General features: G+C 39.9%; 3 protein-coding genes across 6 annotated transcripts; 1 reads left to right on the plus strand and 2 right to left on the minus strand.

Moving 5' to 3' along the window:
• Window positions 1-920: 920 nt before the first annotated feature.
• On the minus strand, window positions 921-10,931 carry LOC133446430 (NADH-ubiquinone oxidoreductase 75 kDa subunit, mitochondrial-like). Its single transcript, XM_061724452.1, has 19 exons — window positions 10,751-10,931; window positions 10,225-10,304; window positions 9,734-9,828; window positions 9,211-9,318; window positions 9,027-9,103; window positions 8,804-8,885; window positions 8,572-8,702; window positions 8,299-8,484; window positions 8,074-8,208; window positions 6,991-7,105; window positions 6,730-6,875; window positions 6,501-6,629; window positions 5,945-6,074; window positions 5,700-5,860; window positions 5,461-5,615; window positions 4,896-5,071; window positions 4,613-4,747; window positions 3,037-3,109; window positions 921-2,007 (listed from the first exon to the last, which is right to left on the minus strand). The coding sequence occupies exons 2-19, from the start codon at window positions 10,301-10,303 to the stop codon at window positions 1,922-1,924; spliced, it is 2,199 nt and encodes a 732-aa protein (XP_061580436.1). The 5' UTR covers window position 10,304; window positions 10,751-10,931; the 3' UTR covers window positions 921-1,921.
• Window positions 10,932-11,627: 696 nt separating this feature from the next.
• Window positions 11,628-15,819, minus strand: cmklr2 (chemerin chemokine-like receptor 2). 2 transcript variants are annotated; one of them, XM_061724454.1, is made up of 3 exons: window positions 15,549-15,819; window positions 13,584-13,689; window positions 11,628-13,493 (listed from the first exon to the last, which is right to left on the minus strand). In XM_061724454.1, the coding sequence occupies exon 3, from the start codon at window positions 13,457-13,459 to the stop codon at window positions 12,380-12,382; it is 1,080 nt and encodes a 359-aa protein (XP_061580438.1). In that variant the 5' UTR covers window positions 13,460-13,493; window positions 13,584-13,689; window positions 15,549-15,819; the 3' UTR covers window positions 11,628-12,379. The 2 variants fall into 2 exon arrangements, with proteins under 2 accessions (XP_061580438.1, XP_061580437.1); XM_061724453.1 differs by having other exon boundaries at window positions 13,576-13,689.
• A 3,717-nt stretch (window positions 15,820-19,536) lies between these two features.
• Window positions 19,537-50,560, plus strand: LOC133445918 (disintegrin and metalloproteinase domain-containing protein 23). 3 transcript variants are annotated; one of them, XM_061723467.1, is made up of 26 exons: window positions 19,537-19,772; window positions 20,428-20,645; window positions 20,940-21,016; window positions 23,748-23,811; window positions 25,336-25,418; window positions 25,567-25,630; window positions 29,137-29,209; window positions 29,678-29,745; window positions 29,925-29,990; window positions 33,875-33,943; window positions 34,274-34,440; window positions 35,337-35,421; window positions 35,506-35,593; window positions 37,322-37,373; window positions 38,666-38,765; window positions 38,915-38,986; window positions 39,070-39,156; window positions 39,259-39,339; window positions 39,455-39,505; window positions 39,611-39,674; window positions 39,765-39,870; window positions 41,622-41,741; window positions 41,827-41,995; window positions 45,435-45,546; window positions 46,892-46,982; window positions 48,856-50,560. In XM_061723467.1, exons 1-26 carry the CDS (start codon window positions 19,697-19,699, stop codon window positions 48,899-48,901), a joined length of 2,349 nt encoding a protein of 782 aa, XP_061579451.1. In that variant the 5' UTR covers window positions 19,537-19,696; the 3' UTR covers window positions 48,902-50,560. The 3 variants fall into 3 exon arrangements, with proteins under 3 accessions (XP_061579451.1, XP_061579454.1, XP_061579452.1); XM_061723470.1 differs by lacking the exon at window positions 46,892-46,982; XM_061723468.1 differs by lacking the exons at window positions 46,892-46,982; window positions 48,856-50,560 and adding an exon at window positions 45,913-46,022.
• Window positions 50,561-55,775: the final 5,215 nt, after the last annotated feature.

Raw genomic sequence — 55,775 nt, forward strand, 5'->3', positions numbered from 1 at the left:
TGTAATATAAACGTATTAATATTTAATATAAACCGTCTGCCAATAAGACGATGCCACAAAAAAGTTAAGGAGGGATCACACAAAACAAATAAAAGCCATTTATGTTGGGACTGTTTTGTTTAGTTTTTTTTTTTTTTTTACAAGAGAATATACCTATGCATCTATAATTATGTAATATAAACTTATTAATATTTAATATAAACCGTCTGCTCACTAATGGGCCAATAAGATGATGCCACAAAAAAGTTAAGGAGGGATCACACAAAACAAATATAAGCCATTTATGTTGGGAATGTTTTGTTCAGTTGTTTGTTTTTTTTACAAGAGAATATACCTATGCATCCATAAATATTTAATATACAGGACTGTCTCAGGAAATTAGAATATTGTGATAAAGTTCTTTATTTCCTGTAATGCAATTAAAAAAACAAAAATGTCATACATTCTGGATTCATTACAAATCAACTGAAATATTGCAAGCCTTTTATTATTTTAATATAGCTGATTATGGTTTACAGTTTAAGATTAAGATTCCCAGAATATTCTAATTTTTTGAGATAGGATATTTGAGTTTTCTTAAGCTGTAAACCATGATCAGCAATATTAAAATAATAAAAGGCTTGCAATATTTCAGTTGATTTGTAAAGAATCCAGAATGTATGACATTTTTGTTTTTGTAATTGCATTACAGAAAATCACAATATTTTAATTTTCTGAGACAGTCCTGTAAACTTATGAATATTTAACATGAACAGTCTGCTCACTAATGGGCCAATAAGATGATGCCACAGTCTGGAAAAGTTAAGGATGGAGCACACAAAATAAAATTAAAATAAAAGCCATTTATGTTGGGACTGTTTTGTTTAGTTTTTTGTTTTTTTTTACACAAGAGAATATACCTATGCATCTATAAATATGTGATATAAACTTATTAATATTTAATATAAACCGTCTGCTCACTAATGTGCCAATAAGATGATGCCACAGTCTGGAAAAGTTCAGGAGGGATCACACAAAACAAATTAAAGCAATTTATTTGAGGACTTTTTTTGTTTAGTTTTACAAGAGCATATACCTATGCATCTATAAATATTTAATATAAACTTGTGAATATTTAATATAAACGTATTAAGGTTGCTAAAACAACTTAGCTATTAACTTATTTTTACAAAAGGGTACACTTGGACTCTACTGTATGTACTCAATATACAATGATTATATAATATCATTATAAAAGGGTAGGCGTAATAAGCTAAGCTTCAGCCTACACCTTTTCGGTCTTGTTTTGTTTATATATTTTGGTCTATTGCAATATTAGCATTAACTTCATGTTCATTTGTTGTTTTCTGTCATTTTTCATTTTTTCCGATTTGAATTATTATTGTGGAAATGACCGAAATAAACAAACAAACAATATACCTTAAGTAAAACATACTGACTCTTATATTGCTGGAAATTTTAAAGGAAGACAACATTCACCATCTGAGGAATACACTTTAAAATCTTTGATCTCACCTACAAAAATGTGATTGTCACGAGTAGCAGTTAAACCTGGCAGGAGTGCGTTTCTGGATATTTAGCAAATCAAATAATCACTATTCACTCTGCAAGTATTACTGACCTCTTTCCGCAGATATATTTGCTCTATAATAAATATCAAAGATGAAACATAATTAATCTAAACAAGTGTTATGATAAAATACAATAGCAAATAGGACTGTGCAAATATTGGAGTTGTGCGTATTATTTTTTTTTTATGCTCTTGATTCTTCTTTGGCATACGGCCGGCTCATCGACAGCAGATATATTTGCTCTATAATAAATATTAAAGATGTAACATCATTAATCTAAACACCTGCAAATAGGACTGTGCAAACATTGGAGTTGTGCGTATCATTTTTTTTATGCTCTTCATTTTTCTTTAGCATATGGAGGGCTCGTCGTCTGCTCCCTCTTTTACAGCTTTCACACATTTCGCCATGGTCTGGGAGGCCCTGCTTATGGGATCTGCAGATAAAAGTTGAAAACAAGTTTAAAATGTGCACCTTTATTCACATCAAAATAGACATAATCATTGCATCTAACGTGAACATTTAATTGTATTGATGGTACTTTTGTATTTCGAAAGAAGCCTTTCAAACCCGCTTTGCAATGAGAACAGATACATTGGTAAAAAATATATAGTTCATGCAACTTAAGTTCCTCAAAATATATTAAATTAAAATTGCATCTTATAAAATGGAGTAAATTGTGGTAAAAATGTATATTTTGTACATAGTCAATATAACATCAAGGGTCATGCAGAGAATGCAGCTGCAAGTTTAATGTAATGTAATGCCATAGCTAAATCTGTATTATATACACTAGGATTTATCCTTTGTCAGAAAATTTAGATCATTTTATGGTTATAGATTATTTCAATAATGTTAAATGACTATGTAATGTCATGTACATGTATTTCAGCCCTTTATGGATATTTTGTAGCTACCTTACTTGATTTTTATAATATTCTTATAGGATCAAATGAAAATACTGTGTACATTTTTTATTTATTTTTTTAAATATCTCTTTAAATATATGAAATAAAATCCTTATTTTAAGGGCTGTACCTTGAGTTTAACAGTAGTATTATCCCGTAGTGCAGTGAGAAAACCAAAATTGCATGCATGTTTTTATTCTTATTCTGGAGAGTTGGAGTCGGTGCTCGATCGCAGGGTGTTTTGAATTATTCTGTTATTCAAGGATAATAATACTGTAATGGGAAATTCTGTTTCATCAAGACATGCATTTATTTCACTAATGTTATTTGTAAAGACTAATGCCCCAGGCTTATTAAAATCCGATTATTTTCTATTTTATGGGTAATTAGTATAAACATAATAGTAGTCTTATTCTGAAAACAGTGGTGGAAAAAAACACCACAATGAAATAAGGTGCTTGATAGAGAGTTATGAATCAAGTGAGACTTTGGAATCACAGTAACATGTCTGGGTTGAGTGGAAATAAAAAACATACCATGTTGAGTTCATGACCCACCTGTCATGTAAAAGTCCTTCACTGTAAGCTGTATGGGAACTAGAGGATCGGTTAGAAGAGCCTGGTTCACTGCCTGAAACAGATGAAACGGATGTCACCATTGTCAAGTAAACCAACATTACATAAACTGAAAATTGAAAATAAAAAATTGTACAAAGTCATCATTAAATCGAGCTGAATTTGTTCCCTCAGCTAGGAATGGGCGATATTTTACCGTTCACGATATACCGTCAAAAAAATTTGAAAATAAGAATTTAAGATAAGATAAGATAAGAAATCCTTTAATAGTCCCCCAGAGGGGAAATTTCCAATTTCCAATTTCCAATTTTTGTCATCTCGCGGTAAAAACGCTAAATTCCCGTTGATGACGTTTTTGTGTGAACCCTGATTTATGGTTCCTCGTTAAATCCATCAGCCTTAACAAACATGGCGGAAGGCGGATCTGAGAGCGAGGAGCTCGTTGTTAAACGAGGCTCCAGCTCCATTATCTGGAACTGGTTTGGATTTAAAAAGAGAGACAAGGAGCAAACATCATCTATTATATGCAGTCTGCAAAAAGACAGTGAGTGCAAAGGATGGCTTTTATGTACCGTATTTTCTGGACTATAAGCCGCTACTTTTTTCCTAGGTTTTGAACCGTGCGGCTTATACAAAGGTGCGGCTATTCTGTGGATTTTTCTTCCACCGCTCGGGGCGCTCTAACCGGAATTAGAATCAAAACTAAGACAAAATAAATGCAAAGAAGAATATGCTACTTCTTCTTTAGCAGATAGAAGTAGGTAGAAGCAGATTTCAAACATATAAATAGATAAATAAATACCGGTTATTTTCTCTTGGTTCTGTCCAGTTTTAATAAGCAAAGTTGCTGCCGTGTTAAAAGACACTGTTAGGAAAGGATCTATTTAAGTACAAACATGTACATCATTTACACTTCAAAATCCTTCTGTACATGTGGTAAATATCAAATCTAACAACATAAATATCTGCGACTTGCATATCTTTTTTTTTAAATAAAAGTGGGTGCGGCTTATATACAGATGCGGCTTGTATATCTTTTTTTTATTGTTTTTTTTTTTAATAGAGCGGGTGCGGCTTATATACGGGTGCGGCTTATAGTCCAGAAAATACGGTATTTGTCCTGTTTCTTTATTTATCAGGTTGTATCTTTTTTCTACTCAGTGATTTTATAAGCTAAGAAAACTTGAAGGACAATGGTACTTTTGCTGTTTGCACTGTTATCCCACTGTTTAAGCCATACATTTTGAATAAATGTTGAATCTGTTCTTACATTTCAAACTTCTTTCATTCAGTTTTGCAGTACAGGTGTACTAATGTAATTGTTTTTTTTTAATTCAATTTAATTGGTGTAGTTTAGTAGCATTTACTATTCTTTTAGAGAAGTGTTTTGGAGGCTTCAAAGACTGAATGTGGTGATAGATTTATAGTTAAAAAGGTCCTTTTTATCGTTATCGGGATAAATGCCAGAAATTATCGTGATACATTTTTTAGTCCATACCGCCCATCCCTACCCTCAGCATGACCAATTAAAACACAATGAAGGGAGAAAAGCGCTGACCTTGGAGAGCTCATTAGCTTGTTTAAAGTAGTTTGCCCCCTCAACGTCATCATATCGAACCAGATTAGGGGAAACCTCTGCCAGTCGGTTGCGGACTTCATCAAGAGTGTCATATGGTAGAGTCACTCCAGCAAGCTGGTAATAAGAGAATGAAAAATACTCAACATTTACTCTTGTTTTTTGTTAAATATACCCTATTAGACTCATAGCATAGGTTATGTTCCAAAATGCACATTTGAACCCTTGCACTTACGTCCTTACTTGAAACGTAGTTATTGCTTACCTCAGATATGGCTCTAATGATCCTCCAGTCCTCCCTGCCCATGCCTGGAGGAGTCACAGCAACTTTGGTCTGCTGTGCACGGCCCTCAGTGTTCACATAAGTGGCACATTTTTCAGTATATGCAGCCCCAGGAAGTATGATATCAGCCATTGGTGCACCCATATCACCATGATGACCTAAGCAGTCACAAAGCAGAGGACTGAAACAATGCAGTTTGTTTATAGACTTATAGTTTTAAGTCTATAAAAGATATAGAGTAAAGTTTAGTGCCCCCTTCTGTATATTATTCACGCCTCTACTCGTGGAATAAACAGGATATTTCCAACAGTTGGTCAACAGTTTAGAATTAGACTTAATTTATGTTTACTCATGTTTACTCATGGTGTTCTACCATGTCATCTTACAGTAAATGAAATAAATCTGTCAGAATGCAACGGGAAGGAGAGAAGGGAAATTAACTAATCAAACTTCCTCTTTTCAATGACATAAATTAAAGTAAGTTAGATATACAACAACTGTCCCTTTTGCGACTGTGAAGTAAAAAACAAAAAGGAAAGAAGCTGACCTTGATAAATGATGAAGCTGTCCTTTGGTAGGTCTTGGCGGGTAATGCAGCCAGCATCAGCCCCAAGAAGAAACAACACTTTGGGAGGGTTCATTCTGATTGTGTTTACTCCCGGCTTGTACCCAAGATCAAGTGCAGCCACTTGACTGGCAACCCTGACCACACAGGCAAACGGCACATATATTACACTCAAAGCCCTTCTCACTTTGCCATTACTGAAAACTTTCTCAGATTATCACCTGTGAAGCACATTCAGAATTTTCCAACTTTCCTCTACTTCACTGGTGACACGAGCATTCTGAGCAATGGTTGACACGGCAGCCATTATCGCAGCCCCATCCTCTCTCTGCAGGCAACCGCTGCCGACGATAACAACAGGGTGCTTTGCTTTAGCCAAGACCTGCAGGAGGAGATAAAAGCCACAGAATTAGGACGAGATATTCTGGGTGACTGATAACGTTCACATGAGCATGCTCTGTGTTACCTGGGAGAATGGATGAGTTCCTGAAGCTATTTCTTGCAGGATGCTGGCAGACTCTCCAAGATGGTCGTATGTGTAACTGAGGTCCACTTCCTTTCCCACTAGAGCCACGTTCAACTCATTGTGCAGCCAGCTGTGGCAGACATCAGTTTCATGCTGAAGCATACTGTTTTCCATCTTTTTTTTCTTATTACCCATCACCAACACTGACCAATTAACCACCATCAAGCAGCCAAAGTTAAAGGAGCTTGAGGCAGGATTTATGAAAAAAAATGCGTATAAGTTGTAAGTTTTCTAGTAATAATGTCAGATGAAGCGTTCCAAACCAAAACGAATTAGCCCTCTAGCGTATCTCTCCGTTGCCTTGAACAGGCTGTGTGCTGCAAAATGTGCTGCAATTCCGGACCGGAATTTCCCACGCTGTCCTGCGGATGTGACGTTCTCCCGTGCCGGCTTCGCTGTTGGCTGCAGTAACCCAGACGGTCGTCGTAGCGCTAATGAGTCTCATTTCCTATTCTTGCCTCAAGCTCCTTTAAAGCATTTAAAGCAGCTTGCTTACCCTTTTCTGATTCGTGCATTGATAAGAGGAGCCTCATAACGTGGGTTAGTGCCCACCAGTAGCAGGAAGTCAGCTTCTTCAATGCCAGCAATGCCAGTATTTAGAAGGTAGTTTGAACGCAAGTCAGAACTAGAAATGCAAAGGTAAAAAAAGAAAAGAAAAAAAAAACATCAGCACCGATCAAAGTGGATTTGCACGTCATTAATTTTCCATCTTTCTTTGGTATTACCCAGCTCCAGCCATGGGGAACATCTCCTCTGTGCAAAGGTTGTCACTATTTAACCGGTTCAGCAAGTCTTTCAGTGAGATGAGAGCCTCTGCATCCACCAAACCTCCAACGATGGCAGCAACATCATTTCCTTTAGCTCCTTGCAACTGTCAAAACAAATGCTATTCACATCAGCTGCATCAAAATCAAAGGTTTTAAATGATTTTACACTGCTTTGATATCAAAATGCAGCTGAAGGCTATTCTGTAATTCGTTACTTACTGCTCCAGCCACCTGGGTCAGCACATCTTCCCAGGATGTGGGAACCAGCTGTCCTGATGCATTTTTCACCATTGGCTGAGTAAGCCTCTGTCTCTTAAGTCCATCATAAGCAAACCTTTAAGAGTGGAAGCAAGAAAAAAAAAATCAATAAATCAGTGGGGTTGGAAAAATCATTCCTGAACACTCAAATCTAGATCTATGATGTAAACCAGGGGTGTCAAATGTGCGGCCCGAGAGAGATTTTCATGCGGCCCACGAGAAGTTTCCAACGCAAAAAAACGAAATGTTAATTTACTAAAAAGGAAGGCATAAATAATTGCCATGAATCACAGCATATCCGATAATATATTTCTTCTACAAATCCATCGTTATTCCACAAAGAGAGCAGTTTTGGAAATTTTTTTAGTTTTCTAGAATGCATTTGCCGATTTTATTTCTTTGTAGACGGTCGTTTATTTTTATTAACTGACTACTATGATATATTTTTGCAGGAAAAATATCACTTTTAAAAAAGATGATAGAAGATATTTATTCGGAGAATTTCAGTTTTGAATATGAGGATAGTGACAAAGTAAAACAGTTAAAAGAGAAGTGCTGACTTTTTCGGCACACTGGCGTAAATATCCGCGCCAATTTTTAAAAATAAATACACTTAATTGTACTGGAAAAATCTCTAAATCACAAAGAAACACTCTCGGATGTAATAAGGAAGATTTTGCTTTTAATTAAATTTCCTATAAAAAAGCGAAATATAAAAAAAACATACTTGTTTCTGTTTATCTTTGTAAAATGATGTTAAAAGTATCTTACATAATTTGAAAAAAAACAAGAAATTTCAAGAAAAGATCCTGAAGAAATATATTTTACATAATTAGAGTGTAAACAAAGTGCATATTTCCTTTAAAATTAACTAAACTGATATTGGATTAGATAACAATAGTAAAGAAAAAGAATTAGAAAAAAAAGAATTTTGCACCGTTTTTGTTTTTTTGAGCGTGCAAGAAAAAGATTGGTCAAATCCGGCCCGCCAAGCAAAATGAGTTTGACACCCCTGATGTAAACCCTTTGTAATAAGAAAGGAACCTGGTTTTATCGGAGATCCACTCTTCATTAATATCCTCATTAAGACGAGGGAGAATTCTCATCACTTCACCACCTCGAGTGCTCACCACGATGTTACTACCCACCGCATCCAGCACATCAATAGATTCAGTCTTTCTGCATGCAGGAAACCAAAAACAGACACGGTTCAGAGAAGTTTTTGACTCCCTTAAAAGTCAATGAACATGTTAAGAACAGTTCAAGAACCTGGTCTCCCAAGGGCGAGCAGTGAAAGCATATGGTTTAGATGTCAGGGCTCCCACGGGGCAAATATCAATAACATTCCCAGATAACTCTGACATGAACATCTTTTCCACATAAGTCCCAATCTGCAAGTCATTGCCTCTCCCAGTGGTGCCGAGGTCCTCCACGCCTGCAATCTCGCTGGCGAAGCTGCCGAGGCAAAAAAGAAAATTGACTGCATTTTAAATATTTAAAGTATTATACTGCAAACTTATTTCAGATATTAGTTTGACTCACCGCACACAGCGAGTGCATTGGATACAGCGGGTCATTATGGTTTTGATGAGCGGACCAATGTTTTTGTCTTCCACAGCCCTTTTGCCCTCTGTGAAGCGGCTCCTGTCGCTGCCAAACTGCATGGACTGGTCCTTTAAACAAAATTATACTAAATCTTATTAGTTCATTTTGTCTAAGACATCTGAAGACAAAACAAAAACATGTCTAAAAAACACTGAAGAGTGAGATTTACCTGCAGATCACATTCACCCCCTTGGTCACAAATTGGGCAATCTAAAGGATGGTTCGCCAGTAAGAACTCCATCACACCCTCTCTGTATAAAAGTAAGCAACATTATTTAGCTAAATTCTGTTCATTTCACTTTGCTTTTAATTTAAGCCAATGTTTTTCCTTGAAAGAGCTGAAATATCATTCCAAAAAAGTGAATTTTACTTTTGAGTTTGGCTGATCCTACCTTGCCTTCCTTGTTTTGTCAGAATCAGTTAAAATGTTCCAGCCTTTCATGGCCGGCATAGCACAAGCTGCAACCGGCTGGAAGTGTAAACAAAACAATAATGGCTCATTAAAAGGAGACAGTCCCTTATCTATGTAAGGACAGGGAAGGAAGGGCAAGACTAACAAGCAAAAAAAATAATTACCTTTGGAACCTTTTCTATCTCCACAAGACACATCCGGCAGTTTCCCGCAACTGACAACCGCTCGTGGTAGCAGAAGCGGGGAATCTGCATGCCGGCCTTCTCGCATGCCTGGGACAGAATACAAATCAGTCTTACGTCAGGTATTTGAGATCTTTGAAAATGTAATATATTTATTTTGCTTCAGCCTGAAGTTACAGGACCGTCTCAGAAAATTTGAATATTGTGATTTTCTGTAATGCAATTACAAAAACAAAAATGTCATACATTCTGGATTCATGATCATGGCTTACAGCTTTAGAAAACTCAAATATCCTATCTCAAAAAATTAGAATATTCTGGGAATCTTAATCTTAATCAGTAAGCCATAATCAGCAATATTAAAATAATAAAAGGCTTGCAATATTTCAATTGATTTGTAATGAATCCAGAATGTATGACATTTTTGTTTTTTTTTAATTGCATTACAGAAAATAAAGAACTTTATCACAATATTCTAATTTTCTGAGACAGTCCTGTATGTTACCTGCAACACAGTTGTCCCCGGCTCTACCATGACAGGTTTTCCATCAACAAACACCTCCAGGAGGTTACTGGCGGCTGCCGTGGCTGCCGTGCGAGCTTAAGGCACAAGAAAACACATTCATCCACAACCTCCCTTTTTCAAATGACAACTCCCATTGTTTGCACCGGACACATCTGACATGTCATTTACCATTTTCATTCCTCATTTTCATTGTTATCCAGACTGATAAAAGTCTTTCACAGGTTAAACTGAGCCTACAGCAGCCTGGCACCTGAAATGGTAGCTGGCAGATCTGTAATCCTGCCTTTAATCCACCAAGTGGAGCAAAGTAACAAGGCTGCAATAGGCATTATAATATTTATTTCTTGGACTTAACAGACACAATGACATAATGGCTATTATGTAGAAATACAAAACACACATTGTGCTAACAAGTAACAGGCAGACACGATCAATTAATCATCTGATGAAGTACTGTAGCATATTGTTACCATTGTGAGATGCAGCCAAGCCTCCTCTGGAAATAGCTGCTGGAATCAGACTGCGACCTGCTCCGGGCAAACGCAACATGCTGGGAGAGACGCACAAATGCAGCAGCATCATCATGTGAGGTCGAAGCTTTATTTGTTTATTCTCAGGCATAGGCATGAACAAAATAACAGCACTTTCAAGCCACAGCGTTGGCTAAATTAGCCCCCATGTGGCTACCAAAACAAAAACAGAAGCAGCCTGGGTGACGTCACGAGCAGCTGATGCAGAACTGCGACACAAAGATAAATTATAGGGAGTATAATTTGTTTTTATTATTATTATTATTATTATTACATACAACGCTTATCATGCCAAATCTTCCAAATGTGACGAAGCCATTCAGTTACATTCAACCAGCTCAGACTCGACCCGGTACAAACGTGGTAACATAAAAACAAGTGGAATTAAATAAATGTTATTTACATTTAACGAGCCAGTTCTAATGTTTGCCTCGCAGTTGAGAGGTTTATTTTGTTTAGTTCTTACCTTGTGAGTGTTTCTCAGCAGCCGCGCAGACTCAACCGTCCTCTTTTTCTGCTGCGTCACGGATTAAGTAATCTCGTATCCCATAATCCAAATCGGAGGGCTGCTTTTCTTAGAATATCTTTTTGAAACCCCCCTTAATCATATAAATACTACCAACCATGAGCACTTCTCTAGTCTGTTGTTGAGTCAAGAGTCTGTTGCTTAATTAGACACTAGTGGAAACGAAAGCATTATCACATGCTATAAATTTGCTGTTACATTGAAGTATTGGAAAAACCCCAGTAACCTTTTTTAACACTTTTAAATTTAAATATAAATATATTATTAAAATATTGTGAATTGTACACTCTAAGAAAATTTAATTATGAACATGTTTGACTCCCCTATTTTCTGAATAAATTTAGGTTAACCGAATCTGGTGTAACACTAGATGTCCCCATTTAGTCCAGTTTTTCCATAACTTCCATTTACTTCAAAAAAGCACATTTATCTTATCAATCTAGTGCTTCAATTATGACTTAAGTGCTAAATGTCCAGTAATTGAAAAAAAAGAGAAGGCAATTTTTACTTTCTGCCCATTTTGTTCTCAGACACAAGCCAGCAGCCTCTGCAGAGGCACATGGTGGCACTATATCTCCAATCACCAGGGAACCATGGAGGCCTTACATGTCTGGTTCTTCAAAGGGAAAAAAACAGGAAATGGCTGAATTTGTAATGAGGTCTGCAGGGAGTATAAAGCAAACCCACATCTGGATTCATGTCAGACCCATGCATACTTTGTAGACCTGTGCTGATCCTTTGGGAAGTCTGGTCTGAGGACACACAACACAGACTTCACCTCCCAACAAACAAAAGAAGATAAATCAACACAATATGGTAATAATCAGAGGTACAAATTTATTAAGACATATAATATTTACTTTAAATATATTAGAGATACAAAATTAAAATAAAAAAGCATGATAGTATCAGTCAATACAAATCTGTGCAATAACCTAATAATGTTATGGTATATCACCAGGTATATGATTTTGAACTACAGTAACATAGCAATAATTAAGAGATCATCTTCATGGTTCATAATCATTCAATGCTTAAAAATATGTCCTTAATCAAGATTTAAGACGAACAATAATGTCTTGAGCCATGCTTTAAAATGCAGCAAAGAAAAGTCAAAATTGTTTCCGAGGACATTTCCTCAGATTATTGTGAGCAGAGGTCCGAATAACAAACATACTCAAACTCAACTAAGACAAAAAAAAAAAACCCAGCAAATTCTTAAAGCTGAAAAGATGGAAATGGATATATCTAGACTTTATTGGTCATCAAAATAATTGTGGAACCATTGTCTGCTGAGCATTTTAAACACAGCATTTGTTTTATTTAGCCTCTTTGTTTTTTTTAACAACTTGACTTTGTGCAAATAAATGCGAAAATGTACAAAATGTGCATTTCTGTTCAGCTTTTCCAAGTAGAGAAAATTGTCAGTCGAGTCTGTAACTATGTAACTTTGTCCAAATGAAACAAAAATAGGAAAACTTTGAACACTGCAGCTGGAAAATACAGCTGTGCTAATCCTCCAGATCAACATTAGAGTAACTCGCAGTCTGAAGAAGTCTGAGGTTGCAATCATAGTGTTGATGAGGCCACAGGCTCTTCTGGTAAACTCTCCTGCTGAACTTCTGGCACAGACTCGACCTCTGTGGCCGAGATCGACTGGCTGAGCTCCCTGAGTGAACTCTTGGTTATCTCCAGACAGGCGCGCTTGAGCGTCCGGCGCACTTTTTTTCCCAGCAGCATGTACAGTAAAGGGTTGATGCAGCTGTTGAAAAAACCCAAACTGGTGGCGAGGGGAAACCCGGCTTTCAGAATGTTGTGGAGGTAGGGAGAGGAATGTATGGACAGCTCCATCAAGCTGAAGATGTGAAAAGGTGCCCAGCACAAAAAGAAGGCCAGGATCACCGCTGTGACCATTTTGGAGAAGCTCGACAGGCGAACCGAACCCCTAGATTGCTTTACTTTGATCGACAGAAGTACTCCTGTCACACATATCGCGGTAAAGGGCAGAAGAAAGCCTACGGTAGTGCGAAGGGCCACGATTGCGATGTGTATCATGGCAGCCGTGTACCCGCCCCATGTGTGGAAGTTATTGAAGCACACCACCTTGTTATGAGAGCGCACAGTGTCACGAAACATCAGAGCAGGACAGCTCAGTACGGCAGCTAGCGCCCATATACAACTACACACAACCCAGGCCCTCGCTATGGTGCGGTGCCTCTGAGACCAGTTAAGATGGACCAGAGAGATGTATCGGTCTATACTTAGCACTGTGAGAAAGAGGACGCTGGCGTACATATTCATGACAGACACAAATGAGTTAATCTTACACATGGCAACACCAAAGTGCCAGTGGAAGTCACGCAGAATGTAATCAATGTAGAAGGGTAAGAAAAGCACGAATACAAAGTCTGCCATGGCTAGATTGAGCAACCACACGCTGTTGACCGTCTTTTTGCTTTTAAAGGCCGTCACCCAGATGACCGTCCCGTTTCCAATCAGCCCAAGCACAATGGAAATAATGTAGATGACGACTGAGATGATGTGCATAATCTCCTTCTGGCTGTGATCCACTTTCAGTTCCTCCACGTCGCCGTACTCCAGGTAATAGTCATAGGAGTAGTTCCCATAGTCTTCACTGGAGTCCTCCATTGTTGCAGGGATGTGACCTCTGTGCTGAAGTTATCTGTGGGGACGGGAAACCTGATGAGAAGATGCATTCCCTGCAAAACAACTTTACATCATCATATTTGCCCTGTGACACATACATTCTCACCCGACACTCTCTGGGGCTTCGCAGCGCTTCACGCAGGTCCGGCTTCCTGCCCTGTCACTCTGTTTGGTGGATTCAGTTCCTGTGTTGAAGTTGGAGACGGGTGTGTCTGGAACATTGTATATATGGGAGAGTGAGAGTTCAGAAACTTTGCACTGATGTCATCACCTTCAACTGTCTCCACCAATCCAATGTAGTTATAGGATTTGGATTTTTTACTGGCAAACTTCCCAATGACAAAGTCACCAGCAGACAGATCCTTGTCACCATCATCATTCTGGACATCTGAGCTCTCATAATCAGTGCCATCGCTCAGTGGTATCGGAAAGTCACTCTCTGAGCTAGTGGAGAGAGTTGTTTCTCTTTGGGTTTGCTTTTCTTCAAGCTTTTCAGAGCCCTGTCTAGTATATTAACATATGTGCCAGTGGCACAACTTAACCCAGGCCCTTTGGCACAAATTACCCCAACCCCACCATTTGGAAGAAAATGCATCCCCTAGCTGTTTTAAGTTACTATCATGCTAACTGTATAGATTCATGGTGTAGCTTACTAAAGTACTAAAACATGTGTGAACTGTTTTCTAAGTTCTAAATTGTTCGAATACTGCAATCAAAAAACCTTGTTCATAGAAATTTTACTTTGGAGAGCATAAAATTGTTTTTTTAACTTAAATGTTCTTATCTCTCAAGCCATGTGTCTCCCTTCTTTGCAGGATGATTGAAATGGATGCCTCTCCAAAAATATGTGATCACATGACCAATTTCTTCTATTCAATTCAATTCAATTCAATTTTATTTATATAGCGTCTAATACAACAGATGTTATCTCTAGATGCTTTCCAGAGATCCAGAACATGAACATAAACATAAACCCCCGAGCAATTATTACATAAACAATGGCAGGTAAAAACTCCCATAGTGGGAGAAAAGCCTTAATAGTCTTCTATGGTTTTCTAGATAACAGGGGTGGAACAACTTGCCCCTTGGCACAAATTACCCCCACTCTCCCCTACATCCCATAGTATGTTAAACATCAACAATGTGGACAGACAGAGAGATACCTCGTAGATGAGGCAGGAAAAAAAGACCACTATGATTCATTTTCATATGACGGTAAACAGGGAGGAACTGGGTATAACATGTTTCACAATGTTTGCAACAAAAAAAACAGAAAATAAGGGCAGGGTGTGGAAGAAAACATTTATCTCATTTTCCATCTGGATCAAGCAGACAACAATCAAAACGTCTGCATGAACGATTTGTCCAAGTCAAATATTTTGTATCATTGTAAAAACCAGAGTAGGGCTGATAAAGTTTGCCCTCAACTCATAAACAATGAATCATGAATCAGCAGTCTGAGGTCAATGCTGAGTGATACACAGTATTGATTAGGTCTGAAAAGCTAAAAATTTAAAGTGATAACATTTTAACTAATATTTGATGGCAAAAGTAAAAAAAAAAAAAAAAAAAGAAATACAGAGACAAAGAAAAGTATCTTCATATATTTGTATTTAGAACAGAGAGAAAAAGAATAATTAACACGTTAAAAAATAACCAAAAAAGTTGATTGCAAAGATACAAAATAAAATAAAATAATACCAAAAACCTGAATTAAAAAAAGGGGCTTACGTTTTTCAGTTTTTTTGGTTTAAATCATTTATTTATTACAAATAAATGAAAACAAAGTTTAATAAATAATAATAAAATACTAATATAGGCCATTTTAGGAATAAAAAAAATCCACTTTCATATTATCAAGAGTCAAAAAAGATTAAAAAAAAAAACGATTACTATGGATACTTGTCATCTTTAAAAGCAGTAGGCTGTAGAAACAATGCCATATTCTGTAAGAAATATGTCCTTTTGTAATTGGGAAGTAACGGTCCCTGGCGCCGTCAGCTGTAGCACTTTTGGCATACTAATGCTTGTTTTGTTTTGTAGATTTTCAGGCGGAGGATTGGTCGCTTACCTAAAGAGTTGCTGCGCTCTTTGTTACGGGGGATTTTTGGATCAGATTGGATCAGCAGCTCCCGGTGGAAAGCGGATCCTTTCTCGGTTTCGTAAACAGTTTTTTCGGCTGCATGTGAAGTCTTTCCGTGAGTGTGTCCAAACTAAACTCCCTCAGTGGGTGCAGAGGGGCTGAGATGTGCGGTGGGTGCGCCTGGCTGACGCGTCAAACACGGACCTCAGAGGGAAGAAAAGTTATTGGTCACCAGCGCGGACTGAAGAATGCTTTCATTCAGCAGAGCTGCTGCTGCTGCTGTTGCTGCTGCTTTTCACAACCGAGGGACATGAAGCCACGTTCCCCTTCTGGGAGGACTCCAGACAAACCAAAAACTTGCTGATTTCTTCCTCTTTTCCTCATGTTAGTGATTAAAACTGATTTTTTTTTCTAACCGTTTCCTGTCTCTCTCCGATTCTTTTGCTCCTTGGTGCTCATGATGAGGTCATGCCTCTGACTTATGTCATTGCAGATGTTTGGCATATTTAGAGTCAGACAACCAAAACAATCAGATTAAGTTATGAATATTTAATTTGAGGAAGCACAGATCAAAAGCAAAAGAAAAGAAAGAACTTGAAGGAATGGGTGCAAGTCCTATTAAGTTACAGGGAAAAGAATATTCACATGTCAGGGCTGTCAAACTCCAAAATTCACACTTACATCATAGGGTTTATGCATCTCTGTTATGTCTTTCATGAAACTCTTTTTACCTTGAAACTCTGTGTGCAAAGTGTGATCCATGCCAAAAATGTGAGGTGCAGCATATCATCTGAAGAATGTCTCGATTTTTAGGTTGGAAATCTGTCACTTCATACAATTTTTTTCACAAAGCAGCTCACTGTTACAAAAATACAACTACGGAAGAGTTAGTTCAAGTCTGTGTGCTGTGAATAACAAATAATTTAAAATTGTATCACCCAACTGTAATTGGTTTGCTTCTACTTGTGCATTCATGCAGTAATTTTTTTTTTTTATTTTCACAGTTGCAACTCTTTGTTTGCTTTCACGTCTTTGCAGGCTCACACTGAATCTGCTGAAGCTTATCTCTATCTTATCGAGCTGAAGAATGTTCTCACATTGTCCACCAGCCGTGTTTTGTCTCATAGATTTGTGTTGACCGGCAAGCAAGTTTTGTCTTTTTTTTCTTTTTTTTTCCATCAATATTGACATAATTTCAACTGTCTGTGCTTTCACAGACTGTGATAACGCTGTTTTTCAGAGATAGTTTGTTGAAAGAAAACCAAAAAAACAAAAGCAAAATGAATGTAATTACAAGGACAAGGAGTGGTTGTCTACACATGAAATATACAGTTGGCTCGTCTGCCTTAACCACAACCTTGAGTGAAATCTAGACACGTGCGTGCATCATCAGGACTCACATACTACTTTGCGGGCTGCACGTTTGAGACATGCTGCTTGATGGCCAAAAACAAAAGCTATATCGATTAAAAATCAGCTAATTTACTTCCCACACCTTACGTTTATCATATATAAAAGAGACTGCAGGTGTACAAGATATCTTAGTTGCTGGGTAATGTTGCATAGATGCAGATTTAACAAGGATTTTTGGTTAGGACACTGATTCATCCCACTTTCTTTGTCGCATCAGCCCTTCTCAATCCCCAGCCAACCAAAATGAGCATCTATGGACCATGCAGCCCTGAGGGGGGGAGCTGCCACATCCCTCAGTAGCTCTGTGGATCTGTGGAGTCTAACAATCAAACCAGCCACTGTTAATCCTCACACAATCACGAAGATACTCCGTTATCTCAGAGAGGTCAACCGCAGAGCAGACGTGAGTGACTTTAAAGAAACCAGTGGTTATCTTGTGAACACAGCATTTGAGCCGTCCTTCCTCTGAAGAAACTGCGTTCCTATCTTTGAATCAGTCATTTCAATTCACATTTACGTGTAAATGGAGCACTCAGACACCTTTTCCTTCTCAGTTAATAAGCCTCTCAACTGTCAGAAGACCATTTAATGTAAATTATTTGCTGATTTTGAACATGAAGGCCACAGAAAATCTAAAGGAACATCTTTAAACTAATTAAGGTAATTGGAAACAGATTAGCTATAAAAAGAGGATTTATAGAGAGGTTTATTTTTAATTATTAATTCATTTTATTTTACAACTGACGTACACATACATACATTTTGATCTTGCAACAGAAGAACCTCTATGAAGCAGTTTTAGCATAAAAATGAACAGATTTTGAAAATCTCACCAACTGCAGTGTATATTATCAAAGTCATGGACATGCAAGACCATATCAACTAAAATATGGAGACATCTCTGTTTACAAAGGATGAGATGCTAGTTATCTCTGGGCCTTCAAGTGGTGCTGCATTAAAATAAAAAGAAACATGGCTGTGTTAGCGAAACGCCTGAAAAATGTGGCCCGTAGCTCACTGCTCTCCTCGCATCCAGAAATGCACAAAGGGCTTCTACAGTCATACGAAGACGTGAACATGATCCAGCATCATCACCACTTCCTCTTCCCGGCCCAGGAATCCCTTACAAAGGACTTAAGCAGAGTGGGAAAGTGCTTGTGGTCTGAAATTTAAATCTGAATCAATATGTAATGTGAAATTCTTTATTGGAAACCCACGAATGTCACGACTAAAGAAGAGAGGGATTATCCTGGTTGTTGTGGGCGTCGAGTTGGAAAGACTGGATCTCTGATGCAGCCTTGAAGTGCTATAGACACAGATTTCTTGTTATGATTTTTTTTTTTTTTGCTTATTGACTGTTTTTGTTACATAAAGGGTTGAGCTTTCTTTCTTGTTTTGTTGCTGTAGAGACACTTTCTGACGGTGATGAATATAATAATATCCATATAATTCTATTCTATGGCACCGCACTGTTTATTTTTACTTTTATTAGGACCCGAGCACTTACAGTGCGAAGGCTCTATTGTATCTGTAGGAGATGTTCTCATTGTTTTTCTCGTTTTTATTTTTCTGACGAAAGGAGGGCATTTTTGCCCCCCTAAACGTGCCCCAAAAGTCACCAAATTTTGCACGCAAGCCAGGCCTGGCAAAAAATGTTATATTTAATGGTTTCCATTAATGGGCGTGGCCTAATGGCTCAACAGCGCCCCCCTAGAAAACTTTGTGCCTCAAGCCCCACATTACGGTTTGACGTACATGCACGAAGATCGGTACACACCTGTATCATGTCGTAACTTAAAGAAAAGTCTCTTGGCGCCATGGCCGAAACCAAACAGGAAGTCGGCCATTTTGAATTAATCGTGTAATTTTGGCGCAATTTATGCCATTTCTTCGGCCATAATTGGTGCTTCTTCTGATTGGTCGATATTTGATAGTTCCTATTTTCTGCCATATTTTTTGAATGGTTTGACATAAAGAGTCATGGGTGGTGTCATAGGACTTAGTTTTGAGTCCTTGATCTTTATGGGTGAAAATTGCACACGCGAGGCCCCGTTCATCACTGCTTGCAGCTTTAATTTGGATTTGTATTTGTCTTTTTTTATCTCTATTTTAAATTTTTTGTAATGTTTTTATCTTTATATGGGTGTTTGGTTTTTGGGGTGTTTGATTTGTATATGACAGTGCTGTGTGTTGTGAGATGGAGATGTCAATTTCCCCCAAGGTAACCTCCCAAAGGGATTCATAAAGTCGTCTGAATCTGAATCTGAAATTATTTTTTGAATATAATCAAATATAGTGACTTTTTCACAATGAAAACACCATAATCATCAGACTAATCCTGGCTCTTGTGTTATTTGCTCTTTTGCATTTTGATGCATCTTTATTTGGGGGGGTTCGGGGTGATGATCTGTCCCGTGGGCTTGTGGGCCGGTGGCCAGCAACGGACATCACTGATCTCAGCGAGGAGGAGCCTGCTGCAGGACTTCCAGTACAGCAGCTGACAGGCCACCGCCTTCTGTCTCCCCCCATCCTCCTCCCCCCCCTCCCCATCCTCCTCCTCAGCAGCCGCTGCAGCATCCGAGCCCGGTGTCTCCTGGATGGATCCGTGAAGAAAGCACTCCCTTCCCGCGGCACGGCACTCTCCCCCCGCCACGATGGACCCCCGGCTAGTAACTGCGTTGTTGTGTTGACATTCGGGTTATTTCAGCAATCAAATATGAATCATGCATTTGATATTTCTGACCACTTTGCTCGTCAGCGTCCTTTCGCACTGGCTTCCTCCATCACGGGCTTCATCCGGTACGTCTTGTAAAGAGATGCTGGCTTTTTTTTTTTTTGCTTTTTTTTTAAACCTGTTTCTTTTTCCCGTTTTTCTTTCCTATATGGTCGGATTGTAGCCCTGGGTTTGGTTTGAATAGTGTCTGATGGTGCAGCTTTTGGCTCATATGTTACCTCCTGTAACCGCGGGGAATCATTCTATTTAATATGCGCTGTCTCCAGCGTGATGGTGCATGAAGGCAGACCACAGCATCTCTCAGCATCTTTTGTTCAGCTTTACAAAAAAAAAGAGAGAGAAAAAAGTGCTCTTTATTATACATGTAAGTGGTTGCCACGTAGAAATGACACTCACTGGGACTTTTTGTTTCATGGCTGTAATATGAGGCTATATGGATTCAGCATTTGACACAGTGCAGTTTTTAGTTGTGCAATGAGCACATCAAAAGCAGCCTTTGGTCAAATGAAGTTATTTATATTGTGTATTGTAAAAACCCCCTTAAATGTCATATTTATCAGGTCGCCAATGACCTATGCCACGAAGACCTGCAGTAAAGCCACTTTCCACAGACAGTCAGTGTTGTACAAGCGCAGTGTGGCTGCTTGCTCTGTGCACGTGTGCATGCATGGACCGATCAGGTTTCTTATATGTCTGTGTGTGGTGGAAATTCCTTTGCAGTTTCTCAAGGAGTAGAGGACAAGGTTGAGAGGGACGCAGTGACAGCGCTGCTGAAGCAACAGGCAACTGCAGCACCTGCCACAGAGAGCACAACACATCATGCAGCAGAGCAGACGATCACATACCCTTCGCGGTTGATCTACTACCTGAACGAGGACTCGGAGAGCACCTATCATGACCTGAACACCCAAGCAAGGAACCAACCCACAGAGGGCCAGGTAGGCTCACACTCAGCTGGGATGTGGTCAAAGTCAGCAAGTCCTGAAGCTTTAAGTCCATTGTTAAACCATTTTGCTAAACATCCTGAGACAAATCCCACTCATTGTGAGTTTCTCGCCACACTGGAAGGATGCTGATGGAGGCACATCTTCCTACCTGCACTATATCCTTCCTGTGGAGGATGTTGAAAATGGACTGTAGCTTTATTGCTCCATAGACGCTGCTATTAACAGCATCATGTGCAAGCTGCCAACATGTCCGGTCACTACTCTTTTTTTTTTCCCCCTCTGCAGACAGTCCACCTCGCCCAAGCCAGTTTTCAGTTAGAGGCATTTGGCTCCAGATTTGTTCTGGATATAACACTAAACAAGTAAGTCCTCCCCATATTCTCTTACTGCAATTGCTAAATCGCTGCATCTTTGGTCATCAAGGGATTTCTTTTCTTTTTTTTTTTTTCATTATCGTCCTTTTACTGTGAGCTGAAATTACTTTTTTAGAAGAGGCCAGGCAGACTCAGAGACAAGTGTTTGAAAAGGATGCTGTAAAAATGGCTTTCATTTGAAACGCTGCTGGCAGCTCTTGTTCTGTGCATGAACGCACAAAAGTGCTGACTCATATAGTATCGTTTATATAATAAGCTTGAAAATTGAATTTAAAAAAAGTTTAACAATACCCAGTGGTATTATCTGCTGGGGACATGTAGAAAACATCATGCTTGAGTTGAGGATTTTTTTGCCATAAAAGAGCCACACAGACATTATGAGTTATAATAGAGATTATTATACATTTGAAAGAACATTTTTAATCAATTGTGTGGATCTTTTTTATGAAATTTGAAATGAAAAGTTCAGCTATGCTAAAGTGTAATTACCTATTTCATTGAACTGAAGGACGTGGTCACTGTCGGCCAGGTCAGTTCAAGGGATAAAAAGTGAGCTCAAATAGGTTTGTTGGCACAGTTCGAAGGTGGATGAAACTGGTATGCATTCTATATCAGATCAATGATTAAAGCAGCATTAGCTGGCGATAATGTAATCATGGAATCTGTAATTCACATGCTGGTTTAAGTGTTCTCAACAGCCAAACGGAGACACCTTAATAGGGATCTCTATCGCATCCAAAACACTCGATGACGTTAAATTCAGTCGCGACATAAAGTCTGGCTTTTAGATCTCTGATGGAATAAAAAGAAGGCTTCTCTTGTCATTTTAATGACTTAATACTATTTTACAGCTGCTGATGGACACTAATGGCCATGCTTTACCATCTTTGTATTAGTTTTCATCTTATTGGCTTTGCAAAGTGCACAATTCAGCAGCTGCTGTAGCCTAGCTTGTGCACATTTAAACCTGAAATCTCCCTTGCATGTCACATCATGAAGGCAGCGATATCAGAGGGACAACTTTTCCTACCTTGTCAGACAGTCGAACTGAAGACTGACCTCACAACCTCATCGTGTTTAAGAAACGGCCTTCAGCAATGTCAAACACTTGGAAAATATGGTGTGAAACAAAACAGCTCCTGGCTGTTTGTGAGTGGGTTACCTGCAAGATGCTTTTTTTCTTTTTTTCCTGTGTGAGGACCAGGGGTTTTGAATTCTGCTTAGTGTTGTAGCTGCGACAGTGCTGAGCTAAATATAGACGGCTCTGCAAGCTGCCAATGGGTGCTACTTTTTCTGCTCACCTATTGCTGTACCTGGGATTTCAGACGCATGAAAAGATCATTCCAGCAAGTTAATGTAGGTCTTTGCAGTCAGAGGATCTTGCCTGCAGACTATAGTTCAGGGTCGGGGCAGCTGGAGTTTTCTTTGAAATTTTGCGGGGAATGATTCAAAGCTGCTGACCTTTCTTTGGAGCATCTTGATTGTTGCAGTGCCATGGACAGCATGGCAGCTTTGTGTCCTGCTGTGGGGCTTCGTCTGATCTGCTGCCAGACATGAGAACCTCCTGCATGTTTTAATTTTGCTTCTCTGCCTCTTTCTTGCCCCTCCGTGTGCTATGTCTGCTGCTGCATCGTGGCACCGTGTCTCCTGTTGACTGAGGGACTCCCTCACTGCCGCCCGTAGGCACAAACATCCATGCAGACACACACTCCTCAAGGTTCTCCTTGTCTAGGTCTTTATCCCTCGGTACTCTGCATACACACACATGCAGACACTCATGCAAACACACTGTGGCGTGGCCCACTCTTCCCGCCCTGCATCATTTGTCAGGCTAAAAATAGCCCTACACTTAAAAGATCTCTCAGAGATGCTGCTCATGCCTTGACTCTGCTCTTACAATGGTGCACTTCCTGCTCAGAGGCTGCTCAGCATCACTCAGAGCATCACTTTCTTTCTTTTTTCTTTTTTTTTTTGAACTGTGATAACGCTACATGTCCTCAGAGATGAGGCTGCTGTTGATTTTCAAGGTTTTTCAGAAGGAAAAAAAAAAAAAAACGCCATTGTGGCAGAAACGGCAGCTTCCTGAAGTCAGCTAACAGATTGAGTGTGTGTAATGGTGAGGGACGCTGACTCAGACAGCAGGAACTGCCAGGGAGGACCGTTGTGTTCAAGGTGAAGCCTCGCAGTCATTAATCGCTTTGAGGCCTCATTTGTCAGCTTTCGTTTCGCTCCTTTCTGTTCCTGTTTTTTGTGCTGTTTCTCAATCAGCTGAATGAAACTTGAAGAAGTTTATCATGAGGTCTTAACTTCAGCCTGTCTGATCAGCCGTGTTCATTGTGTTTTCCCGTTTCACAGACATTGCTCATCCGACTAAATCCAGCATTGTTTGTACAGCATGGTACGGTTAAATATGCAGGAAACAATTCATTATGGTTTAGTTTTTTTTGTTTTTTCTTCTGAGGTCACACCACATTAGACATCTCCACCGCACTTCTGAGATGGCTGTGTTTGCACAAGCTAATCCTGGCACAGTGTGGTGATGGGTATTGCTGTGCAAAATATCAAGCAAAACAATAGTTTGGGGGAAGTTTTAAACCTCAGCATGTGTCAGAGAGGGCACAACAAGAAAAAAGAAACGGCAGACAGACTCCCCCTCTGTTTTTGTTGTGACTGCATCACATTCCTACGCCGTAAGTGGACGCATTCTTTGTTTCTCCAGTGACTTGCTGTCGTCGGATTATGTTGAGATCCACTATGAAGATGGGAAACCCGTTCAGACCAAGGTAACGTTGAAACACTGATCACTGATGCTCTTTTTCACAGCATGATAGATAGATAGATAGATAGATAGATAGATAGATAGATAGATAGATAGATAGATAGATAGATAGATAGATAGATAGATAGATAGATAGATAGATAGATAGATAGATAGATAGATAGATAGATAGATAGATAGATAGATAGATAGATAGATAGATAGATAGATAGATAGATAGATAGATAGATAGATAGATAGATAGATAGATAGATAGATAGATAGATAGATAGATAGATAGATAGATAGATAGATAGATAGATAGATAGATAGATAGATAGATAGATAGATAGATAGATAGATAGATAGATACACTGCAAAAACTCAAAATCTTAACAAGAATATTTGTCTTATTTCTAGTTAAGTTGTCTAATTTTTAGTAAAAAAAATCTTATTACACTTAAAACAAGACTCATCACTGGAAAAAACAACAATTCTCACCTGTTTCAAGTAGATTTTCACTTAAAATAAGTAGAAAAATCTGCCAGTGGAACCAGATTTTTTTGCTTGTAATGAGAAGATAAATCTTGTCCCACTGGCAGATTTTATTTCAAGTGAAAATTTACTTGAAACAGGTGAAAATTGTCAAATAACAAGTGATTTTTCTGGTAATGACTCTTGTTTTAAGTGTCATGAGATTTTTTGACCAAAAATGAGACATTTTAACTATAAAAATAAGACAAATGTTCCTGAAGATTTTGAGTTTTTGCAGTGTGGATAGATAGATAGATAGATAGATAGATAGATAGATAGATAGATAGATAGATAGATAGATAGATAGATAGATAGATAGATAGATAGATAGATAGATAGATAGATAGATAGATAGATAGATAGATAGATAGATAGATAGATAGATAGATAGATAGATAGATAGATAGATAGATAGATAGATAGATAGATAGATAGATAGATAGATAGATAGATAGATAGATAGATAGATAGAAAAAAGAGGGGGTGGGAGCTGGTTCCTGCTGCTGCTGATTCAGGCTCAGAGCGGGGCTGGGCATACTGTAGCTGATTCAGCAGGGTTTCGCTCCCCTGCAGCCTCCTGCTGGAGCTCTGGTCACGTGACCAGGGAAGGAAAAGCACTCTGCAGTATCAGGGAAGGGTGAGATGGATGGAGTGCGAGAGACTGAGAGAAACCCACAGAGAGAGAGAAAGAAAGAAAGACGGATATACACGGAGGAGAATGTCCTCTGTTCACCCTGGATCTTGAATCTCACATGTACCAGGAGCTGCCATGCTCCACATTTGCTTAAGATCTTAACAAGCATTTTGATTGAGACCCCCTGCAGAAATTGCACTGCGAGGAAGCCAAACTGACATCTGTGGGCCAGGCTGTTACACACGTTTAGAGCTGCTAGAAAATGCAAACATGTGATTATGAAGTGGGGGAACTGACACTTTTTGCTGTGCTTGTGGAGTGATCCTCAAGCAAAGCTGCTTTGCCGTGATGCTGCATTAGCGCTGTGTACTCTTCCCTCAGGGCGGTGAGCACTGTTACTACCACGGCCAGGTGAGAGGCAGCGATAACTCCCACGTGGCCTTATCTACCTGCAACGGGTTGCAGTAAGTGAACAGCAGAGCCGTGCGCAATCCTTGACGTGCTCAGAATATCTCTGGATATACTCATCTCTCTGCTCCTCAGCTCACATCGACTCATTATCGACTGCTTTCTCTCCCCCTTTTTTCCTCTCCCCCTTCTTCTGCTTGGCAGCGGGATGTTTGACGATGGAGTCCATGTGTATCTAATCGAGCCCTCACACCAGACACATTCAATCGTAAGTTATTCGCATCGCAGAAAAGTACAAATCACAACAGAGGGAATTTTCCCTGGCACAGGTACAGCTCTGTACCATGAGTGATTTTTCCTCAGTACAGTTGAGGATATACATGTTTTTCCTCTTTTCTTTTCCAAGGAAGGGGATACAATCAGGAAGCAAGAGCTGCTAAAACGATTCCAGTTGGGATTGATGACACAAGCCTTTTGTTTTAAACCTTTATATGTGTCGATTTTTAATTTGGAGTTGGGTTTAAGCAATAAAAAGTCCCATGTTTTAAGTAAAGAGAACAATTTGGTAGAAAAAATATCCATTTCTCATGATGAGGACGTCATAAGGCGCGGGAAAGAGATATCAAGTTGGCTGTAGCTTCATTGCTGTGTGGCAAAAAGATGTTCTTTTGAGATCAAACAGCATGAGGTGGCTCTCCACTTTGCTGTTGCGCTCAATAAGTAATGAATTATCATTATTTGGCATGACATATCTAGGTTCAGGTTACGCTGCGAACTGTGATTTTGCGGGGAATGCCGTCACTGCAGCTGTTTATGCAACTCGGTCAGACTTATATGAATCATATGCATCAAAGTACCGGATGCAGGCTGGCTCTTTGAGTCACTGGATTAGTTTGCAGACTCAATCCATAGTTGGAGAATTGAGTTGGGAGGATTAAATGACCATCCTCATGCATTGATTGACCCTCCAGTCATCAGCTATTTATTGTAGATCAACCTCTGGCCAGTTGTTTTGCCAATTTCTGTTTTTCCTATACGTTTTAATAATTTTCCAATTTCTGTTTTTCGTATACGTTTTAATAATTTAACTTCTATTCATGCCTTCTAATAGCTCAGCTGTGTTTTTCTGGCGTTTTTTTTATTCCCCATCTTACTCATTTCCCCTGTGAAGAGCTTGTGGTGATGAGTTATTGATTTTTCTTTGGCCATGCTTTACTAAGTTGTGGCCACCATTGTCCCGGGAGCTCTGTAGTTTAACTACATTAAACTAGTGCCAATGTGTTTTTTTTCCTTTTGTATTTATTATTTTAACCATACTTGAAATAGGTATCATGACATTTACATTGCCATTTTCCTCAGAAGACACATTTAGCATGTTTCAAGTGAGTTTTTATTAACAGTTTTCTTTTTCGTCACTTTTTCTGTGTTTTGATTAGATGATGAATATTTTTACCACATTATATGGTCACATCATAAAGTAATTTTCTAGGCAAGAGCTAAATGAGTCAATGGCCACACTATATCCCCAGAGTAAGGGGGGAAAAAGCCTATCCGCAGCTTTATTAGGAGTCTTTGTTATTGTCATTGATATTCTCATTAACAAATGTTACATGTACTTTAGAGATGCTGAAAAGAAACATTTCAGGGCAGCTCTTGTTTACAGTATTTGTGCTAAACAAGTCTAAGCCGCAGTTTCTAGGGGAGCTTCGTATTTACTGATCAAATATAAGAGATTATACAGCAAGAGAGCAAACACGCCTCGTTTAAAAACATGATTTTGAAAGCAACCTGCTCAGCATGGATGCCAGAAATTATTGTATACACAAATACCCTCAAAAATACATTTACAGTTAAATTCATCCCATTATTGGTAAGAGAGATAATGTCAAACATTTCTATACATCAGCTTACGCTTACGTAATTTATCGAGTTTTGCGTTTATTTCTGCATTTGCTCATGTTTTTATGTGAATACTTCAGTATTTGTGTGTGAGCATGTCAGCCGAGTGGATGGGCCCAAGATGAGTTAAAGGAGCGATGTGTGATGTGAAGCCAAAAATTAAATTCATGCTCCCCACTCCAAACAAAACGGGGGCAGAGTGAGTTGGTCCACCCTCGCATAAGAAACGAGAAAATGCACAGCCCCCCTCATCAGTCCAAGGCCAAATGTGTTGCGGATCAAAGCCAATCATCTGATTACCATAACACAGTCTCTGTAACCGAGAAATCTAAATCTCTGACTGAGAGCGCAGTCATTTGTCTCGTTTACACTTTTCCTTTCTTGCCATCGTTTCTAAAAGCGTCTCCATTTTCAAACCATCTTTCTCAGGAACGCTATTTTTCTTTTTTGCAGCTGCAATACTTAAATGAGTCAAATCAGCGCCACGTCAATCTACTGCGGGGCAGGCGGGACATAGTTGAGATCAATGCATTTGACGTTGAATTAACGCCATAGTAACTTGACTTTTTCCTCCATCAAAAATGTTGAGTGAAACAAAAATCAGCAGCGGTTTATTTACTAATCTAAACAGAAATGTTACAAGTTCTGCATCAAACTTGATTTCTTTTCTGTCCGTGAGCTGTCTCCAACGGGGGACGGCACTGTTAATATTCAGGCTGGTTTTAGCTTATTTTATCTGCTCTTTAGTCCCACTTCTGAACGAGGCTTCTGTACTGTAATGGTACAGGAACAGGGGGCTTTTTTTCCTGTTCCCGTACCATTTTTCCAGATGGTGTCAGAGTTCTCATCCTCCTGAGAGCTTCAGCAATCCTGGCTGCTTCTGTTTCCCTAAAGCAGTAACTTGGGGGCGGTGCCTACACGACTGACAAGTTCAAGTACGCCCACAAACCGTGCGACTTCTGTGTGTCATTATGTTGCTCGCTACTGCCACACATGGCCAAAACTGGTATTACGAGACTAGACGGACTGAAGCTAGTTATTTAACACTCCAACTCGGTCGAATATCTCAGCAGCCTAATACATCGTCCTCATTTTTGACACATGGCTGCACTTATTTCTTCCTTCTCTTGCTGTTTCTAAGTTATTTGGGACATTTTAACCTACAATCTTACACATTGCTATGGGCAGAAAAATGTGCCACTAGAAACTGAATTTGAAACTGAATATAAATCTACACTTTTTACACAGAATGGAGAAAACACAATAGGTTTCGAAATATCTAGCTCCCATTGGTCGTTTATATCGTTGAAAGAAAATAGAGGTTATAGTAGGCTACGTGAAAAGGAGTTCTTTGTATCTGCACTCGATTGCTCTTCCTCCGGAAGACCCGGATGTCTGGCACAGTAAAATTGAAATTGAATTGCAAGAACTGAATTTGAATTGTGAGAACTGAATGTAGATTCAGTTTTTCAATGCAATGATTCAAATTAAACAATACAAATTCAAATTATGTGATTCAGATTCCGTTTTTTATTGCAATTATTCAAGTTGAGCAATTCAAATTCAAATATAAATTATTCAAATTCAGTTTCTAGTGGCACATATTTCTGCCCATACATTGCTCTTTAAAGCAGAATTACTGGGTCAACTCGACAGACGTGACCAATACGTTCTTTTCACAAAAAGTGATTTGGACTTAAAAAAACAGATACATAAAAAAAATATTTAATTATCCCTTATCATTATAAAAACAATTTTTTGGGGGGGATTCCCAACATTCTTAGCTCTAAACTCAGTGATGCTTTGATCTCACTTATTAACTACAAACTTCCTGCCCATGTCCTGCCTTCTTACACGTTTGTGTCCATCCTGCAGGATACAGGTGCGAGGCCTCACAAGCTCAGACGAACAGGCTCCGTTCAGAAGGACGATGACTCAGATGAACAGGGTAAAGTAGCCATTACCGTCATCCGTTATGTCAGATGAGTTTGTCCGTCAGCCTGTCTGGCCGACACCACACCTCCTGACCCTGACATTGTTTTCCTGATGAATGCTCAGAGCCAAATATGCAAGTACGTATGTGGTTAAAACATGTGTTTAATGGCTTTTCCACCTTAGCATTATAGAAAGCAAGAACACTTTACTTTCATGAAACATCAGCAGTTGCTCTACCGGCTGGTTTCTGATCAAATGCACATATTATTTTCATTATTCCAACCTTTTGGGCATAATTCTCTACATCATTCCTCATGTGAAATGTTATATAAACAATTTTGGGAGTCTCTGGGAAAGTATCTCGTTGAAAAGCCACGGCTGTTTGGTTTGAACTGTTGAACACATGACACAAACCTCCCCAGCTGTAAATACTTCACATGTGTGTGCTGAAGAGTGACTGTTTCATTGTGTGTATTTGCAGTGGAGGAGGAGCAGCTCTTCTCGGAGCTGGATGAGCTGTCCTGGCTGAGGCGCAGGAAAAAGCGGGCAGTAAGTCCCTCTCTGAAGTGATACATCAACTGTAATTCACCCTTCCTTGTGTTTACGGCGATAACTTTATGTTAGAGTGCATCCAGTGGTGATGACGGGCCTCCAAATTATACGTTTGAAATCACAGTGTAATCGTTTTTTTGGGTTTTTTTTTTGTTTTTTTTGTTGTTGTTTTACAGATGCCTCGCAGTGTGTTTGAAGAGATGAAGTATTTGGAAGTCATGATTGTCAACGACTACAATATGGTATGTCATTTCACAGAAAGAAGTAATTTTGACTTCTTTTATTGTTCTAAACTCACTTAGTCCATATTAATTTTCTCATTCCTTCACAGCCAGCACAAATGTCAGATAGGAAGCAATTTCTGTCTCAAACCCTAGCCCAAATAAAACATTTTTGCATTTCAAGCCTGCAGAAAGTTTGACTGTATCAGTTTTACTGTTTTGTAATGTCGCCATTCTTTCTTGCATCGCTTAAAAGGCATTCCGGCGTTGAAGAAGAGGAATGTTTCATGTGTTAATTTGTCCCATTTTTCCTGAAAACATGCCCTAAGGTGTGCAGCAGTGTTTGTCATTGTTCCAGTCTGTACATTCTTTGCCGGGGAAAACTTGCAGGAAGGCCAGTCCAGCATCTGCTCCCTCTCGTTCCCTCAGCAAAGCCTTTGTTATGTGTGAAGAAAGTGGTTTTCAGTTATGTTGGTGACAAATGTCCCTGGAGATGATGTTGTTTTGAAGGAAGCATATGTTTCACCAAACACTTTTCTGCATTAATGCTGCCGTCGCGGAGGTGTTAATGACCTTTGTCAAGGGCGCTTATAAAAAAACAAAAACCGATCCAGCACCGTCACCATCAGGATGATCCTTTTCCCCTCTAGACATTTGTGTTGGTTCATCCCAGGTGCCTCCAAGCCCAGTGAAAACGTGCCGTCTGTGGACAAGGTTAAAATGAGTCTTCTCGCCCTCATTGAAATCCCTGCAGATTGCTTAATGACATTAGTGCACTGTAGAGAAATAAACATGCAAATCTGTGTTCCAGGAACATGGTTTTTAAACATTTAATGATTAAACCACACTTTTGTGTGTAAAATAAAGAGCTGGTGCTCTTTCTCTACCTCAATGAAACAGCCTTTTTTTTCTTAAAACACTGCAATCACTTGGTGGCATTACCTGTTTGAAATAACGCCCTTTTTTCAACACCATTAATAGTCCTAAATTGTCCCCAACCAAATCTTTTGGGAATGTGTTCCAGGCCTGAAATCCAGGAACGGATGTGCGGTCGTGTGAAAAAGGAGAGAACCAGTTCTTAAAATGAACTAAATACCAGCTGTGATGAAGAAACACAGTTGATTTATTGCGCTGTGCCTTTTTTTTCTTAACGTAAACTGTTTGGAGTGAATATCTCGAAGCAGTAAGTGAAAAAGTACAGCCTGTGAGTCACTTTTAGCAACAATAACATTAAGTTATTTTTTATGTGATGTTATCAGTGTCTTATTGCATTTTGTTGGAAACTCAAGGCTTTGTAATGTTGTGTCTGTAACTTGAGGTTTTTCTGCATTAATTACTGCCACAGTATTTCGGTCAGGTTAAAGTCTGGACGTCAGGCATTTTCAACCCAGTGAGTTTTATTTTTTCAGCCATTAAAATTTCAGGCGTTTCATCCAGTTGTTGGCTAGACAGCCTCAGATGAGACTCCAGGATACTTTATTTCACTCGACTCGATAGCTGCAAAACAAGCCCGCATCATAACCCCACCACCACCATGTTTGACAGCTGGTACGAGACATTTGTGCTAAACTGCTGTTTGGTTTTCACCGCAGCGTGGGGGGTGTGGTCTATGTGAGGAGCCTCTATTCAATCAACCAAAATGGATGTAGAATTAGTAATATCACCCTAGATCAGGTGTTTTTTTTACCTCAAAACCAAAAACAGTCATTCACCAACATTCCTACTTCAACGCACAGCATCTCTTTTGTGGATACTTGTCTAATTGATCCTTTGTCAGCCTTCTGATTGATCCCTGACTGACCAATCAGAAAAATAATTCTCCATTGCTACGTCCAGGGCACAATATCTGTTTGGACAAAACACCCATCTCTCTTTCGTTCACATCAATGGAAAAAGCTTAGTTTTTACTTGCCTTGTATCAAAATTTAAATCACTGGATTATTTTTTTTAAACTTTGTATTTATAAAAGGAACACTTCGGAACACACAGCACACAGTGTAGTGAGGGAGCAGCGTATTTTTTATCCCCAAACTGGCAGAAATCCGATCCGTACTGCCAAAATAAAGTCGGCTCGGCACCAGGCTACAACATATAGCTACAACCGCGAAAGCGCTTTATTTCTCTTAAAATGGTTAAGCATGTGCTCAGGGCATTTGTAAAAGTGACACCCGCTACCCAGAGAGGATCACACGAATACATTTCATCCCAAAACCAACGGTAAATTAGGAAACATGTCTGCTTTGGATAAAGCTATGTGGACGGCCACACCTTCCACCGTGCTATCAGCTAAACTAATCAAAAGATCTCGTTTTTGCCGAAAACCTCAGTTTTTTAAACTCACTACACAGTACCTGAAGTGGCCCTTTTTATTTATATCTAGTTGCTGTTGATTTTCTTTGGCACAATAATTACAAATAAAGTGATGTAAAACCCCATTTTTACAATGGAAGTGGACGGGAGAGATGACAGTTTTGTCCGACTTAGCAACAAGGGCTTGACAAAGGGTCAATTGCTTCTATGATTATATAATGTATATTAATCATACCACTGAAATAATAAACTTAATTACCCGGATTGAATGATAGGCAACAAGAGCTGCTTCTCAAAACTCATTGCTGACGTATGTCCTCACGGGCATTGGGTTATCACACCCCTGAATGCTCCCAGCCAGAAAACCATCATAACTTGTGTTTTTGTTGAGATGGACACAGTTGTTGAGGATCATTTAATTTAATCAAGTACATTTGATTAGCAGCATTCAATCGAGCATATTTGATTAGCAGCACCTGGCTCCTACTTGCACCTCTAATTGCTATGGAAGCAGTAAGGATTTACATAGTTTTTCCAGACGCTGCTTCAGCACCTTTGCTTAGTTTTCACTAGACAAATAGCTGCACAGTGTAATATGTTTATCTGAAAGTGTGTTGACCTATTTTTAAGACTTGAATTCTGCATTCCCTCTCATTATTATTAATATTATGTCTGATAATATTTGCATCAGAGGGTTAACGTTCCTGTTTTTCTGTTTTAGGGTTGCAGCGTTGAACATACAGTACTCTGATGCAAAATGTGCAGTACTGAAAAGGGCAATAAAAAGAGTCAGGCTAAACTTTGTGATTGCATGTTGTCGGAGCGCACGTTTTGCAAAAATGCCCCCAGAAAGGCAAGTGTTTGGTCATGAAGGCATCTTTGGAGGAAAAAGGGTGAAACTGGCAAAAGACTCAGCATGCATGCACGGTGGCAGCAGCATCAAGTTGTTGGGATACTTAACAGCAAAGGGATCCATCGACTCAAATAGATGGTAGAGTTGTGGAAGAAGTTGATCAGAATATGTTACGTGTCAATCTTAAATCAGAAATTTTAAAGTTCAGTAGCATATGAGACATTTACCAAATCATACCTGTAAAATGTGTCAGAATGGGTTCAGTGTCGGCGCAATCCTCATTTATTGGGAATAAAATGCACCAGTTTCTAATTTTTAATGCTGTAATCGCCTCAAAGCTCTCACTCTTCATTAAGAAATGGGAAAAGGCCAATATTCCAGCAGTTAGCTGTGAGAAACCTGCAGACCGTTACCTGAAACGCTTGAGCCAAATCAAATAATTTAAAACCAAGCAGCCAAATACATGTACACCCTCTGACCCGTGCGAGTATGTGATGAAATATTCTCTGACATTTCACATTCTTGAAACAGAGCACTGATCTGAATTGAGCTGAGGCAGGAAATGTTTACGGGGATTAAATGTCAGGAAATGCTCTCTGTCGACTCATTAATATTTCAGACCCGCTCCGGTTTTTTTTCCACCAGAGGGAGCATTGTCGCTGATTCTTGCACACTGCACACCATAGTCATGCACATCCCAAATCTACACCCTCATTCTTGTCTTTTTCTCTTTTGTTTTCAGTTCAAACGACACAAGAACAAGCAGCACACGCGAAATTTTGCCAAGTCAGTTGTGAATCTTGTGGATGGTGTAAGTAAGCTTCTTAGATATCCATCTTTCTTTTCCCCCATTCCTGCCATTTTAATATAAAAATACACTCCATTTACTTTCAAAATTGAAAATGCGAACTTTAATCAGTAATTTTGGTGTAAACTGGTCATTTTAAGCACGACTGCATCAGGTTTTCGCAGATGTGAGAAATGTTTCTTCCTGCTCCCAGCTTGCTGCGTCCTCCTCAAAATCAAACTCACGCCTGATGTTGTTTTCCCCTCCCTGTTCAGTTTTCTCAGTCGTTCCTTTTCCTCTCTTTTTGTCATTCTTCTTTCACGACTCATGTTCACTGCGCTCTCTCAATGGCAGATATTCAAAGACCAGCTGCACACACGTGTGGTGCTCGTTGGTGTGGAGGTCTGGACGGACAAAGATCGCATCCCCATAAGCGTGAAGCCGCTGGAGACGTTGCAAGACTTCTCCAAGTACCGGCAGCAAAACATCAAGATCCATGCTGACTCCGTGCAGCTCCTCTCGTAAGTCCTGAGGGTCACTGTCACCTCGAGGATTTGTGTTTGGCCTGTAAATAAGAGCGACGGGCAGTACTCGAGTTGAGGGGGGATGAGGGGAGATGGCATCCCCCCTGAAATAAAAACGGTCAAAATCATCCCCCCTGTAAAACTGCCATCCCCCCTTTCCATCCCTTATGTCATTTCATCAATGAATGTGCTATTTCAACATTTAGTCATCACCAGAAAAATAACTTATTTGACAAAATCTGTTTCAAGTAAATTTTCCCTTGAAATAAGTAGAAAAATCTGCCAGTGGGACAAGATTTATCTTCTCATTACAAGCAAAAAAAATCTTGTTCCACTGGCAGATTTTTTTCTACTTATTTTAAGTGAAATTCTACTTGAAACAGGTGAAAATTGTTGTTTTTTCCAGTGATGAGTCTTGTTTTAAGTGTAATGTGATTTTTTTACTAAAATGAGACATTTTAAATAAGAAATAAGACAAATACTCTTGTTAAGATTTTGAGTTTTTGCAGTGATCCATGTTACTTATCCTGTGAAGGACAGAGTCATATTGATAAGTTCAGAAAACTGTTTTATTTTTGTGTTTTGATGTATGGATAAAAGCTTACAGAAGGCTGCATTTAACTGCTGCTATGTAATTCCTGCAGTATTTCTGCAGGTGTTTTGGTCAGTGCTATTATTTGTAATATATTATATTATTTGTAGTCAGCACAAATGATCTGTCCCCATATGATAAAATCCACCATCCCCCCTGATTTTTTTTTTACAACTCGAGTACTGGCGACGGGTGATGTTCATGCTACTGTAGAGTCCTCTATTGCTTCTTCCGGGCTTAATATTCACATCGTCTGCTTGTTTGTTGTTTGTGTCCCCTTCTTTGACCTTCTCCACCGTAGAAACGTGACCTTCCACTACCGCAGAAGCAGCATCGCTTACTTCGGCGGCATGTGCTCTGAGAACCGTGGAGTCGGGGTCAATGAGGTCAGATTCGCTGTCTAATACCAGCGTCAGTCTGCGCAGGTTTCATACCAGCTCGCTGATCTCTGGTCTCTGCTGTGCCCACAGTACGGCAACGCCTGGTCCATGGTAGTCACCCTCTCCCAGAGCCTGGCACAGAACCTGGGCATCCAGTGGGACCCGGCATCCAAGAGAAGTATACATGAAACGTATTTTGCTAATGCAACTCTAAGTGTTAGGTGTGAGGTAGGGATGACTAACTGGTTAAAGCCAAACAGGTTTCACGTGGTGGCCCCAGCTTCCTCCCCAGTAACTCAAACCAGCTCGTTTCGTCTTCCTCCTAGTTTCTAGCCGAACATCAAACACAGTAAATGTTAATTTTGGAAATAAACGAGAAAACGAAGAAAAGTGACCCTGGCATTAGACATTAGAATCCCAGTTTGAACTAAAAACCTCCATCTCATCTTGAGTCATTGTTTGGTGGGTTTTGATCCTGATGCAGATAAAAGTATTAAAATTAAAGGTAAAAAAATACACTGATATGGAGGATTTTTTGTGCCAAAATTAAATAAATAAATACATAATTAATTAATTAAAATGGGAATTAAATATATCATTAATTAATTAAATGTGTCATTAATTAATTAAAATTAGAATGAAATATGTCATTAATTAATTAAAATACAATTCATTTTAAGTAAAAATATATATTTATTATTTCAGCATTTAATTAATTAATGACACATTTAATTAATGATTTCGTGTTGCGTGTGAATCATGAAATGTAAAACTGCATTTAATTAATTAATGACACATTTAATTAATGATTTCGTGTTGCTGAATCATGAAATGTAAATGTAAAACTGTCAGTTTCACTCGTCAAACTCAGTGGCGGGGCTAACGCAAATCTAGTGGAATCCACTGCTTTGGACTTTCTAAACATGACAGCTGAGTTTGGAATGATTTTCGTGAACTTTGTAGAGAGTTGGTGAGCGATATCTTCGACCTTGCAGAGTATGTGGAAGCAGGATCTGCTGACCCCGAGCATGTAGCGTGCAAAGCAGAGGAACTGCTCGAAGTCGTTGGAGTTATTTCTGCACTTTCCCATCTTGACTTGATGTGCAGGGGAACCAATGAGGTGTTTGGAATCCGCCCACTGATTTTGACGAGTGAAACTGACAGTTTTACGTTTACATTTCATGATTCAGCAACACAAAATCATTAATTAAATGTGTCATTAATTAATTAAATGCAGTTTTACATTTCATGATTCACACGCAACACGAAATCATTAATTAAATGTGTCATTAATTAATTAAATGCTGAAATAATAAATATATATTTTTACTTAAAATGAATTGTATTTTAATTAATTAATGACATATTTCATTCTAATTTTAATTAATTAATGACACATTTAATTAATTAATGATATATTTCATTCCCATTTTAATTAATTAATGATGTATTTATTTATTTAATTTTGGCACAAAAAATCCTCCATACACTGAGTAGTCACTGGTCTGAAATAAAATATCAGCTTGATGAGAATTTTTTTTTTCAAGTTTCGGTGTCTAGCGTTTATGATCTGAAGTTTAACATTCTCATGTGTTTTTATTGCTGTAAATTCACAAAAATGTAGGAATTGTTGTGGTTTCATTTGTAACCATCTTATGTTAAGGTTTAAGCTTTAAAAATAATTATTTTACTTTTAATCAAATAAAAAGAGTCCATTTTGTTTATTGAGGGTTGGGGTCACTAAACAGCAGACAGGTGAGGAACCGATATCCAGCAGCAGGTTCCGGTTGACGGTGTCGGTGGAAACTGAGCTGAATGCTTTGGATATAATCAGCCAAATCTCACTGTTTGATGGTGTTTCGTTGCAAAATGTTTGTAAGATGATTGTTGTGGTCTGCTCTTGCAGAGGAATGTGGTTGTGCTGCATCATGGAGTGGCTGCATCATGGAGGACACTGGGTAAGAATAGAAACCCCCCCAGAAACGCGGTGACAATAACAGGCGTTTGTTCGTGTGCACTCAGTGATGAAGTAAACGCCACTCTGGCAATGTGAGGATGCAGTTTGTTAAATTCCTAGTGATTCCTAGTGTTAAACCCTATAATGCCAGATATATCACATTTGATCCATAAATTTCTGACACTTCTGTAGCCCCCCTAATAATAAAAATGGGGAAAAAGACAGTTTTATACTAACTTAAAAATTACTATAAATAAAACAACTTAATAAAACATGCATAAACTTACCTAATGTGTTCATAAGGATGAATAATTAATGATAATTTAGAAATTGTGAAAAAAAATTGGAACTCTTTTTGATTTCAACATATAGCCTAATTACCACGTCATATTAAAAAATATATATTTTTGGAGTGTTATTTCATATGTCAGGCATTAAATGGTTAACTACAAATGCAGTCAATAAAGTAGAACTTCAATTCAGTTCAGTACTTTATTAACCTCTCTTTTTTTGTTCTAAATGAGGCCAGATTTATTTTTAATTTTTTTTATCTACACCATGTTTCTGTCTCCTTGTGCCACCATTTGTTTGTTTTTATAAAAAAATACTGTTGCAACTGAGAAATACAAAGAAGGTCCTCAGTGTTAGAAATGAAGTAAATATTTTTTTTCATTTTGCTTCAATAAAAATATACCGCAACCCAGTTTGTACTGAAACCAGACGGACACAGAGTCACTGGCGTGTGCCTGGTAGTTAAACAAGATAAGACAGAATAAATTGACTTAATTTCAATGTGAAATTGTCAGTGCTTTGACTTTGTTCTAGTAATTATGTGGGAACATTAAAGTAATAAAGACATTATGAATGTATTCATAACCAACTTTACAGAAGTTCTTTTTCCTTACATATCGGGATCATTGGGTGCTGTCATTTCTAAATTAAAAGCAGTATGACATATGAAGAGCTTTTTTCTTTAAAAGAAAATCTCAGTTAGTATAGTATTAGCTATAAAAAAGGACATATTCAAGACTGTAATCCAGAACATGTCCCACCACCACCCCCTTTCATTATTGAAAAAAACATTTTTTTTTTGTTTTTCATGAATAATAGTATGTAAACTGGCACTTGAATTTGGCTGAAGGCTATAAAATAAGATGGATACACAAGCGCTAAAAAAAATGAACCACTGGGTGACAGTTTATGGTAAAGAAAATGGAGTTTGGACATATAATATGTAGGACCCTCATTCATGTTCTGACTTTGAAATACCCTTTCGATGTTCTCCTTCTGCAGAGTCCAGCACCCACAGAGATTCTCCAAATGCAGCATCACAGACTACAAGGAGTTCCTTTTGAAAGGCGGGGGCTCGTGTCTCTTTAACAGACCAAAAAAGGTTAGACACTCAAAGCTCTACCCCACAACTCACATGCAACAGGTGTCTTCAAGCCAGTTCACGGCTCCCGCACGTGTGCAGATGCGAAACCCACGCAACATCCATTTTGTCATGATAACTTATGCGGCCTTGTATTTGTATTTCGGCAGCTGTTCGACGCTGCACATTGTGGAAATGGGTTCATAGAAACGGGAGAAGATTGTGACTGCGGACTGAGATCAGTAGGTTCCTCTTTGCTTCAGTTTCTTGTGTCTTTTTTTGCTTGATCAAATGGATGAAAGGTGCAATTTTTCCTTTTTTTCAGGATTGCTACAAAGAATGCTGCAAGAAATGTTCCCTGGCTAATGGAGCCCATTGCAGTGATGGGCCCTGCTGCAATAACACGTGTCTGGTACAAGCTTTTATACAGTGCACCGTGTTCGGTTTAAAAAAAAAAAAAGATTATTTCTGAACATCTTAACGTTCTTTTTTTTTGTGCTCCTTTTCTTGCCAGTTCTACCCGCGAGGTTACAGCTGCCGCTATGCTGTGAACGATTGTGACATATCAGAGACCTGCTCTGGAGATTCTGGACAGGTGTTCTTATGCTGCACTCTCAGTTTGTTTTATTTAAGATAGTTTTAGTTTTTTTTTGCATTTGAAATGTTGACAGTAGTTATTAAGAAAATGTACTCTGCTTGCGACTTTGCAGTGTCCACCCAATCTTCATAAACAAGACGGTTACGTTTGTCACTTAAACCAGGTATGAACCAAAGACTTGCGTCCAAACAGGAACATTAATGTGGTGGATAAGTAGTTTGTGAACAATGAAAAACACTTTTAAATTCTCTATATTTTATAACTTTAGGGCCGCTGCTACAGTGGAGAATGCAAGACCAGAGAGAACCAGTGTAAATACATCTGGGGATCAAGTAAGATTACCATATTTTTGGTTAAGATACTCTTTGAAAAGAAGCTTTTGTCTTCAGCTTATAGTTCATCCTTCCCGTTCTTTGCATCAGAGGCTGGAGGCTCTGAGAAGTTCTGCTACGAGAAGCTGAACACCGAGGGTACAGAGAAAGGCAACTGTGGGAAGGATGGAGACAAATGGCTCCAGTGTAGCAAACAGTGAGTTTCCAATTACCTCTCGCATTTCCTTTATACATGTTAGAATGACAGTTATTTAATAGTCTGGAGTTTAAGGCACCACTATAGAAGGTCATATTGGTCAGTCTGCAACCTCATCCCACTGCACCATCACCATCGCCAGGGGAGAAAATTGCAGCTCCTCGACTGACCACTAGGGCCTGGTTCCAAAAGCAAGTCGATATACAGGACTGTCTCAGAAGATTAGAACATTTTGTAATAAAGTTCTTTATTTTCTGTAATGCAATTAAAAAAACAAAAATGTCATACATTCTGGATTCATTACAAATCAACTGAAATATTGCAAGCCTTTTATTATTTTAATATTGCTCATTATAGCTTACATTTTAAGATTAAGATTCCCAGAATATTCTAATTTTTGAGATAGGATATTTGAGTTTTCTTAAACTGTAAGCCATGATCAGCAATATTAAAATAATAAAAGGCTTGCAATATTTCAGTTGATTTGTAATGAATCCAGAATGTATGACATTTTTGTTTTTGTACTTGCATTACAGAAAATCACAATATTCTAATTTTCTGAGACAGTCCTGTATGATCAGAGCTCCAATATTTTTTCTATTAAGCTCTCAGGCTTCAAATTCAATTTCAGTTCAAATTCAAGTTATTAATCATTAGTGTTAATCAGTTATTCATCCCTGATGGGAGGTCAGTTACTGCAGGGGTTTTTATGATTTAAGTCTCTGCGAAGATTCATTGTGGAGGGTTATAATTGTGGGCAAGAAGGATGTTCTGCGACTGAAGACCCCCTGCTGCTGAATCTCTCTCTTGTGAGGATGATGCTCTGCATGTAATGTACACGTTAGACTGTAAAAGTAAGGTTGCAACAATTTCATTTCCAGAGAAGATGGGTTGTTTTCTAAAATGCAACAAAGCTTAGATCTGAAGCAGAGCAGCACAGAGGAATCTTTGCAGATTTTAGCACCCTAAACTAGGCCTGTGTTGAAAGAATAGATTTTCCGATTCTAAATCGATTCTCATATTAATTCCTAAAATTCGATTCTTATGTCTAAAGATCGATTTTTATTTTTTTTTCTTCTTCTTCATCATTTTCGCCAGGTGAACTTTTTTACCCAGTAGTCAGACACACAGTTTGTCACGACACTTCTGAAAAATGTCAGGTGCTTCATGGCAATACGTGTGCGTGGTGACAGAATAAATTAGATAAGCTAAAATGATTTGTTTACTGCATGAACTGTTGCAATTTCTTTCTTTTTTGCACTTTAAATTCTTCTTAGTTATTTCACAATAATTATTGTGAAATTTTTATTTCACTAGTTATTTTACAGTCATATAATTCAAGCAACAGCTCAAAAAACATTTTAAATAACACTAAGCCAAATCAATATCGAATCGGATCAAATCGAATCATGATAATCGATTCTGAATATTAAGAATCGGAATCGAATCGATAGTTGACATTTGAATCGATGAAACCCTCCTGTAGTATTCTACTTATCTACTCTTTCATTTTTTTCCTCCATAATTACTTGAGTCATTTAACATACCAGCCGAACCAGTCAGCTGATTTGCATGTATGTATTGTGGCGAGGCATCGGCTATGAACTCTGTCGACATGCTTCATCTTCATCTTACATGTTAATGTGTTGGAAGCAAGGCTTTTCTGCTTTCACAGCAGGAGACTGACACGTTTACACAGTCAGAATGTGCATCGGGCTGAACGCCGGTGTGTTTGTGCTCTTCTGCTGCAGTGACGTGTTCTGTGGTTATCTTTTGTGTACCAACGTGGGGCGGATCCCACGCATTGGCATGATGAAAGGAGATGTGACCCCTACCTCCTTCAGTCACCAAGGCAACGTGATACAGTGCACGTAAACACGTTTACTTCGTTAGACACAGGTTTTGCCAGCACACATGCTGTGGTTCTGTTTTTCTGATGAGATCTTTCTCTCTCAGTGGTGCCCATGTCCTTTTGGATGATGAGACTGATTTAGGCTACGTGGAGGACGGGACTCCCTGTGGGCCGTCGATGATGTGCCTTGACCACAAGTGTCTGCCCATCCAGTCCCTCAACCTGAGCACCTGCCCCATCGGACATAACGGACAGGTGTGCTCTGCCCATGGGGTGAGTCCTGATGTACCTGCTGCCTGCTATGTTATTTAAACAGCTCAAATAAATCATTTCTCAATTAAAGGAGCTTGAGGCTCCTTTTAAGAAATGAGACGACGGCCGTCGGGGGTACTGCAGCCAACAGTGAAGCCGGCACGGGAGAACGGGGAGAACGTGCATGCAGCGTCATGTGACGTCACATCCGCAGGACAGCGCGGGAAATTCGGGCCCGAATTGCAGCACATTTTGCAGCACACAGCCTGTTCAAGGCAAAGGAGAGATACACTAGAGGGCTCATTCTTTTTGGTTTGGAACGCTTCATCTGACATTATTACTAGAAAACTTAAAATGTATACGGATTTTTCTCATAAATCCTGCCACAATCCGGCCTCAAGCTCCTTTAAATATTTAAAAAAAATATATCTATGTGTACATTAACATCTACAAAGCACAGATTTTTTTATTCTGTTAATATCAGCACCCTTGCATATCCGCAATTAAACACTGAAAACATTGGAATAATATTGATAAATGGTTACAGACAAAGATTTGCTATTAAATAAGACCAAGTATGATAGCAAGACATTTTTAATACTGTTCAGACAGTGGATTATTAACGTTACAATGCTGGTTGTTACATATTTGATACAGACCTCTGCATCACCTCAATAGAAACGTTTTATAAACTTAATACAATTAAATAAATAAAAATGTCCCAGTTTATTTATAATGATATTGAGGATTACTATTGAGAAAACTCTTAAAAACAAAATTCGGAGGGGTGTTTTGTGTGCTATTTCACGTGTCGAGCTATAAACGCCTCCATCGCGTCATGGTCATGTGACCAATGCCGGCCTCGAACAAGCAACATCTTTTTAACTTTTAGCTGAGACCAACCAGGAAGTATTACAATATTAAGTATTAAAAATGACAGTTCCTCAACGTCTTCAAGCTGGTGCCAAAAGCCAGTCAATCTTTATTGATATTCCATGCTAAAATGGTTGGATTTCTTTTTTATACATAGACTAACCCATAAAATGTATTCCTGCTTGCTATGCAAATAATCTGCATGCATTGAATGAATGCACGAGCTCATCGGCAAAGCTCTGGCTGTGTGGGCACAACTTGATTAGCTGATACGTGTTGAAGCCCCCGACTTTTGACAAAGGAAACACAATCAACACAACACATGAAACCCACGATTCACTTCCACAACGGCTGACGTCAGTCCCTTCAACGTCTATGGAGATGGATGCAGGAGGTGCATGCAATGCTGCTCAATGAATCCAGTGTTTGTATTTTAAATACATTCAGTTGCTCAACAGAAGCTTGGCTGAGCAGCTAACAATGCATAGGCTCAATGCAGTGATCTTATTTGATTGTGCCAGCGATACATTTGAAACATGAAGTCCAGTTGCAAATTGTCACTGGCAACTCTGCAGCTTCTCTGGCGCGGATTGGCTGAAGGAGCTGGGTAGCACACTGATACACAGCAAGCAGGGGGCCGAGGATGGTTTCCTGTTTCTGCTCCTACAGCACTAGTTACCAGAAATGTCATTTCAATTCAATTTTCAATTTTCAATTCAATTCAATTTAATTTATATAGCATTTATTACAACAGATGTTGTCTCTAGGTGCTTTCCAGAGACCCAGAACATAAACCCCCGAGCACTTATTACATAAACATAACATAAACAGTGGCATCTAAAAACTCCCCTAGTGGGAGAAAAACCTTAAATCGAACGGTGGCAAGGAAAAACTCCCCTTTTGGAGGGAAGAAACCTTGAGCAGGACCTGGATCATAAGGGGGGACCCTCCTGCCGGAGGCCAGCTGGGCAGAGCAGGAAAAGTAGCAACATGATGACATGTGTACTGATTTGATCAGAAAGAATGCAAAGTAATGTTTATCAGCATGATAGCTTAGCATAAGCTAAGTCAGCCAAACTAAAGCACAATGTGGGCATGATCCAGCCGGCTTACCACATGTCGTCGCACAGTTAGAGGAAAAAGAGGCTTCAAAACCAGAAAACCTACAGTAGGTGTGACATGACGTTTGTGCAGTAATTATAAAGTCACATGATCTTGAACATTAGGGATTTTGTTAGGATCTGTGGTGGGCCAGATCCACTCGCAGAGACAGAATCTGTGAGTTTCAAAAAACAACATCCTCTTTATTACAGCCACGAACCAAAAGCGCTGCACTGAGGCGGAGAAAGAAAAACAAAAAAAAAAGAGTAACAAAAGAAAATCACTGCAATGCAGGAGAGAAAAACTGGTTAACATAAAACTCAGCTTACGCATGCAACTCCGGGAAAAACCAACAGAGAAGGTAATCAAAGTACAGAAATGTTAACGAAATGGATTCCTTGTAAGTAACCTGGGAAGAAGTGATGAACACTGGCTCAAAAACAGAAGCCTCAGGCAGTCTTTTAACGCTCCCTGAAGATGAGCTGCAGGTTTGGGATTCAAGCCACACCCGCCAGCCGCCTTCAGGGAACACAACAAAGGAAAATGAAAATATAACAACCACAAAAACAGATTTCCTAGAAACTCAACTTGCAGATTGGAGGTGAGAAGAACCGCCCCGTTTTCAGATGTAAGTTTATTCAAGCAGACAGACGTGTAGCGTTGCATCCCATCATAGACACTATTTTGAGGGGGGACCTTTTACATATGTATCATTGATAAAACATTGATAAGTCTTTTGGGGCGTTATGGAAGAATGTTCTTTTTTTTTTTTTTTCTTTCTTTCTTTCTTTCTTTCTTTCTTTCTTTCTTTCTTTCTTTCTTTCTTTCTTTCTTTCTTTCTTTCTTTCTTTCTTTCTTTCTTTCTTTCTTTCTTTCTTTCTTTCTTTCTTTCTTTCTTTCTTTCTCTTTCTTACCTGTATATGTCATGATTTTTGTGAACTATGCTCCAATAGGCCTAAATGTAAATGATGTGGCAACATTGTCCCTGGAAAAGCGTTGTATTCGCCGTCATCAGTCAGATCCACAGTTGTTGTTTCAAAATTATTAAGATTGCAACAATAAATTTAACAGGAATGATGTTTGTCTATTTTATTCAGTCTTCTTATTGTTGTTTTATAAACAGAAAATCCTTTTTAGTAATGTTATCACCACCACCTCCACTTCTCATGCAAAGAAGAGACGTCGATTACGAAGGAGACCTTCAGGATTTTGGTCTATATTGTTTCTCTGACTTCTGATCTTGTTGTGCCTTTCATCTTTATTTAAACCTGAAGCAGGTTGGCCTGCCTAAAATACCCCGAAATGCTCACTTGTTATATCTTGCCAACAGCCTACTATAAATACCAAACATAAAGATAAACTCCTGCCGAGAACAGTCCCTTTGGATGTAATTGTCCCCAAAATAAGCTTGTTGTGTCAGCAGCTTTATGAAAAGGCCCTTTGCTTTCCCCTCGTCGCCTGACCTATTTCCGTCTGATCCATACAGGTGTGCAACAATGAAGCCACGTGCACCTGTGACACCACCTGGGCGGGGACGGACTGCAGCATGCCTGACCCGCCTAAGGAGCCCGATGTCACTCCAGATGAGGAACCCAAGGGTTGGTTTCCACCTCTGTCGCCTGAAAAAAAAAAAAGAATTACACGCAAATTAACGTGTATTGTGTAGCGTTATTGAGCGATACTCCGATTACATTCTCAGCGACATTCATAGACGATAGCACCGAGCTTCTGTGAAGAGTGAAGCAGAGTATAAACCCAGTGATAGAGTTGTTAACTTTAACTGTGACGCTTGAAATGAACACGCAGTTCAGCTGAACACCTCGTGGTTTGACCACTGGGGCGGCGGGGGGGGCGGGGTGAGGCGCCATACTGGGAAGCGTGTTATTTCATCCATGGATCTAAAGCAGAAGCCTGCTATCTGTTTTTGACAGGGTGGTAATAATGCTCCTTTTCCCTCTGCACAGTGAGCGTGGCAACTAACAGGCTGATAGGGGCAGTAGCAGGGACCATTCTGGCCCTGGGGGTGATTTTTGGAGGCACAGGGTGGGGAATAGAGTAAGCATCTTTAACCCTTTCACAGCTCTTCCTCTCATAGTGGTGCCTCAGTGTGCGGGCGGTCTCGTGAGCCGGCCTGAGCCCGTGTGTGCGTCCCGGTGGCTTTGTGTTTTCTTGTGTGTTGGTGATGACCATATAATTGTCATGTGATTGGATGTTTTCGGTGTTGTTTGATTGATTGATGGATTCCCCTTTCCTCCTCCTCCTCCTCCTCCTCCTCCTCCTCCTCTTTTCCTACCACTTTCTGTTGTGCCCCATCATTACTAAACATTAGTTTCTTCCTTTCATCCTCCCTCTCCCTTTCCTCGTCCCGTTTCCTCTCTCTGACTCTTAGTCGTTATGTGGTTGCTCCTGTGATCCTCTCCTTTCTGGGGCATGTGGGGCATTTAGATGAAAGCAGTCCTGAGAAGTGTCCAGTTAATGACCTGGCTTGTCCGTCAGTTGGAGGCTGTGTGGTGACTGGGACCCCTAAAAACATTTTTTTTTTCTTTTATTTGTATTTATTTTTGTTTTATTTCTTATTTTTTTTGTACTGCCCATACTGCAGGCCGCATATATTATCTGAAAATAACTGTTAAAGTAATCGTTCTCCGTCATGGATACCCAGGGTCTAGTCTTCTGCACAACCTTAACAGACAAACCACTGATAATCACTACCTCAATTGACACCAGATAAATGTAAAAAACACCAAGGAAGCTGGCTTGAAATCACTCTACACACTAAAGGGGGCATGCAAAATACATGATCAGACTCAGTCATTTTACTGTAACAGTACACTAACGCTATGTTTTCTGTTCCATGTGAAATCGTCATTGTATAGTTACATGTTATTGATCCAGTAAGTGAGCATAGAAACTCATGTCTTTTTCCCCCATAACCCTTTACAGGTCCTAGTGCCACCAATCTAATAATAGGCTCCATCGCCGGAGCCATCCTTGTGGCTGCCATAGTGCTGGGGGGGACTGGATGGGGCTTTAAGTAAGCAACACGCCGCATGCCTCTCCTGCTGTAACTCTAGCATCTCTGCTGCTTCTAGACACCAGGGTTTGAGCTCCTGCTACAGAATATGGTCCCCAGGGTGAACAAAAGAGCACATCAGAGCGGACATATGCCAGACATTCACAAGGGAGGAGGTTCACGAAGTCCAGGATGCATTTGAATATATGATCATTTTTGAAAGACACTGGGGGGAGTGTGCATCTGTAGCATAACCTCAAACTGATTGGACGGGCAGAGCTCAGTGCTTGACATGCATGTTTAGTGAACTATTGGATTCTTAAAAAGCAGAGGGGAAATGTACCTTTAACTTTTACTTATCAAATGAACGAGGACAAGATTGGAAATGCTTGTACGAGTAAAAACTTCTTCCCCCTCTGAAATCCAACGATAGACCTGACAAGACCTCAGTGGGAAGGAAATTAACGTCTGTTCCTGTCTAACTTTGATTAACCTGCTGTCTTGAGCAGCAGGGGTGTTACTATCTTAATCTAAACAGATCTAAGGATTAGATAAGGACTATAATCCTGCAGCCACCAAAGCATGCCAGATAGCAAAGCATCATGGTTGACACAAAAAAAAAAGATAAAAAAAAAAGAAAAGCAAAGCACAGATTAAGGACCAAAGATTTCTGCATGCTGACTTGTTGATTTGGAGGAGGTCAGTTCATTGCACAAAGGCTGAGCCAAACCCACAGTGATCTGGTCCCGAGTCCTCTCACCAGCTCCATGATCTTTCTCCCAATCCGTCACCGTCTTGAGGCTGAGCCTCTAAATGGAGCGGTGAGAGCGACAGCAGAGCGAGACACAGAGAAGCCAGGACCTTTTTGTTGCCCTGCAGCCTTTGTGCCATGGCTGGCCACGCCTGCCTGGATGACCAGGCTCCGGCCTAGCGCAGAGCAGGACTCTCGGACCCGCCCACACCAGCTGCCATTGCTGCCTGCTGCACAAACCTGGTACAGAAACGGCGCACTGCACTGCATGAACCACGTACAGCAATAGTGCCAACCTTCAAATGGCCTACTATTGGAACAGGTGCATGACAGAGTGATTGAAGCCCCACAACAAGCCACAGTACGGGGAGGTTATGCATCACTCCTGTTGTCGTACTCGTTGTTGTCCCACTGTTGGTAGTAGTCACTGTTGCTGCTGCCGCTGCTGTCATTGTTGTTTAATGTGGTCGTCTCCTCTTTCCCTCCTCTGTAGAGTATATTTTTATTTTAGCTCTTTCCTCCCAAATGGTTATGTTTTGAGTGGAATATTGTCTTTCCCATCGAAAACTGGTAATGAGACATGACTCCTACACTTCACCATGTAAACCGTTGTTGCACGCACAAGCCGATAAACTTGTCTGCAAGAAGGCACTGCTGGATGTTTATATTTGTAAACCTTTATAGATAATATCATTGGTGTTTTTGAAAGGAAATTTGATTGCTCATTGGCTCGTGGAATTGGTTAAAAGTTCTCATTGAGATCACACTCAGTGTTACAAATTATGACAAAGGTGGATTGCAACCCCTGGGCTTCAGCAGGCTCTTCAAATCAAATTCTACGTCATCATAAATTGAGACTATGAAGGTTTGTGACTACAAACACGTCCTCCGAGTGTCTCTTTGCAGTCAAGGCTGAACTGGTCAACATTGACCGGCCTGGAAAGAAAAACGCACACTGGGTCCATTTTTCATTTTGCACTCTTGGATACAACAAGTTATAGAGCAAATTTACAGCGTTTACTTGTGAGAACAGTGCTGTAAATGTTGAAATGAGTGTGGTTGCTTGTCCAGGTTGCGCTAGCTGTGTTGCAGAGACGATTACGGCACGTACTGACTCTGTTTTTTTCTTATCTCCTTTAAAAGAAATGTGAAGAAGCGGCGATACGACCCCAACGCCTCAGCCATTTAACCGGAAGGGAGATGGCACAAATGCAGGGGGACTCTTCCAAAGCTTCCTTAGTTGGCTACCTGACAGCTGGACTGCACTTAACTGCTGCTGATTTTTTGCATTAGGTTTACTTGAAAAAGACATAGTGGACATTTTAACAAATTCCATTGTAGTGACATTATAAATGCAGCCTTTTTCAATCCCACTCCTCTCATGTAACACCTCGTCCCTCCCCACTCCCACACCTCTACCCTGACCTCTACAGAGTGACAGAGCTTCTCTCCCGTCCTTTAGTGCCAGTGCACAGGCGTTCAGGCGGAATCCACACCATCTTCTCACCTGGCATGATTATACACAAAGTCTGCTGCTTGCTCGCCCCCCCCCCGCCCCCATGGCATGGAGAGCCCCTTCTGCAGGGCTCGGCATGGCTACCAAAGCTCTGAGTATATCACACACAAAAAAAACATACAAAGAAAAAAAGAAAAAGAAGATTCAAGTGCAGGAGAAAGCCTTGTTTATATTAAAAAAGAGAGGACACATGAGGACATTACAGACCAGATGATAACTGCACAAACACAAAAAAAATGTACATTATTAAGGAGTTCAGGTTTGCATTTAACAACACATTTCACAAGGACCTCAACTGCTTTTATTTCCTGTCTTAGCACGTTGTATAGCGGATATTTTTGGAAACGCTGATGAACAAAAATTGAAACTACAATTAGGGTCTAAAGGATTTCAGCAGACGCCGCAAGTTAGAGTTGCTGCAGAGCGGTTGTGCTGTGGAGGAGAAGCCTCTCCGAGCATCTCCGACGGCCACTCAAAAGCCAAAGAACCAATCACCTGAACACATGGATGTTGTTGCACACAGAGCACTTTCCCCCTCCTCTGTCTGCAGCCAGCGGTGCCTCTCGTACCGCTGAGGGCGTGCAGGCGTTGCACCTGCCAGGCCAGGGTTCTCTAAAAACTCCATGTCAGCACCCACTACACTGGCTTTTACCTTTTGCTCTCATAAACTCTTAGTATAAAATCAAGTTCAGCTCTTCTGGTAACGCTGCATGCAATCACTATAGCGGGCTTATTAATTCTATACGGGAGTCCCCAAAATCTGCAAGAAAAATACGCTAGAAAAAGATAGGTGCATGTCAACAACGAGAACATTTAACTTTTATTTACTATGCAAAGAGAGATATTGCACAAAAGTATGGGTAATAGCGACATCAATGTATACTTTAAATTACAAAATCCTATGCTGATCAGCTAAACTTTTGTATTTGGCCACTTCTATGTCTCCTTTCATTTTGCTTCAAGCTGTGAGTGGACATATAAATTCAAACGAAAGATCAATTGTAAAAAAAAAAAGGTAAATCAGCATTTCCAATGAAAAGACAGAGAGCACCCTTTTGCATATGTGGAACTGAGAATCCTTTTTGTGTGTTTTCCATCCAGTCCTGATATTTTTAATCACACACTCACATACATATACACACATTCTGGTGCCTGTACATACCGAGGCCTGAACAGTTTCCTCGTGCAGGGCTAGCATTCCCAGTCCAGCTGATAGTTGGTGTGTTCCAGGTGCTGCCATAGCACTGGCATTGTTGTAATCCTCCACGTTTCTCATCGTCTGGTGTCCCTCTCTCACTGCATCATGTACAGTTGGACCCATTAATAAACTACTGACAAATTTTACCAGTGCATTTCTTTATTTTGGTGTTCTTACCCCTATAATGCCAGATGTGTCATGTTATTTCACATGTCGGGCCTTAAAGGGTTGACTTATTTTTCTGAGTGTGTTAAAGGCTTTCGGCATTTTCAGAAGACTGTGATGTTGCAGCCAGGGAGATTCTTTCCTGTATTTTACTTGACAGTTTAAGGTGAGTTATGAACCGGAGAGCCAGTTCAAAGTCATATTTAGATAAATACGACCCCCTGTGGTAGGGAATGACTAAATGGCTAAAAATCTTTTCATTTTTATGAAAATTAACATCTACAATTCATTCTAAATAAATGAAAGACAAGTAAAAAATTAAAAGGAGTAAGTGTTGAAAGGTAGAATAAATTGAATGCTTTTAACTGAACAACAGACAGACTCATACCGAGGTAATCCCTCTTGGATCTATTATCTGACCCGGTGCAAGTGTGTGGTGGTGTATTTATCAGCAGGGATTCAGCAGGTCCACTCTATTACTCTATTTTCTAGTTTTCTTCTTGAATGTATTAGAAGAGTTCCCAAGCAGGTGATGTTTCACTGGTCCCTAGTTTATTTATTTATTGAATTTTGACACATCTTTCCAATAAAATAAAAATTTTAAAGCCCGTTTGGGACAGCAAAAAGAGCTAGAGAATAAAATTAGAGAACTACGGTTGCAGCATAAGAGGACATCAGATGACTCTACATTTCTTGAGTTGCAAAAAAACAGATGTAAATTAAGCGAATTGTTAACATTCAAAGCAGAGGGAGCTTTGCGTTTTATAAATCAAAGATATTATGAAATGGGCAACCGATCTAGTCGTTTGTTGGCGTTCCAACTCTGAAAAGCTCAAACCAGCAGGATAGTTTCAAAAATAAAACCCCCCATTACTAAACAAACAGTGCTAAAGCCTAAGGAGATAGCTGAAGCTTTTGCAGAGTTCTATAAAAATTTGTATGATGACTCGGGATCTGACTTTATAGACAGGAAAACACAGTCATTCCTTGAAAAATTACACTTACGCTAACAGAAGAAGCTGCTGAGATGGTGAAGCCAATTTCATCGCAAGAATTATCTGATTCTATAAAATCTCTTAAAAATAATAAGTCTCCGGGCACAGATGGGTTTCCGGGGGAATATTATAAATGTTTTGCAGAGGAGATCATACCGGTGTTGTCTGGTGTCATTAATTATGCTCTAACGTCGGGTCACCCACGTCAGAAGCCATTATCTCAGTAATGAGATAATGAGACTGCACAAGGAGGGCAAAGACCCAACATTGTGTGAGGGATATAGCCCCATCAGCTTACTCTGTAACGATTTAAAATTATTAACAAACATACTGGCACAGAGAATGCAGAAGTGTATATCAAAACTAATTAAACCAGATCAAACTGGCTTTATACCATCTAGACAAGGAGCTATTAATGTCAGGAGAACATTAAATCTGATATCATGCAATAGAAATAACCCTCAGTCTACCATGTTACTTGGCTTGGATGCCCAAAAGACATTTGACAGGGTGAAATGGGACTTCCTATACCATACATTAGCAGCCTTCGGGTTTCATTCTACCTTTATAGACTGGGTAAAAATGATATAGAAGAACCCCAGGTCACGGATCAGAGTGAACGGATCTTGCTCAGAATTCTTCAGCCTCAAAAAGGGGGTCAGACAAAGCGACTACTTGAGTCCACTTTTATTTGCCACAAGTATTGAACCGTTGGCCGAATCGATAAGACAAAATAAAGATATAAAGGGAATTAAGGATGAACACAAGGTATCATGATTTGCAGATGATTTATTAGCATTTTTAGGCGAACCATCCTCCTCTGTACCAGCTCTGTTGAAAACTTTAGATGAATATGGGGAACTTTCAGGATATCTTACTAATGAATCCAAATCTGTAGCTATGATGGTTTCAGGTACATGTCCAACAGAGTTGGAAAGAAAGGTGCAATTTAAGTGGACCAAGAAACGGGGGCACGGTGGCGCAGCAGGTAGTGCAGCCGTCTCACAGCAAGAAGGTCCTGGGTTCGATTCCCGCCGGGACGCTGTGGGCGCTGAAGTGCGTGTTAGTGCCCACACCCTGGGTGGGGTTGGCGAAAGGATCTTTCTGTGTGGAGTTTGCATGTTCTCCCCGTGTTCCCCTGGGTAGCTAATGGGAGCTACCCTCACAAAAACATGCACACAGTCCTGGGCTACACATGCCCCCTCTGGCCAACCGGGGTGCCAGATGGGGTGGGGAGGATCCGGCCGGAATAACGTGATCCTTCCACGCGCTACGTCCGGCCGGAGAAACCCCACCCTGTCTGGTGAAAATTGCCGGCTCACTCCTCAGGTTAAGGAGAAGACCTGAGCTCAGTGCAGGGCCCTCCCGGGGTTGGTAGAGGATGGCAATGCCCAGGGCCTCATTTAAAATGGACTGTGTAGGAGTCATACTAAAAGTGCACGTACACTCAAAAGCCGAAAATGCCAGGCGCAAAAAAAAATCTGGATCAATAAAACCATGTGCACGCAGATTTGCACACAACGTTCCTTTATGAATCACAGTCCAGCTGGAAGGCTGCGCAGCTGAATCCGCCTCATATCCCGCCCTCTACACGCCCATAAATGCATATGGATGAGCCTACTGAGCATGCGCAGTGGCTTCCTGCAGCCTGTTTGGCGTCAAAATGAATGAGAGGGAGCAGCCACCCTGACACTGACTTTCACGGAGACCTAGATGTTGTAGATGATGTCAGGAAAACCACATTATTTGGTGGTCACAGTAAAAGTTAGAATAAGTATATAAATAGTAGCCTATACAATAAAATAAAGCGAGTGAGTGGCAGCACGCCGTTGCTGCGCTAAACGCCGTGAGTTCCCCGGCGCAACAGGGGGACACACGTCCCCCCGTCTTTTCAAAATCATGTTTTTTCCCCCTTACTTTTTACAGTTTAAAAAGTAACTAAATTGCAAATTATCAAGATTATCAAGACACTGTGGGCCCGATTTACTAAGATCCTAACTAAAGAGTACTAAATTGCGTGTGCACTGAAAAAGTTTGCGCGTGCTGTTTGCGTGTGGTTTGCGGGTGATCAACTAAGATTGCGTGCGCAATTGATAACAGGTGCAAACAGCAGTATTTAAATGAGGTGTTGCGTGTCTTAAGGTTTGCGAGCGCAAACTCTGCGCCATGGAGAGTCTGGATGGAATGCACAGTCACAAGTGCAAAATGAAATTTGACGAGTTGGAGTTAGAGATATTAGTGGAAGAGGCAAATAAACACATTAATGAACTACAGCAAATACATTTAAACATTACCAAAAGAAACGCAATATCGGAGAAAACCTGCGATAGAATAAATGCAGTTGGTAACACAAAAAAACGGAAAACGTCTGGTTTTTCATATTTCAATTTTAGGCACAGATCAAAAATACGAAATAGAAAAACGGGCCACAGGACCGCCGTCGATTTAACGCAGAACCATAATTCAGGCGAAGCTGCAGTCTGTCTGCGCTGATCACAGACACAGCGGGTCGGAGCGGATTTGGTCATGATGTTTAACCTGTGTTTTGTGATTAATAAGCACGGATTTTAATTAAATGTAATTTACGAAGGATGATTTCACGTTCAATAAGATAAATAATCAATAAAATACAAAGTTTTGGCACAAAGGTTTAGCTTGTGGGCGAGTGGAGGGGGGCACAATAAGAGAAGGTGGCAAGATATAAGGCAAAGAACTAAAGAAAAAGTGGCCTTTAATAAAACTTGTGCAACCATTTTTAAAATAGCATGCAGCAGAATAAAGACTCTCTCTCTGCATATTCTTTGATTTTGGATGTCGCCTCCTTGCCTAAATAACAGCAGCAGCAGATTAGCACCTTCCTTTCAAACGTATTAAATACAGACGCAATCACAATACGCGCAATTACTTTCAGGCTTGGTAAATCTCATTGCGCGTGGTAAATGGAGCAATTTGCATCTTCCCCTCCCAGTACTTAGGATTTCTGCCGGGTACGCCCCATATTGATTATTCATCAGGGCAAAAGTACTAAATGGATTGCGTGTTCAATTTTGCGCATTTCAGAGACGCAGTCCTCTTTGCACGCTGTTAGTAGATCAGCTGGCACTTTGGTTTGCGGGTGCTGTCAAGTTTGCACACGTTTTAACACACGCAAACCTTTAGTAAATCGGGCCCTGTATGTATTATCAAGACACTGTATGAAAGCGATACGAAAACGGCCCCGCAGCCCCGCTTCACCCCCCGCTCCCCCTCCTCCTCTCCCGTCTCCCCTCAGAGCTGCTCAGGGCGGGTTTATGGTTCTGCGTTACACCAACGCAGAGCCTACGGCGTAGGTGCGCGTCGCCGCGTACCCTACGCCGTAGGCTCTGCGTCGTTTTAACGCGGGACCCTAATTTAGGCTTACACCCGCACGTAAAGGTTTCACACGCGCATAAAACTCATATATATGAAAAAAAATCTGAGTCCCTTTAGGGGCTCCGTGGGGCTCCCTAAACGCAGCCCCTCATTTGTTCTGTCCTAAAGCGGTGGGTGTGAGGAGGTTCCCCGCGTGTCACTGCGGCTGCAGCTCCAGCAGCACCAGAGTCCTGACTGACTGAGCTTCACACACAGAGGGACACGATCAGCGCTATTTTATTTTATTATTTTATTATTTTAAGTCTGATATATGTTGTGATATGTGATGACATTATTAAGAGTATGACATGAATCTGGCTTCATTTCACCACCTCACAGCCTGCGTCGCCAGTTCCCCGTGTCTTAAGTAAATTCTTACGGGAGGGTCCTAGTTGCCGTAAAGATAAGCAGATTTTTCGGTTAGTTTTTTCTTTTTAGATCCGAGGCTTTGCATAGATGGCGGCTTCCGCAACTTTCAGGCGCTTTTTCTGCGCAAGCAAGCTTTATAGATGAGGCCCCAGGACTGTTAGGTAGGAGCACTGGGTGATAAAATGGGGAAAAAACCGGGATAAAAATATATATATAAAAAAAAAAAGTGGACCAAGAAAGGGTTTAGATAGGGCATTATTATCACGCCTACCACAACACAGCTATGGGAAACTAATGACTGAAATAAGGAAAGACCTGGGAAAATTGGGAAATTTTGCCTTTGAGCTTGATGGGGAGAATAGAGACTGTGAGAATGAATATATGAATATATTACCAAGCTGCTGTTGTTTTTGTTCCGGTCCTTACCTAT

This window comes from Cololabis saira, chromosome 6 (assembly GCF_033807715.1).
Source record: "Cololabis saira isolate AMF1-May2022 chromosome 6, fColSai1.1, whole genome shotgun sequence".
NCBI lineage: Eukaryota > Metazoa > Chordata > Actinopteri > Beloniformes > Belonidae > Cololabis > Cololabis saira.

Coding starts and splice junctions, on each gene's coding strand:
- LOC133446430 (XM_061724452.1), bottom strand. CDS start 10,303: ATGTTGCGTTTGCCCGGAGCAGGTCGCAGTCTGATTCCAGCAGCTATT. Junction 9,829..10,224: donor CTTGGCTGCATCTCACAATG/GTAACAATATGC, acceptor TTGTGCCTTAAG/CTCGCACGGCAGCCACGGCA. Junction 3,110..4,612: donor AAGCTAATGAGCTCTCCAAG/GTCAGCGCTTTT, acceptor CATCTGTTTCAG/GCAGTGAACCAGGCTCTTCT.
- cmklr2 (XM_061724454.1), bottom strand. CDS start 13,459: ATGGAGGACTCCAGTGAAGACTATGGGAACTACTCCTATGACTATTAC.
- LOC133445918 (XM_061723467.1), top strand. CDS start 19,697: ATGCATTTGATATTTCTGACCACTTTGCTCGTCAGCGTCCTTTCGCAC. Junction 38,766..38,914: donor TCTTTAACAGACCAAAAAAG/GTTAGACACTCA, acceptor GTATTTCGGCAG/CTGTTCGACGCTGCACATTG. Junction 38,987..39,069: donor GTGACTGCGGACTGAGATCA/GTAGGTTCCTCT, acceptor CCTTTTTTTCAG/GATTGCTACAAAGAATGCTG.